This window comes from Euphorbia lathyris, chromosome 6 (genome assembly GCF_963576675.1).
Source record: "Euphorbia lathyris chromosome 6, ddEupLath1.1, whole genome shotgun sequence".
Classification (NCBI taxonomy): domain Eukaryota; kingdom Viridiplantae; phylum Streptophyta; class Magnoliopsida; order Malpighiales; family Euphorbiaceae; genus Euphorbia; species Euphorbia lathyris.
In genome coordinates this window covers 35,357,964-35,430,052 of record NC_088915.1, presented here as the reverse complement: position 1 = coordinate 35,430,052, position 72,089 = coordinate 35,357,964, and the positions used below count along the sequence as shown (strand labels likewise).

Genomic DNA, 72,089 nt, shown 5'->3' with positions numbered 1-72,089 from the left:
GGGTAGACTTCTCAGAAACCTTCGCTCTCGTCGCTAGGCTGGATACCATAAGGATGTTACTGGCTCTTGCTGCATAAAAAGGTTGGGTTGTACATCAAATGGATGTTAAATCAACCTTTTTAAATGGATATTTAGAAGAATAAATATTTGTAGAGCAGCCTGAAGGATTTGTAGTTCAAGGACAGAAGGAGAAAGTATATCGCTTGAAGAAAGTCTTGTATGGCTTAAAATAAGCCAAGATCTTAGTATAGTAGAATTTATGCACACCTGATAAGCTTAAGCTTTCAAAAGAGTCTAAGTGAGTCCACTTTATATGTCAAAAAGATTGGTGATGAAATACTTGTTGTCTCCTTATATGTTGATGATTTACTAATAATAGGAGGTTCAAAGGGGCTGGTTGAGAAGTTCAAAGAAAGAATGAAAGATGTTTTTGAAATGACTGGTCTTGGAAAAATGACATTTTTCCTTGGTATGCAGGTGCATCAAAATAATGGTGAAACCATTGTATGTTAAGAAAAATATGCAAAGAAAATTCTGAGAAAATTCAAGATGGAGGACTGCAAGCCAACTGCAACTCCAATGAATCAAAATGAGAAACTTAGCAGATAAGATGGAGCTGAAAAAGTTGATGATAAAATGTAGAGAAGCTTAATTGGATGTCTGATGTATTTGACTGCAACCAGACCCGACATTATAGTAAGTTTGTTGTCAAGATACATGAATTGTGCTAGTAAAATTCATTTTCAAGTAGCTAAAAGAATCTTTAGATATGTGAAGGGCACAGTTTGTTATGGTGTGAAGTTCCAACATGTGAATAATTTCAGTCTTCATGGAAATTGTAGTCTCTATGGCTATTCTAATATTGACTAGGCTGGAAATGTTGATAACATGAGAAACTCGTCAGGGTACTGTTTTAATTTTGGTTCTGGAGTTTTTCATGGGCTTCAAAAAAGCAAAAAGTCATAGCACAATCAACAGCGAAAGCAGAATATGTAGCTGATGTTTCAGCAGCAAATCAAACTCTTTGGCTCAGAAAACTTATGATTGATTTGCATATGGAACAGAAAGATAACACAATGATTCTTATTGATAATCAAGCTGCAATTTCTATTGCTAAAGATCCAGTGTTTCATGGGAAGACAAAGAATTTCAAGATAAAGTTATACTTTCTAAGAGAGGTGCAAAAGCAATGAGATGTGAAGTTGATTCATTGCAAGATAGAGAATTAACTTGCTGATTTTCTAACAAAACCACTTCCTAAAGCAAGATTTGAATATCTCAGACAGAAGCTTGGAATATGCAGCCATAAAAACAAGGAGGAGTGTTGAGTTTTTGTTATTTAACGTTGCAATTTTATGTTTGAATTGAAATAGTCATAATATAGTTCGAATTTGTTGCTAGGAATGTATCTCTAGCTATTTTGTAGCAGATTTCTCTCTCAAGTAGTTGTGTTTTAGTAGTATAAGTAACTACATATCAACTCTTAATAAAATATTCTATTATTTCCCTTCCATATTGTTTTACGTTTCTTCTCTGAAACACCAAAATGGTTGAAATTCCTGGTCATTTGTGGATATATCACTTGACTTAGAAATCGGTTACCGATACGAAAAAATATATTAGCTTTCTATCTATAAAGAAAGAACTTATTCTGGATAAGACCACGAGATGGAAAAGTAGATCGTTCAACTCAATTATAAACCAATTTCTACATAATCTAGAAAAACTAATAAGACCACAGGATAGAAAAGTAGATCGTTCAACTCAATTATTTGTCAAAGATCATTCTCTTAAAGAGAAATGATATATTGCCCTTTAAGTATAATGATGAATCTTAGTTAGATATTGTACTTTCCAATAAGCAGAGCATGTGTGATAATGGTGGCTATGAATAAAACTTTAATGTTGGACACACACGCAGATGAAATGATTATCATGATTTAGAGAAGATTATTTCTTAATTATAATAATTAAGTTTTCTTTCTGCAATCTTCTATTAGATAATCTTAGTTATTATATGTTGCAGGTTGCTCAAGATATAGCATAAAAAACAAAGTTTCAGAAGGATTTTTTTGGATCAACTGGTATATTTTCTAAATGATTCTTTATATTTTACTATTTTATCGGTTTGGAATAAATTTTGCATTCCATTTGGTTTTTAATTTATTATGACTATGGAGTAGTTATTCGAATCATCATATGGAAATCTTGCTTTATGTGTTTTAAACAAGCCAATGTTCACTACATAAATATGTCATTAGTGGTGGGGATCTGGTCGAGCTTTTGACAGTAATGTGAGGTTATAGGATTTTTGGTCTTTTTCTCTTCTCTGGTTTTTCTTTTTTTCCATGTTGGTCATATTTTTGAAAAATCATTTACAATTGTGAACTATGGATTAATGTGATGCTCTTAGATTTTTGCTTCCTGCTCTCTTTTTCCTGCTTTAAAATAATTAATGACTTCCTTCAGGCGCATTTTACCCATTCATTCGCTAACATGCTCATTCTTTTTACTTGCATAGTTGATTTATTGCTTCTGATTTCAAATCATAGTCTTGCTAATGAATATTTATTACCAATTTATTATTAGCTGGGTTTTTAGTTTCCATTTTCATGTTCCAGATTATCAATGATGGATTGGGCAATGTATGTTTCATCTAAATTTGGTAGGAGTTAGAGGGTTTATTGGGTTAATTTTGATTATCATTTGGACACATGACATGGGAAAGGTAAGGCCTTTTCATCGAATGAAAATAGAATGAGAATTCAACCAATAAGTGTTTTCAAATTAGAAGAATTTATACACTTTTTCTCTGCTTCTGACAGTGTGCCATAAGAATGAGGTGTAAAACATCAATATGTCGCTGTTATTGTATACTTTTTGTAATCTGAAAAATGTATATACTTTTTCCTTGCTTCTTCTGATATTGTTTCCAAAAATTTTGCTATCTCATGTAGAGGGCATCTCAGTTCAAAGCAAAGCGATTAAATGGAAATTGTTCTGATATGTCATTCTTTAATATTGGGCATTTAACCATTTAACCTTGTACTCTACCTATAACGACATTTTTTAAAGTTTTTTTAGTTGGATAAGCAAATGAAGATAGTGAAAGAGTTCTTCTATTTTAAGTTTTTTTAGTTGGTTAAGCAAATGAAGATAGTGAAAGAGTTCTTCTTTTTAGAGCCGAATAACAATCTATGTCAAATAACTCAAAGCTTATAGAGTTCTTCTTCTAACTTTTGAAAGTTAACTTGAAATTGACACTTCATGGTTTCCCATTTTCATTCACAACTAAATTTTATCTAAATAGGTATTTGTTGTAAATTACCAAAATGAAAAGTTAGTTAGGTGAACATTTATATCAACAGTGAATATTGAGTCACATTGATATTGACTAAATGAGACGTAACTTACAAATTTAGGGTTTAGGAATGGCCTTTTTTGCTTAAGTTTCAAAGTCTTTCACTGGAACTATTTACCATTAATATAACATGTTTTTGTGAAGTGTTTCAGTATAATGTTTTGCTTTAATTTCCAAGTATTTTTGCCAAATATAAGCATACAAGGTAAGTTACTTTTATCTATTCATAAAATATTGAGCTTTCAATTTTCATCATTTCTTTTTCAATTGCTAGATTACATGTTTAATTTCATATTCTCCCTAGCAATGACGTATTTTTCATTGATCCCAAGCTCAGTATTTCACCCCAAGCGTGAGTTTGATTTCTTATGCTTTTACCAAGCTGATGTAAAAAGATATTGAACAAGTGCTCAGTTTTCTGTAATTTAGATGGAAAATATTCTATTTCCAACCTGAAATATTTATTGCAGGTCACAGGGAGGAAAAACTAAAATATAAAGAACAAGTGCTTAAGTTGATGACACCAGGAGAATATGAATATATGGTCTTAATTAGTTTTTCTGTTATATTCTATTGTAAAGATAATATATCATTTTAGATCGAATTTAAATATTCATGGAATACCTTTTTTTAATTGACTGAGATCAATATGTCAATCTTCAATATCAATATAATTATATTCTATTTACTTAATAGTTCTAATTTGGATTTTTTTTGCTTCTTTCAAATCTATATCTATGTACTATGTATAATAGCGGAAGCAGAGAGAATTTACAATAAATGTTTTAGAGCTTTTTTAGCTTAGTTGCCATCGTAGGAGCAAAAAGAATAAATGAGTTTTTTTTTTTGAAAAAAATAAATAAATGAGTTAATGAACTTTTATTATCTTTATATCATAAGTACTATATTAACACATTATTTATTGTCAATTATTAGCCAATTAATTAAAGTAATAAAAGAAAGTATGAGTTATAAGAAGATGAAAAAACACTAAGCGAAAGAAATCCAAAAGTCACAAATAAACCTATATATAAAGCATGATATATAGTTATTCAATCATTATATTCACTGGCCTCCGAAAATCAAAGTTGTTTTTTAATTTTGATTATGTATTAGTTTTGTTCTTAATTTTATAATTTTGTTCTTACTTCAAATAATATAGTTTTATAATTTTTTTCTTACTTCATTAAGAGATTCAGATTTATTTAAGAGTGGTTTCCATTGATAAACTGTATTAATAGAATTTTTTTCAAAAATTTGGAGAATTTAGACTTTGATATATCCAATTGAAGAAATCAAATGGAAATAGAAAAGGCATACACAACTGAAATCGGGAAAATGAAATGTGTCAAAAATTATAGGAAATCGTTATGTTTCCGATGGTAATTATTCGATTTTTTTCATGTGTAGTAGTTATTTTGTTGTTCTCGATGCCTTATATATGTTTTCTTTTTTATTTGTCTTTTTTTCGGCAAAAAGCATAATTAAGCCCCTGAACTTTACATGTTTTAAGGATCAAGCCCCTGATCAATTATTTTTCCACATTGAGCCATTAATCATTGATTTTGTTATGGATTTGACCATTATTTAACTTTTCCGTCGAGTTTAGGAGATGAGAAGATCGATTTGGCGATTCTAATGTTGAAAATCACAAAATGGGAGAGGAGAAAATCGAGTTTGGAATAATATACTAGAAATTAATTTATATAATTTCGTTTTAGCTTTTAATTTTTATCTCTCGTTGTCAATGAATTATTATTTTTATTTGTCCATATCAATAAGTTGAATCACCTTAATGATGTATGCAGTCCAAACTCGACGAAAAAGTTAAATAAGGGCATAATCCTTAATAGAATCAATGATCAATGGCTCAATGGCTTTTTTTTTTCAAAATGACTAAATAAATATTTGTATATTTTCATTCTTTTTTAGTATAAGTTGCTAGGTGTAATCGTTTCGATTGTTAACTCTAACTAAAATGTGGATTTTCGGCTATATATGAACTCAACTCAATTGTTAGGTTTAATTAGATTGAGATTAATTTTCCAAATTCAGAAACTGATGAAGTCCGCTGATTTTTTAAATTTGGGTTTATCTAACTCATATGGATTGGATTTTTTTTTATTTTTATACGAACAGATATAAAATTTCACATAATAGTTGTTTATTGAAGTTGGAGACATATTGAAGAAAATAATTAAAGAGGTATTGAAACATTATAATTACAATGAAATTTATTTCAATTATAAATCATGTTTTGTGTTGTAAAAAAAATCAAATAATTTACGATTTTTGAGGCGATATGACGAAGGAAGCTAGACCTAAGGGGAGGGTGTCATCGGCGTTGGGCTTTGGTGGCCGATCGACGCAGGGAGGGTCGGATCGGGGGGTGGGGGTGATTCTGGAGGTGGATCGGCCGCCGGATGATGAAAGGGAGGGGAGATCGGCGGCTGGTTCTCCTAAAAAGAAAAGGAGCGGAGAGAGATTGCGGGATAGGTCGTCGGAGCGGGGACGGCCGGTGAGCCAGGGGGATGTGGGGCGAGATCCAGCCGGGGATTCTGGTGGTGTAGGGGCTGGGGGGACGGTTGGGTCCGAAGTTCGGGCGGAGGGGGAGCGAGATTCTACGGAAGCCATTATTGGCGATCTGGCTGGGGGACGGGGACTGGTTCGGGCCGCGCAGGCCAATGGTGTTGGGCAGGAGAGTGTAGGGCGGAAGGGGATACCTATGCCAGGTCTCGCGCAAGGCTTTGAGATGTCTCTGGCCGCGCAGGCCACGGAGATTGCAGGGAGGATGGCTTCGAGACCTATTTCAGGGAGTTTGGGTATCCAAAGCCCGGGTAAACGTGCGGATATGAGTTCTGATGCCTCAGGGTTGCCGGTTGGAGTTTTTGATGGCAGTGCAAGGATCCAGTCCTTTAACCCTAGCTCTAGTGTTGTTCCGGGCCTGAATCAAACTGTGGTTTCTAATGGAAATCTTAATTTCAAGAATGATTGGGGGAACTCATCCTGGAGGGATAAGGTGCTGGGGGTGGTTGAGGAGGAACCTATGATGGAAGATGATACTATCGAGGATGACTCGGAAGAGTTCTTTTCTGACTCTGATATTGAAGATGGAGATCAAGAGGACCCGCTGTGTCCTAAGATTCGTCTCTCCTCTGAGGACAAGCGTTTCCTTAGATCTAAGTGGAAACTTGCACTAATTGTAACTGTTCTTAGGAAAAGGATTAGCTTTAACTACTTTGCCCAGAGGATCCAGGCTCAATGGACAAAGAAAGGGAAGGTGTCCATTACGGACCTGGAGAATGATTATTATATCATTAAGTTTACTAGTGCAGAGGACTTCAATGCAGTTATTAATGGTGGTCCTTAGATCATTTCCAATCATGTTTTGGCTATAAGGCCTTGGGTCCCAAATTTCAATCCTCATGATTGTTCTGTAAACAGGATCCTTACCTGGGTTAGATTCCCAGGTCTACCTATTGAATACTACAATGAAAGATTCTTGAATAAGATTGGTGGCCTTGTTGGGAAGGTTCACCATGTTGATAAGACTACCGTTGGGGGCAGTAAGGGGCAAGTTCGCCAGGGTTTGTATTGATATTGATCTCGCTAAGCCTCTTTTGTCCAAATTCTGTGTTCAGAATAAAGTCTTTCATATTGAATATGAAGGCCTACATAATATCTGCTATGAGTGTGGCATGTTTGGCCATACCTTTGATGGATGCCCTTAAAAGAGGAAGGTGGCGGAAGCGAGGATTGAACCTACCATAGGTAGAGTTGAGGAGAATCAAGGGGATGGTAGGAATTTTGGCCCATGGATGCTTGCCAAAAGGTCAGCTAGAAGAAAGCCACGTGCTAATGTTGTTAGGAGCCATTCTCATGATATCAGTAAAGAGATGACCTCTCTCCATATTGCTCCTGAGACCAAGGTCAGGGGCCCTGATATTAAAAGGGGTGGTGATGCTGGTGAGGCCTCAACTTCCGGTTCGGGGTCTAGGTTCGGTGTCTTGTCCAGGGAGGAGGGACAGGATTTAGATCCTGCTAATGAGCATTTGGAATTAAGCATGCCAGGCCTAGAATCGGCCGAGCCTGCCTCCATTCTAGGTGATTCTATTAATCCTCTTTTTGTCTCTAAAGCTGATGCCAAAGGGAGCTCCCAGACATTCCCCTCTTCAGGGAAAGTATTGAATAAGGAGGTTAGTATTTTGAATCCTCTTGTTGATGTTCCTATTGGAAAAACTATGGGAATTAATAAATTGAATATGAAGAAACCCAGAGCTAAACCTAGAAAGAACCATAATGGGTTGGATTCTTGGGATAAAAGGGGACCTTCTGGTACCTCTTCTAGGCTCTTCGGAGCCCCGAATAAATACCTGATCTAAGGTATGGGCTTGTGTCAGTTGTCTTTCTTTCTGATGGACTTCTTTGTTTGGAATGTTAGAGGTGCGGCAAGCAAGGCTACCCGCATCCACGTTAATGATCTTATTAAGCAATTTAATCCTTCTTGTTTTGCTCTTCTGGAGACCAAAGTTAGTGGTTCCAAAGCTGATGAAGTGGTTAGAAAGTTTAAGAATTGGAGTTGTGTCAGATCGGAAGCTACTGGTCGGGCTGGGGGGATTTGGCTTTTTTGGAAGCCATGTCAAGTTAATATTGACATTATTAGTATGGATAGTCAATTCATTCATTGTAAGGTGTGTTACCCTGGTAATAAACCTTTCTTTGTCACCTTTGTTTATGCCGATCCCGTTTTGACTAACCGGAGAAGGCTGTGGGAGATCCTGTTCTCTATTAGTACTAGCATGGTGGATGCTTGGATGGTGGCTGGGGACTTTAATGACATTGCCCTTATGAGTGATCAGAGAGGAGGGGGTAATCATTATGTGAACCGGTGCCTTAATCACAAGCAGAGTATGGATTTATGCGGGCTGTCGGACATGGGAGCCGCTGGTCACAAGTTTACCTGGAAAAGGAATAGCGTGTTTGTTCGTTTGGATAAGGTTTATGCTAATGTTGCTGCTATCTATAGTTTTCCCGAGGTCAATGTGCTTAATCTCCCTTTCCGTCATTCTGACCATTGTCCTATCCTCGTTAAGCTGGTTAAAAGCAATCGGCTTAAAGGGAATAGACCGTTTAGGTATCTTATTGCTTGGGATTCTCATCCTGAGTTTAAGGATTTTGTCAAAAACAATTGGCATCCTCACTCTGATGTTCTCCGTGCTGCTGAAGGGTTCAGGAGGAATGTGGAAGGATGGAATAAAAACATCTTTGGCCATATTATCAGAAGAAAAAACAAACTTTTGAGAAGAATGGAAGGCATCCAACGTTGTTTGGAGGTCCGCTTTGATCACAGTTTGAACTGCCATATTAGATCCCTCCAAAACGAGTTGGAAGCTGTTCTTAGACAGGAAGAGCTTCTTTGGTTCCAGAAATCTAGGAAGGCTTGGATCAAGGATGGAGATCGGAATACCAGGTTTTTCCACCTTTCAACGATTATTAGGAGACAAAGGAATAGGATCGATGCCATCAAAGACTCCAATGGTGTTTGGACTTTTGAGGAAGAGGATATTCGGCACCTTGCCCTTGATTTCTACAAAGACCTCTTTAAAGAGGAAGCGGTGGACTTGATGAGTGCCCACTCTGGGATCTCCTTTCCTAGGTTGGGGGAGGAAGCTATGAAGGAAGCTTTCCAACCTATTGACCTGAAAGAAATTGATCTGGCTTTCTCTAGCATCGGTTCTACCAAGGCTCCAGGGATCGATGGTATCCCTGCTAGCTTCTACCATAAACACTGGGATACTGTGAAGGAGGGAATTTACAGTTTTGTGTTAGGTGTTTTTGGTGGTTCTAGTGACATTAGGCTGGTTAATAAAACCCTCCTTGTTCTGATCCCTAAAGTTGATAAGCCTTCCTCCTTTCTTCAAATGAGGCCTATCAGTCTTTGCAATGTGCTTTATAAAGCTATCACTAAGATTGTGGCTAATAGAATTCGACGAATCCTTCCGGATATTATTAGCCAGAATCAAGGGAGTTTTGTTCCTGGCAGGCAAATGATGGATAATGTTGTTATTGCCCAGGAAATGGTCCACTCCATGAAGATGAAGAAAGGTAGGAAAGGGATCGTGGCTCTCAAACTGGATCTGGAGAAAGCTTATGATCGCTTGAACTGGAGCTTTCTTCTGGATAGTTTGTTAAAAGCTGGTATCCCGGAAAACTGGAGGAATTTAATTGAGAAGTGCATATCCTCTCCGGTTTTCCAGGTTATGATCAATGGAGACATGTCTGATGAGTTCTCCCCCTCCAGGGGTATTCGCCAAGGAGATCGTATGAGCCCCTTTCTTTTTGTTTTTGCTATGGAAAGATTGTCGCACCTGATCCAAGAGGCGGTGAGCAAGGGGATCCTCCACCCTGTTTCCATCAATAAACAGTGCCCTCCTATTACCCACTTATTCTTCGCGGATGATGTGATGTTGTTCGTTGAAGGTAATGAGGAGCAAATTAGTGTGGTAATGGAAATCCTTAATTGCTTCTGTAATGCGTCCGGCCAGAAGATTAATATTCAAAAATCTTGTATGCTTTGCTCTAAGAACATGGACAATGGCAGGTGCAGAAGGCTTAGTAATCTATCCGGCATCCCCCTTACTCAGTCTTTGGGGAAGTATCTTGGGGTTCCTCTTCATAGTGACAGGGTCTCCAAAGCCTCCTTTAAAGATACTTTGGATAAAACTAACGGTTTGTGTGCAAGTTGGAAAGCTAATTCTCTTTCCCTTGCAGGCCATCTTACCTTAATCCAGTCCGTCAACTACGCGGCTCCGAACCATATCATGCAAGCCTGTAGACTTCCTGAGCCGGTTCTCAACGAGCTTGATAAGATTAACCGGCGCTTCCTTTGGGGAGAATCTGGAGAAGGGAAAAAGATTCACCTGGTCCCTTGGAAGGAGGTCTGTCAGCCGAAAAGTAGGGGGGACTTGGCATCAGACAAGCTAAGGACAACAATAAAGTCATGTTAATGAAGCTTCTCTGGAGAATGTGGCAAAATCCATCCTCTCTTTGGGTTCATCTTCTCTGTGGCAAGTATCGGAAAGACAAAATTTTTGGTGGCCCGAAGGAGAGAGTTATCAGTTGCTCCTTCCTCTGGAAAGGTCTTAGCGCTGTGTTTGCTGAGTTCTGCACGGGGGTTGGCCTGGAGGTGGGTAATGGTAAGTCCATCAGTTTCTGGTTTGACACTTGGATTGGTGACAAACCACTTATAGAAGTGTGTAGATCTGCCCCGCCTTGCAACATCCGTAGCTGGAAAATAGCCGATGTGGTGAACTCAGAGGGTGACTGGATCTGGTCAAAGTTTGATACCTTCTTTAACCTGGAGACCCTCCTCAAAATTAGAGGAGTTAAGATTAGTAATCAAGAGGAAGACAAGGATAGACATTGCTGGGCCCTGACCAGCAACGACGCTTACTCTTGTAAGTCAGCCTATGAAGCCTTTACCCAAAACAGGGCCGATCCTCCCTCGGATATCTGGATGTCCATTTGGGCCCTTAAAATCCCTTACCGTATTAGGAGCTTCTTTTGGCTGGGAGTCAAGAACAGGTTGCTCACTAACTCGGATAGACACAGACGGCACTTGGCGGATTCAGGGGCCTGCAGTAGATGCAGAGGCCATATTAAAACTCTGTGCCATGCTCTGAGGGATTGCCCCAAGAGTAAGGAGGTGTGGAAGAAGATTCTCCCCCACCACTCTCTCCCTTCCTTCATGGCTCAGTCTGAGGTTGACTGGTTCTCTGATGGAGTTAGTGGGAGGTTATTGGCTAACATGGTACATGGTGACATTTTCTTTGCTATTATCTGTCACCAGATTTGGAAGTGGAGGAACGAGGAGATCTTTGTTGATAAAACTGTCCTTATTCCAGATTTACTTGATTTCTTCTCGAAAAAACTCTCTATAATTACTGAGAGCTTTAAAGGGGATCCCCTGGTCAATTCTACCTAGAAAAGAGAGGTCCATCTCGTTGGTTGGAGCAAACCTAGAGAAGGGGTTGTGAAGCTGAATACGGATGGCTCCTGCCTCAGCAATGGCAAAATTGCTGCCGGTGGAGTTCTTCGTGATGCGAGTGGCGCCTGGCTAGCTGGTTTCACCCATAACCTGGGGATGGGCTCCTCCTTTTCGACAGAACTTTAGGGTATTCTCTCAGGTATCAAGCTTGCTATTAACCTGGGTGTTAGGAGGTTATCTGTGGAATCTGATAACTTGGAGGCGATCAACAGGATTTCAGATAATCAGGCTATTTGTCTTAACAGCCAAAATCTTATTAAAGCCATTTTAAGGCTTCACCCTTCCTTTGAGTTCTTAAGTTTCAACCACATCTACATGGAACAGAACCGGGTTGCGGATCGCCTGGCGGCAGCTGGGCATGAGGGGATGTTAGGTGTTTCTACCTTATCTGTTCCTCCCATCTTTCTCTCGTCTCTTCTGTTTGAAGATAGGATTGGGGTCAGCCTTCCTAGGTTGATCCCGGGGTAGTCTGTTTTTGTTTGTTTTTTTCTTTCCTGTTTCTACCAAAAAAAAAAATCATGTTTTGTCACGATTACTATTCTAAGTTTCTTTGTCATTTTCAGTTAAGAATTTTATATCTATATTTTATATATAATAATGGAAGCAGAGAGAAATTAATTATGAGAGTTTTATATGCCTTTTTTTATTAATTATCAAAATAATAATAAAGGAAAATTATAAATATTATATCTAACCTAATATATATTTAATAGATATTTTTTTTGATCGATTAATAGATATTTTATATATAATAATGAAAGCGGTGAGAAATTAATTATGAGAGTTTTTTAGGCCTTTTTTATTAATTGTCAAAATAGTAATAAAGGAAAATTATAAATATTATATCTAACCTAATATGTATTTAATAAATATAATAAAATAACTTACAAAAAAAATAAAATTCATATTTCTTGTAGGACTTTTTATAACAAAATTGTAAGATTAATTTAATATATTTATGATACTATGTAAATGGTTATAAAAGTAATTAATAAATAATATTAATTGATGACATTTTTATGTTTCTATAGAATATAATGTTTTTTATGACAATTTTACTCTTCATAATATAATCATGTAAAATAGCGATTAGTTAAATAACGTCATTGTTTTAATAAAATAACATCATTTTTATTATTGTTGTGATGATTTAATATTTTGTCATATATTTTATAATTTGATCACTAAATTTTTATAGATATGACAATTATATAACTTTAACAATTTTATAATATCATGCATAATATTTTTATATTTCAAAGCTCTTATTATTAGTTCTTAAATCGATTGTTTATTTTGCCAATCAACTTTAATTCTTTTTAGAACATTTATATTTCTGATCAGTTTTAAATATTTTATATTTGCACTTAAACTAACTTTATATCTATAAATCTATATTTCAATGTTAATTTTTTTTATAAAAATGTTAATTCTTTTTCAATAATATTATTTGAATTTTTTGTATTACTGTTAAGGGCTTGAATGGTTTAAGGGCTTGAATGCTTAAAGGTTTCAAGTCACTTAAACTAGATCTCGAATTCTAGCGATGAACGCTTTAATTAGGGGATGATCCACCTAAAAGGTGCCCGACGATCCTCGAACTGAAAAAATAGATAAACTATAAAAAAAATGTACATATAAAATTTAAAAATAAATTATTAAATAAAAAAAATATTTTTTCTTCTTTTATGTAGTACAATTTAAATATATATATATATATATTTTTCTAGAATAGCATGAGAATTCAATTCTAGTATATATAAAAAGTGAACCAAAAATTCATTGTTCAATGTTCACTCATTTTGAATCTTAAAAACTATTTTTCTGTCCTTTTGATTTCAATTAAAACTTGAGGAAACAGATATCATTTCATTTTCCTACAGAATCTGTTAAAATACTATGTAGTTTAGTATTTTAAACCAATTAAATAAATAACATTACTCTGGCATCCCACGTTCATCCACTATCTATTACCTTTTGTCTCTAGTCCTTTCATTCTCTCATTACTCTGTTTTTTTTTTTTGGTAGTCCATTACTCTGTTTTCTATTATATGCGTCTTTGGTAAATTTCTTCTACATCGGAGTTTCTCTCCCACACTTCTTTCCAATTCTTTTAATCTCAAGTCCGATTTTATAGCTGCTACTGTGTTTTTTTGTTATTCAACAAGGATTAGAGGAATTGCTTAATTACAATGTCTCTATTTCGAATCAGAAATTCCTCTAATCAGAGACGAAACTGCCATTCTCGCTCTATCTCTACATCTTCTACTTCTCTTTTTAGGCTCTAATCTTCAACTGAAAGGGAGTTGGAATCCGAGCATCTCCACTGCCATTAGGTTTTCGAGAATATGTCCTAACTAATGAAATGGAAGCCTGGTTTCTCTATGGAAGGTTCGAGCAGAGGGAAATTTTAGGGAATGGCAGGTTCCTCCATCAACGGATTCCCCATATCATCTCGCAGAACATCAAATAGCGTACGTAGCGCTAAACCCATCATAAAAGGAAACTCAACGCCGCACTCCTACACTTTTGCCCTCTTTCACCTAAGAGGAAATAAAATCTTCCAAGCAGACAGAGACCTGAATTTCCATACAACATTCAATGTTGTTGCTGTTCCCAGCCTAGCGATGCTTCATTCAATGTTCATTGCTCTTCCCAACCGCTTAATAGGGATCTCAATGTCTCTATTTATGTTATTAGTGTTATTCAATTTTTTTCATTAACTTATTAGATTAAGATTGAGAGATTCTAATTTTTGCTCTTATTTGATTGCAGCGGATCAGGAATGCTTGCATTTAAAACTGGGCATGAAGATTTGAGGGATGCTTCATAAAATCTGAAGGTTTAGAGGTTAGTTGAAACTTAAGCTTTTCTTTTTCTCCAAATTAGACTAGATAGTTGGGTTTGGCAGATCATATGTTTTAAATATTTGTCTTTGTTGTGTCGTACAAAATTATGGAATTGGGTTAGTATATGCATAATTTTTATGAAATGGTTGGTTTTACTGTTCGATTTTGACTTGTATTTTTTATTACATTTTGCATCTGTTTTTATAGCATTTGTTACCAGTACTCCCACATGAGGCAAAGCAAAGAATGAGCGATTCACCATTCCGTGTCTTGAAGGATGTGTTGTCTAGCAAGCGCCTGAACCCAAACGCAAAGTGCAAAAGATCATGCTTTTACTTTTCTGACGTTTTTATTACTATGAATACCAATTTACTAATTTTCATTAGTTGTAATGTTACATTACAAGTGAATATTACATATGGAAATTACATTTGCAAAATTTTCTTGCTCGAGTATTTATCCTCTCGACGCTTTTAGGGACAATCCATTGTCACCAAATTATTTGTTTAATGATGTATTGTAATATCACAATATATTGAATAAATGACAATAAATTTTGTTATTATACAATAATTTCCATGACGATTTCTATCTTTAAATAGGATGATTGTCACTAATTAATACTTTTAGTGACAAATTAAATGTTAAAGTTACAATAAATATGATAATTACAGTGTAATAAAAAATTTAAAATTTCGGTTTCAATTATAGATTCGTCACCTTAACTATAATTTTTTATAACAAAGTATGAATTTTGTCAATTTAATATTATATATCATGACCAAAAATTAATCTTACATGACAAAATGTGCGTCAATTACAACGTCATTAAAATTCTATAATTTCAATCTTATATTAGCATTTGTCACATTAGCTATAATTATAGATGACAAAATTTGAATGTCGTCACCTAAATGTTTATTATTCATGACGAAATAAAGTCTTATGTGACAAAATATTTACAATAATAGTGACAAAATAAGTGTCACAAAAAGAAAACAGTATAGTCACACATGTTTTTTTTTTGTCATATAAAAGTAAATCATTCATGACAAAAGAAAAATTTGTCATATATACATAATACCACGCTCCTACCATGATGATCGTTGTGACGATAAATTTTCGTCACCTTTTATATATTATGACGAAAAATCAGGTTTTCATGACAATTGTTGTGCGTCATAAAAGTCCAAATTTCTTGTAGTGTATATAGAAAAAGTATTATACAAGAACGGAAATGAAGGACTCTTGCAAACATATCAACATGACCAATAGATTATAACTTCAACAACTTCCAAAACCTATTATAAAGATACGTATGTTAATTTATTTACAATCTGTAAATTTAAATTATTTTAAAACAAAATATTAATATCACTACATGTGAATGATATAAAATTTAAAAAATATTAAAATGTTGTACAAAAAAATTATCCACCCACGCAACGCGCGGGCACAATACTAGTTTAGATTAAATAGCAGATTAGAAAATTATAATAAGAATAATTTTGCAAAGTACATGCTTCTATTTTGAATTGAATTGATGCTTTTATTTTGAATTGAATTTACTTTGATGAATTGTCGAGAACTGATAATGATTTTTATCCAGTAGGTTTTTACTGATTTCATTTTTAGTATAGGTGTTTATACATTAAGAGATAAATTTTTTTTTGAATTCTACATTAACAGATAGTTCTAATATGGTTTAAAACAAAAATTTAAAACAAAAACACGTGCAATGCATGGGTGTAAAACTAGTTTGAGTTTTATTCTTCTATCTTTGTTGTTGCATTGCAATTTCTCGTAATTAAATTTGTTTGATTTTTTCCTAATTTGAATTTCATCTACCTTTGTTCGTTGGTGTTGTGTTTTCAATTTGATTTTTATATCAACTTTTGAAGTTTGTGATCAAAGGCATGATGATGAGGATTATATAGGGCAATTAGCAAATGGATTAGTGATTTTAGATTGTCAATTGTGATTTTGACTAAGAAAATTTGGAAAAGAAGTATTTACTGAAAATAAATTCTACAACCTCTAATGATTAATTTTCCTTTTGCAATTACTGTGGCAGAAAATAGTATTGTTCCTACTTAATATGTTTTTGTAGTGCAATTAATTCATATGATTTGAGTTGAAAAAAAAAAAAGCTTTAAAGATGTCAGAAAGCCTATTGAATAAGTTGTTCATTGCATTAAGTGATGCTGAAGCTCCGTTTTGTTTCATCTATACTATATATAATAGCGGAAGCAGAAAGAAATAAGAAGAAGTGTTTTAAAGGTCTTTTTGATGAGTTGTCAACGTAGTAAAAAATCAAAATAAAAAAGATTTAATTAATTAAAAATAACAAATTTATATTTATTATATATTAAACAATTACTAGCCTATTAATTGATGAGTTGTAAACGTAGTAAAAAATCAAAATAAAAAAGATTTAATTAATTAAAAATAACAAATTTATATTTATTATATATTAAACAATTACTAGCCTATTAATTAAAATAATAAAAGACAGTAAGAGTTACATGAAGATGAAAAAACACAAAGCAATGGAAATCCAAAAGTCACAAATAAACTTCTACACAAAGCATGATAGACAGTATCCCACCATTATATTCATTGACCATGATAGATAGTATTATATTTCTGAATATAATGATTCGATTTTTTTCATATGTTGTAGTTATTTTGTTCTCAATTATGTTGTTGTTTTATTTTTATTAAACAATCATTGTTATAGTTTCATCTTTCAGATCCATTTCTGCTGTTACCCAGATTCTGTACCTCTCGCTACCTTATCCATGTTTTCTTTTTTATTTGTCTTTTTTTTCAAACCGATATCTCCAATTGAAGAAATCCGATAGAAATAGAAGATACATAGACAACTAAAATTGGGAAACACAAAGGTGTAAAAAATAACAAGAAATTCTTATGTTTCTCAGGGTAATTATTCGATTTTTTTTCATATGTTGTAGTTATTTTTTGTTCTCAGTTGTGTTGTTTTTTTTTATTTTTATTAAACAATAGTTGTTATAGTTTCATCTTTCAGAGATGAAATTCCATATATGTTGGTACCCATGTTCCATACATCTCGCTACCTTATCCATGTTTAATTTTTTATTTGTCTTTTTTTTTCAAAATGACTAAAATAAAGATTTTATATATTACATTCTTTTTTAGTATATGTTGCTAGGTGTTATCGTTTCGATTGTTAACTCTAACTAAAATTTAGATTTTTGGCTTTATATGAACTCAATTGTTAGCTTTAATTGAAGTTAGATTAAATTTTCTAATTCGGAACCTGTTGAAATGCACTCATTTTTTTAGTTTGAGTTTATCTAACTGATATGGATTATATTTTTTTATTTTTATGCATTTTGATAAAAGTAGAGTACTAATTTATGCTTCGATAATGGAACGTGACACGTTATTCATATTACTCCGTTAAATCAGAGTTTAACGTAATGATATAAATTACATGTCACGTTCCGTTATCGCGACCTAAATTGATATTTTTTTTAAACATTAAATCTATATTAGTGTTATTTTATGCGTGAAGCCTAAATTGATACATCTCTAAAAACCATAAATTTATTTTGGGAGCTTATCTTTCTATAAATAAATGGTAGAAAAGTATTAAAAAATTTCAAGTTGAGGTTTTGAAGGTTAGGGTGCCAATAGACCAATTGTATCAAGTTTAAGGGTAGTTTATGTATTAAGACTATTATAAAACTAGAAGCGCCCTATTTAGGCATTTTACATTGTCTTGTTACATGCTGAATTTTTTGCTTCACAGCGCTCTCGCTCAATGTTCATTTATATCTCAGGTGCTTTCTCTTCTTTTCTCCAAGATTCTCTTTTGATTGTTGCTTCGGCATCTCATCTCATCTCATCTATTGTTTTTTTTTTTTTTTTAATTTTTAAAACCATTCTGCTCATTGTCTTATGCACGCCCTAGAAACGCGGTAACGGAAATAGTGCAATCCTCTCTCAACTTTTGGGATTTAAACCCTAAAGCGCCCATTTTTTCCTTTTAAGGAAATAGTTTATTGTTTCATGGATATGATTTCTTTTCTTTGCTATATTCGTCAGTTTATCTGTTTGTGTAAATTTTCTTAAGGGTTCAGATGAATCAGGAATTTTAACTTGAGGGTTTTTTAGTGATCAAGGCGTTCAATTGGGATATTTATTTATTGATTTATAGGCTTCTGCATGCTTTTTGTCCGTAGTTGATGCGAGTTTTCAGTTTTGCATTTTGCTTCTTGCTTCTTGAGGTGTGATTTATTCATAATAGTTGGCTGATGATATTATTATGTGGGACATTTTCTAATTTATGTCACTTGTATTCTAGGCTGATGATATTGATGCTCACTTGACTTGAAGCCAAATTCGTACTGAATAATGGGTTTTGATAACGAGTGCATTTTGAATATTCAATCTCTGGCTGGGGAATATTTTTGTCCTGTTTGCCGTCTACTAGTCTATCCCAATGAAGCATTGCAGTCGCAGTGTACTCACCTATACTGTAAGCCTTGTTTAACATATGTTGTCAGCACTACTCGTGCCTGTCCCTATGATGGGTACCTGGTGACAGAAGCAGATGCTAAGGTTCTTGTCTCCTTCACAATATGGTGTTTGAATGTACAGATATTATCCTTGTTTACTTGCTGATGCACATCTTCTTCCAATTGCTTATTGCAGCCACTTATTGAATCAAACAAGGCACTGGCTGAAACCATCGGCTTGATAACGGTCCATTGTCTATATCATAGGAGTGGATGCACGTGGGAGGGACCTTTATCTGAGTGTACTTCTCATTGTTCTGGATGTTCCTTTGGAAATTCTGCTGTCGTATGTAACAGGTGCGGAGTTCAGATTGTGCACCGACAAGTGCAGGAGCATGCACAGAATTGTCCTGTGAGTCTAATAGGGATTTTTTACTTACTATTTTCCCAACTGGGTTTGTTGGTGTTTGCGTCATCACTAGGTTGCTTTTTATTTGAATTATAGGTTGTGCAGACCCAAGCTCATGGTGAGGGTACCCAGGAAGCTGCTGCTACAGGGACAACAGCTGCTGGTGAAAACACCCAGGCTGCCACTCATGTTGGAACCTCTGTTACTCAGGCTCAGCCTTCTCAAATCATGGCATCATCAGTGCATGGACATGATCAAAATCAACAAGCAAACCCGACTACGCAGTCCCAGTCTTCAGTACAAGCTGCTGTGCCCACTGCAGAACAGTGGTATCAACAGTATCAACAGTACTATCAGCAGTATCCTGGATATGACCCATACCAGCAGCAGTATCAGCAATACAATCCTTATCAACAGCCTTCAGCTTCACAACACCCGCAAAGTCAGGCTTACATGCAGCCTGCGGCAGCTCAGCCACAACCTCAAGTTCAATCTCAGGCTCCGCTGCAAACCCAACCGCAATCACATCTTCATATGCAGCAACCTGGTACTCAACCTCAAAGCCAGTCACAAGTCAATTCACAGCAACAAACTCACTCCACGACTCAGCCACAATCTCAAATCCAATCACAGACGCACCTTGCACCCCTTGGGCAACAACATCTGCAGGCACCAACACAGCCACTAACCCACCCTGTCCAGCCTCCCGTGCAAGTACACATGCCTCCATATCAGCAGCCTCAGTCACAGATGCAGCATCAATCCCAAGTGCATACCCAGAATACTGTTGCTCAACCTCTTTCACAAGGTTTGCCACAAACATACGCTCAACAACCTGTACAACCTCCTCAGCAGTCCTTTTCTTCTCAATCAAACCAGCTTGTGCATCCTCATCTTCAGCCTCAGCCGCAGTCACAGCATTCTTCAACCCATGCAGTGACAGGCCATCATTCTTATCCACAATTTCAGTCTCAGCAGCAAATGCAGCCAGGTGGCCCACATATGTACCCTCAAGGTGGAATTCAACCACAGTCACAACATTCTGTGCAGGTGCAAAATCAGTTCCTTCAACAAGCTCCTCCATTACGTCCACCACAATCTCATGTTCCAGTTCAAAACCCTCAGCAATCAGGTATGTATCCTTCACCTGGTCAAGTCCCTGATGCTCCTCCTTCACAGCAGCAGCCAGCGCATTCTCATGTTAATCAACCTGGAGTTCATGTCCCTCAACGCTCTGTTATGCAATCAGTGCAGCCACCTAGTCATCTTCAGTATGCGCAGCAGCAACTGCAGCCTTTTTCAGGACAAGCACTGGGTTCAGTTCAGAGTCATGTGCATCAGCAAGGTGCCTATGGACATCAAAATCTGCATGTGCAGTCTCAGTTACGCCCCCAAGGGCAGCAGCTTTCTCATGCATACCAACATCCACATCAAAATGTTGCATTACCTCATGGTATGCAACCACATCAAACCCAAAATCTTGGAGGAAGGCCTATGACGTCTCCTAACGGAGTGCTAGCACAGCCACATCCTTACTCATCTGTTGGTGTGCAGGGAAAGCCAATGCAGGTTGGTACAGGCCAGCAATCTGGCAATACTCTCATGACTAACAACCCAATGCTATTGTCTTCAGAACAACATTTCGGGGTGACTTCAAGATCATTGCCTGAGAGACAAGGCAATCACAATCTTGAGAGAGGTTTAGAAGCCGAGTCATCCTCTTTGAACAATAATAAAAGGAATCCAAAAGATTTGGATGTTCCCCCTGGTCTTGATGCTGATGCAAATGAGGTAAAAAAAGTAAAAATGGAAAGTGATATTAAGCCCTTGAATGATGAAAATAAACCCATAAATGAAGCCAAGGATGCTTCAAAATCACCTGCTGCGGAAAACGGAGTACATTTACTTAAGAAAGTGAAGGATGAGCCTGCCGATGGAAACAGTGACCAGAAAGATGTTTCAGTTGCTGACAATAAACAAGTGGGACTTTCTGTTTCAGAAGACAAAGAATCTCATGGTGCGCATCTGTCAAAGACTCATCCATTGCAGGAAGGCGACCGTATTGAAGACCAAAGTATGAAATTGCAAAAGGACAGAGATCTGACTCCTCAACCTACTGGGGGGTTTTCTTCATATGGTCAAGTGCATGAGAGCTTGGTTCCCATTGCTGACCAAAGAAAACAACAGCCTCCTTCAATTCCTCACGGGCTGACTGCCCTTCAAAGGCCTGTTGGGTCCTCATCATTACAAGCACCTCCTGGATCCTCACATCATATGCAATTTCCAGGGCATTCTTCAGCTCAAATTAGGCCTTTTGGGCCTGGGAATATACCTCATTTGGGACAACCTATGAATTCACTGCCTGAGCATCTCCAGCAACCTTCACACAAGCAGCCTCATGGTCCCGAAGCTTCACCTGGGATTGGTGGTCCAGGTCCTACTTCAAACTTTGGGAGGGGACAAGGTCATTATGAATCTGACATGTTCCCAAATCATAGACCCATTTATGCAGATGACAGGAGACTGGATCCACTTGGGCAGCAACCTGGAAAGCATTCAAGTGCAGTGAGAATGAATGGGGCCCCAGGGGTGGACTCCTCTCTGGGACATGGGTTACGCGACGATAGGTGGAGGCCTTTGCCGGAGGAGCATATGAATCCCTTCCCTCAGGACCCAGCCCGGCGGATTTTTGAGAGAGGAGAGTTTGAAGAAGATCTCAAGCATTTCCCCAGGACTTCTGATTTGGACAATGATTCTGGTAGAAAATTTGGGGGCCGCTTTCTTTCCTCGAGACCTCTTGACAAGGGGCAGCATGGTCGGAATTATGGTTCTGGGATGAAACTGGAAGCACTAGGTGGCCCTGCACCTTCAAGATTCTTTCCTCCTTATCATCATGATGGTGTAATGCACCCTAATGAAATAGGTGAAAGACCAATTGGTTTTAATGAAAAAACTGCTGGTGGGCAGCCAGATCCTACCCGGAATCATGATTTTTTTGGACCAGTTTCTAGATTTGATATGGCCCCTAGGAGTCCACATCGAGATTATCCTGGTGTATCCTCTCATAGATTTGGTGCTCTTCCGGGTCTCGATGAGTTTGATGGCAGGGAATCACATCGATATGGTGATTTATTTCATGGCAATAGGTTCCCAGTTTTGCCCAGCCATTTGCACAGGGGTGAGTTTGAGGGCCCAGTTCAAGAAGGATTTCCCAGCCATTTGCGCAGGGGTGAACATCATCTGGGAGAGCCAATTGGTTTTGATGGGTCCCACGGTCCTGCTCGAATGGGAGAATTACCTGGGCCTGGGAATTTCTTTCATCCACAACTTGGAGAACCAGGATATAGGAGCAACTTTTCCCTCAAGGGATTTCCTGGTGATAGTGGGAATTATCCAGTTAAGTATCCTAATTTAATATGTGCCTAGAAATAATATTGATTGTACATTTTCTTAAATTTTTGTCTTCATAGCTGATGTGAACGTTCTTAGTATATGTACCAAGTTTTATTCTGTCCTAAGGGCAACTCATTTCACTTACAGGGAGATTTTGAATCTTTTGATAATTTGAGGAGAAGGAAACAATCTAGCATGGGATGGTGTCGAATTTGTAAATTGGACTGTGAAACAGTTGAGGGCTTAGACCTGCATTCACAAACCAGGGAACATCAAAAGAAGGCTGTGGATATGGTTTTGACAATCAAACAGAATGCAAAAAAGCAGAAAATGTAAGCCATAATGGATTCTTGTTATGCAAGTTTTCTGAACTTTGGTTTTGGAAGAATCTTATGTTACTGCATTTGTTTGCTTTGTTTTAGAGCTTCACTTGATGATGTGAGCAAGTCAAGGAATTCCAGTTTTGAGGGCAGTCGGAATAAGAATTAAGTTGTGATGGCAACTTGCATGTGGATCTCTTTTTCTCATTGCTGAGAAAGGATTGAGTTTGTTGCTTTGGTAATATTTGAAGTCGGTGATGTAGTTGATTCAATCTTCCATGCATTTTGGTGGTTTGCTAGTTTTGCCATTTCAGGTTGCTACCTTGTTAAAGGAGATGGTTTTCTGACATGAAGTTCGGTGGCAGTTAAGTTTGTTGGTTTTTGATTTTGAAGTCTATAATGGAATAGTTTTTTTTAGTATTAATTCTATTTACTTAAAAGCTCTTTAATCTTATCAGTTTGTGCATGTGGTGGTTCCATTTGTTTTAGAGATAGCATTTTTTATATCAATATTGATATTTTACGCGATGGCCCTACCCTATGAGATGTTTAAACATTTACACGGATCGAGGCGCTTTAATGAAATTTAACTTTGTGGTCTCAAAATCTTGCTTCTTTTATTTACTTATCCTGCCTACAATTGACAAGACATAGCACATTCACAGCATTTGGAATCTCACTGTTTGAAGATGAGAATCTTGTTGTAGTGGCAGTCTAGGATTTGAATAGTTGTTATGATTCTGTTAATTTCTGATAGAACTCTGACATGTGATGCTGAAAACTCTTCAATTAATTGCATTAGTATGTGAAATACTGTTTCACTTGTTTAATGATAGCATTGTTTTTATATGAACACTGGGGATATTTGATGATGGCTTTGAACAACCAAAACGCCTTAAGACATTGCAAACTGTTGAATTGCTACTCTTTTCTTAGCCAACCAGTAGTTGAAGACGATAAAACTATAGTAGATTATTACCTAGGGAGATTCATTGTGAAGTGACTGATTATGAAAATGAAGCTCCATGTTCTAATTGTCATTCAACTTATGCTTGAATTGACTATTACAATCCAGAGTGAGGTTAATGTTGGAGGAATTTGTTTCCTTCAATTGCTATATCCTTAGAGGTTTTGCTTGACCATTTATTTTTAAGGAATAAAACGAAAGATATTTTTCAATATGATGAGCACAATGATGCCTGTTCTCTAAATATTTGTCAATAATTGCCACCACATTTAGAATTAATCTCTGATGCAATTTAGGTTGAGATTTCCCTATAGTTCTTCAAACTTCCAAGGATTCAATGATGTAGGTTCTCCACTTCTTAGGAATTAGAAAGCTGACCCAAATTTTAGATTTGATGGCCAGATGCCTGAAAAGATTATGCTTGATAGTTGTGCTGTGTAAGGTATTTGACTCACTGATTGACTAAAAAGCTGACTATATAATTGGAGAAGTCAGTTTGCGTGGAAGTCCATTTATTTTGGATTATGTACTATCTGGTGGTTCTTATTTTGCTATTGCTATAAAAGGAATCCGTGTTTCTGTATCTGCTTCATAGTTTTGGAACTTAGATAATGTAGGTACTAGGTAGCGTGTTGAGATTTAACCTTAGATTTCCAGAGTGAGTGCTTTTATAGGGCTACCAAAGAGTACTAGCTATTAGTTAGCACTGACCTCCACAAATCACGTATTAAGCTATCAACTTTTGAACATCTAAAATCAATTATTTCATTGAGGATTATGGACTGCAAATTGTATAGTATCAGCTTTTAAACTTCTAAATTCATTCATCTAATCGAGGATTGGGTCTTGAAAATTTATTGTCTAATTTCATGTTATATTCAGTGAAAGTGCTGCTTTTCAGTAGCATTGTTTCTAATCCTAAACTTCTAACTAGTTTTCTTTAATATGAGGCATTTTATAATACTATTGCAATTCACTTAATATGTTAGTGTTGATTTTTTTTTTTTTTTTTTTTTCATTTTTGGTGAATTTTTTTAATATTAGATTTTTTCAATTCGACCTGTCTTTATACGGCTGAAGCAGACGACATAAAGAGTGAAAGTTCAGCAGAAAGGCTTACTCATTCATCTATTTTGGATGTGGTAAGATTTGTTCAATGTACAGATATATATATATAAGTAGTGCATTTATGCTTCTTAGAAATGATGTTCATGAATTTATCTTTCTCAGCAGTTGGAGGTTTGTCAAATAGGTTGCTATCCTTTGTGATGAAGTTCTTGACAGTAGAAACTATATTTAGATGGTCTTAGAAACCTAAAGAAAGTTAATAGGGGTTAAAAACTCAAGACTCTTCTTTTAGAATAATTTCCTTTTTGCTATGATGTGGAACTTGGTTACTGCTTTCACATTATACCTGACACAAGATGCATCTTTTGCTGCTTACTTCCTAATAAGATATCAAACTTATTTAGACAATTTTTATCATTTAGATTACACTTGCGAAGTTTTACTGTTTTTCCCAATTGAAGTTAGGGTTAATTATAGAAATTTCCTGATGGTAAGGTTAGCAATAATATGTTTATGAAAATATAAAAATTGCTAATCCATTAAGACAAGATTGGATAAGTTGCAATTTTTGTGTGCAAATGATACAAACTACGCAAAGCATGCTACAATACATAAAACATAATATGGAAGTAACTTAAAAGTAAATTATAGTTGAATAATAAAGATAATTTCAATTTAAACCCTCGATGAAGAGAGACTAACACTAGTAGAGGAGTTTGAAAAGAATGTTATTAGCAAAGATATGTTGTTATATATTGTAACAACAATATGGGCTGTTTTATGATTTAGAAAAGTGATCCAAAGGAAAATATGGTGGATGAGATTTATGTTATTAAGGGGTAACATTAATCCTGTAGGAGAGAAGCAGTGTTCAAAAAATTTAGATGATGAACATGTAGAATTTATCCTCAGCTAGAATAAAAAAATTTAGTTTACTTGTAATACAACTTTGTAGTAAAAATGTCCAATTTAACTATTTAAAAACAAATATAACCAAAACTGAAAACTCATATGCCTTGTGCTCCTGACGAGGTGCAAGCTTAAGCTCAAAAGGCCAGTGCCTTGCTAACGGGGCATCATTTGAAATAGCAAGTTATGCTGAACTCTTTTTGTTGGGCTTTCCTAGTGCTTTTTCTGTTTTATCCATTAGGCTTTTTGATTTTGCCTTTTCTGTTCGTATATTAATAATTGAGCTTTGTTTTATCCCTTACTTTGGTTTGTTGCTTAAAAATACTGATTTATATAAATGAAAAACAAAAGTACATTTTGTGAAAATTGCCACAATATCACCAAAGACTGGCATAGTTTTAGTTGAGCTTTTTATTGTCATTGACTTGTATATATCATGTCAAGATGAACATGCAATATTTTAATTTATTCTGGAATGGTTGGTAGTATTTGAGAACATGTCAAAGAAGTAAGAACAATAAGGGCGGCCCGGTCGCATTACGCGTCCCCGCTGAGCGAGGGTCCGGGGAGGGGTCCCACCACAAGGGTGTATTGGGGGCAAGCCTTCCCTTGCCAATTTAATTGGCAAGAGGCCGCTCCTAAGACTCGAACCCGTGACCTATTAAAAGAAAAATAAAAAATTAAGAAATTAATTTATATAAGTTCAAAGTATTTTAGGTGAAAAAACCAAGTTTAGAGGCCCAAATATAGCTCCAAGGGACAATGAATAACATCTAACCAAAATTTTGCATCTCCCGGAATTAATAAATTAATCACAAGAGATGTGATAGTTTTTGCTCATTCAATGAAATTCAGGTATTATGCGCATACCAATATGTTGAGTCTTGAACAATAGTTGTTTCATTATAACTTTGTTCTCAAAAGGTTTATATTTGTTTTAATTTTGAACAATTATATAAGAATTCAAACTTTAAATTGTTATGTTTTGAACTAATTGCATTTTTTTTTCTTGTGTTTTATTAATGTTATACATTTTTTGGCACAAGTTCAGCTAACCCTTTTTTAATACAAAAATACTAGTTTATATTCAGAACATTGCACGCGGATTGCAATAATCTTCAAATTCATAATCTATGTATGATATGTATATCATATTGTGCATGTGTAATTTTTGACAATATATTTTTTTTTATATTCGAGAGTGATATGAGTTTACTCGGAATTGAGGAAAATATGGTAGTGGATAGGACGGAGTGGAGGGAGCGAATTTGTGTCGCTGACACGACTTGATTTCACGGTTTTATATGATGGTTCATGTTAGCCGACCCGAATCATTTCGGGACTAAGGCTTTGTTGTTGTTGTTGTTGTTGTATAGTTTAATATTTTATGAGATTTGGACAAGTCCTTTGATTATAGGAGGATTAATATGATTATTTATTTAATTTAACAGTTATATATGTGAAATTAATCAGTTATATTTCTAACCACACAAATGAATTATTTGAATAACCGAACTCTAATAAAGTTGTATAGTATTTGATTTGAAACAAGTAAATATCAAATACTCGTCAATAATTGCGAAACAAGTTATTTTAATGTTAGGTTGGAAATGCAAGTTGAAAAGTGTGAAATTGCATATGGATTAGTTTCTATATTGTTAACTGCAATTATTTTGATAGATTACTGTTTATTAAGTTAATTATTATAATTATAATGGATAAGTGAGGAACCGATGTATTTGATAAAAGTTAGGTGTGGCACCATTGAAGATAGGGAAGGATGTTCAAGATAATTTGGATATGTTCAACACTGGCCTATTGATGCTCTCTGCATAAATGTGAGGATAAAATTCGATGTAGTTAAGAAGGGTAGAGTATTACCGATATTAATTAAGATACAGATTATTTAGAATGATCTGCTGTTAGTAGATCTTTAAGAGGATCTTACAATTAACATGAATGGATGGAGAAGAAGGAAGAAGGCTTGGTTGTTGTTTAAGTGAAGTAGAAGAAATATAATGTATGTTAATTAGATGTTCTTAACTTTATGTGTTAACATCATTGGATGTGTGTTAATTTGAAGCTATAAATACAAAGTATCACGAAAGCACAGTAGAAACAAAGTAAGCTTAGAAAGTTTTTATATTATTTCATTGAATATAATTTTCTTTACAAAATCTGCCCTAAAGTTTCTTTATGTTTGATGTGGTACCTCTCATAATCTTTTCTAGTTTTTGCATCTATAAACATGAAATGTGTTGCATCTAAATCTAAAAATGATATATTGGAATTGCAAGTTTAGAAGTCTGAGGTTACAGATAGTTTTTACTTTGTTAATTGTTATTTTAATTCTATATGTTAGTATTTAGACAATACTAACATAGAAAAATAGAATTTACATAGGAGGATTGAGTAAAAATAAGGATATATTTAAATTAATAATTTTGTTAATAAATTTCAACTGTAAACTGTCATTGTTCCTAAGATTATGTTTGTAGCAACGATGTTTTATGTAAGTAAAAGTAATGCACGGTAAAATTATTTCAAGTTTAGGACTAGTTTTTAAATGAAGTATTCAAATGGTTGGAAGTATTACAGAGATTAATACCGTACATAGTTTATTTGCACTTATATGTATGGTATGTATGTTTTTTCACTATTTTTTTTGTGTGCCTTTGTTTTACTTCTTTGGTTATTATTTTTATGCTTGTAAGTTTTTACTATTCTGATTGTAAGAGTACTCCTGGAAAACAAAAATCTCATAAAAATGCAAGTACCATACTCGTAATTTATGTGCCAAAGACACAGGGAAATCATAAGTTTTTAGTTAATGAAATAATATTACACTTTGACATGCTACATTTAAAATTGTGAAATCAAGCAAGGTTGCTTAGTTTTTGGATTGAGAAAATATGGCGATGAGAGTGTTTTAAGAGTCGTATTCTTGTAATCTAACTTAGCTTTGGTATTGTGGGTGCAAAAAATATTGATATTTAATGGAAAGTATTGTTGAACCTTGAGAAACATGGAGAGAGATCATTATTCCTTCTCGGAAAAATGCAAGAAAATAAGAAATATATTATCTCAAGTGCTATTGTTTGCACATGGCAAGTAGCAAGGTGAAATACAAACAAAAGCTGCCTTATACTGCACCTATTCGAATCAGGAATGCCTTGGCTGCCCAATTGTGAAATAGGCGTAATATTGCTGCAAATATACTAACGAGCAAAATGGTTGAATATTTAGTTGAATATTTAAGGAAAACAAATTAATTAAAGTAATAATATTGATTGTTTTTTATATCAATTTTTGAATTTTTGCCTTGTGATTTCTGTAAGAATTTCTTATGCTTCAAAATTTCTTTCTCATCTTCATATTGCAAAAACTGGGGCTTTACTTGAAGCTAATGGAAGCTTTTACCTACGTTGGATGCAAACTCTGGACTTCAAACTGGTTGTTGGTTCTGTTTTTTCCAGGTTTGTTGTTTTTATTCTTGAGCACCATCCATTGACTTGAGAACTCTTCTTTCTGGTGACTTTTCTTCGTATATGCCCTTAGGGTTGGTTGTTCCTTGCTGCTTTTCTACATATTGGCTGTTATGTAGATTTGGTAAAGGTGTATATGATATCCTATTTCTTTATTTTGCTGAAATACTTGCATGAACAATTTCATATTGATCAAAGGCCTGAGGCTCAAAAGGTGCTAGGCTTCAGGCATGTGGCCTCAAAAGCCAAAAGGCGAGCTCTTTTTAAGAGGCTAGCGCTTGAGTGCGCCTAGCGCCTTGCTTGAGGTGCGCCTAGACTCAGAACAACCCAAGAAAATGTTGTTCCATTTTGAAGAGTTTAGACAATTGCAAATGGAGATTTTAGTCTTGATGAAAAGTAGTTATTATACTATTAGTTAATTAAGTTAGGATTTGGTTGAACTTTATTCTTTAGATTTGATTTTTTTTTAATTATGAATTATGATTATGTAAGAGTTAGAAGTTAATTTATCATTAAGATCATGGATAATTGGATATGATTTAGTATTTGACTATGTGTTGCATTTTAGAAATGTTATGTGTTACTTGCGATTTTATGTATTATTATTCTTTAGTGCGTCTTGTGCGCGCTTGAGCCTTGTGCCTAGGCTCCTGGACCCCCTTGCGCCTTTTTAATAACTATCCACAAGTTACAATGTAGATAATAGTTTTGCTACGCAAAAATTTCACTAATTATGGATGTACGAGGATATATGTTTTTGAGAAGTGCTATGGTCTCTGGGGGCATAGGCTCCTCTTTCTTTTAGGTTGAGATATTAGTGGTTGAAAATAAAAGGAACATTGCACAAAAACATAAAGTATGGGTGATAATTGGGGTTGGGTTTAGTTTTGATAAACTAGATGGTTTTTGACATTGAGAAATAAGACATGGGAATAAGACAGAAAGGATTGAAGGAAAATATATGCATTTGTTCAGAGTTAGTGGTACTATGTGAAACCATATTCATTGTTCACTTTTGTGGTGTTCTTACCTATGAGGTTTTACCTCTTACATGTATCAGAAATTATAATTCAGTTGAACTTGAGAACCACCTTGATGGCTAAGATGTGTTGAGTGAAAATGAAGCTTCTAAAGGAGAATGCACATATAAACAATAGGGACATAAATGAATAGCAGCTTTTGGAATTAAAAGATGTTACCAAAAATATTCACAAACATTCAAATGACTTTAGTTAAATTTCCTTAGGCCGAGTTGACGTGGTTTTTAAAGCTAACAATGGTTCAAGTGTCTGTATGCAAGGAACAGGGGCCTGCCTTGGTTGCAGTTTTGGCTATAGGGAATGTTGCTCAATCATCTACTGTTTTTCAGAGGGAAAATGTTGAAACTCTTTTCCCATAGAATTTGGATTTCTGTGTGTTGTGAATTTGTGGTATAACCAATAATTCTGTAAGTTTCCTTTTTCCTTCATGCTTTACCTGCAATTTCATCATTATAAATACAATATGCATGGTCGATTGCTCTTCATGGAATCACAAAAGCAGAACCTTTTAAGAGTTCAAAAAAAAAAAAAAAACCCTCCATTATATGGCCACTATGCCTCTTTTGTAGTGCTACTAAAAATTTATGATAGGCGAAATTCTAAGCCCCATTCGTTTCTTTCTAGCTTCTCCTCCATTTTTTTATAGAAATATTACAAAAAATAGTTTCACCAAGAAGCAAAACCAGAAAGGATGCTATTGACTAGGGTTCCAAATGAGCTGAGCTATTCATGAGTGGTCTAGTATTTGGTTCGATAAAGATAGAAGCTCGATCGTTGTTCGATTTATAAATAAGTTGAGCTTGAAGATGATGAAGTTCTGCTCAAAAGTTTGCCAGCATGTTTGATTATAGGTTTATGAACAAGCTTATGAGCATGCTCAATTATAATGTTCATGAATATGCATTTAAGTTTGGATCAATTATTATCTTAATAATAATAATTCTACTAAGGGGGAAATGTAAAACAACGTAGTTTTGGGTCCAAAACTATATAGGTTTATGTTAAAAAAAAATTCAAATTAATATAATTAATGAACATAATTATATTGTTCGGGAATAAAGGTCATGAATTGAATTAATGAGCTACTTGCGAGTAAAACTTGTAAACAAGCTCACGAACTGCTCGTAAGCAATTCACGAGCAGAATGTTGAGCTTGAGTTTGAGCTCGTCAATTTTCTAACGAGGCGAACCTAAGCAGGTTAAAGCTCGGCTCAATTACAGCCTTACTATCTACATGACTACTTTTCATGTAGGTGAAACCATCAAATATATTTATAACAAATATACATTTTATATATACACTGTTGGAATTTTAATTAGTGGTAAACAACATATTTATATTGAAACTTTAATTAGTGATTCCCAAAGATATATACACTTTTTTTAGTTTTTGCTTTTGTATGAAACCTTAAATTATATTAAAGACTAAACTTCCCCCGCTGGAAGTATGTGTATTAACTTTTACTTTATTTCACATTTTACACTTTTGATAAAATTTTTTGTTTTTTCACCCAAAACTTTACAATTTTATGGGTGACCTATGGTTGACATGTCAATTTTGGTCATTCTGACACATCACCAATTTTGACAAAGTGGAAAACAGGTAATCCAATTTTGACAAAGTGGTTAGTGTGATGATATTATTTCCTTGATTTAGAGAATGTGTGAAAACGGATTTTCTTCTGGGTTCTATGATGAATATAATTACAATGTGGTGATCGGTTTAATCAAACATATTAAAATCCAGGTTCTCGGTAAAATTTTATGCTCGTAAATAGATATTATTTCATATGTTCGCACCATATTTTTGTGAATTTTCTCTAATTTTTCTGATTTTTTTTAAAAATTCTCGATACATTGTGCTCCCCCTCGAAGTGCGAGGTGGGATCTAGGGATGGCAACGGGTAGTGTACCTGCGGGTACCCGGTACTACCCGACCCTAATGGGATTACCCGTACCATGTATAAAAGGGTATGGGACGGGTATGGGATCAAAATCAATGTTTTGAAAACCGGACCGGATGTTGAACCGGTGAGACAATTGGTTCAAGGTTCAATAGGTTCAACCGGTTCAACCGGATAAAAAATAAATAAATATATATATAAAAAATAAAATGACGTTTCATTGAACATAAAATTAAAAATTTCATACATATAATAAACAATTCTTAAGTTAACATATTAATTAAAAATTAAAAATTCATACAGATAATATAAAAATTCATACAGATAATATAAAAATTCACACATCGGTAACCAATCCTTAATTTAACACATTAATTAAAAATTCACACATCTAAAATCAAACCCATAGTTTAACACAATATTAAGATTAAAATTAAATTAATTAACACCAATTATTAAAGAGGTTGTTCTCTACCTAATTTTTAAATTTTTTCCTTAATTCAAAATGTTTTTCAAAAAATGGCAAAAAACCAGGGTCAATCCGGTTCACTGGTTCAACACCGGTTCGCGGTTCAACTCCGGTTTGATGCGGTTTAATATAGTTGAACCTGTATAGCTAAAACCGGACCGGACACTTGACTGGTTCGCGGTTCGACCGGTTCGATCGGTCGGTCCGGTCCGGTTTTCAAAACACTGATCAAAATCATTACCCGTTAGGGTAATGGGACGGGTATGGGAATACCCCCTAGGGTACCCGGTACCCGTCATAAAAAAAAAATTATATTAATAAATATCATTGTTTTTTAGATGTAAGACATGAAATTTAAACCCCAACCATTTATTTTTCAACAATTGAGTGATACCCGCGGGTACCCGCGAATTAAGGTTCAATTTATTCAATTTTTAGATTGATGATTTATTAAATTTATAGTTTGTTAAATTTGTAATATTTTTTTTATTTATTGATTCTTAACGGATAAGGGTACCCGCGGGTACCCGCGAATTAAATGGGAAGGGTATGGGATGCAAAAAGTATACCCGTTAGGGTAATGGGACGGGTATGGATAATTAAAAAATAAAAAGGTAAGGGTTTGAGAATGGCATTATCCGTGGGTATCCTACCTGTTGCCATCCCTAGTGGGATCCAACTCGGAAATTCATAATTAATAAGCATTTCAGATTTTTTTTGAATTTTTTTTGGCCTTCGTGACTTCATTTCATATCCATGGCTCTATTTTTTTTTTAAATTAACACAGGCTTGTGGTGACTCTATTTACTAAAATAGAGCCAGACCTACTTTATTTAAAGACCTCTGAACAAATTTCAAAAATTTTATCAAATTTTTTAGGTTTAATGCATCATTTGCTCCTGAACTTGTCCAAAAAGTTTGATTGGCTCTCTGAACTTTCAAAATGTCTCGATAGCCCCTTGAACTTGCATAAAATATTCAGTTAGCCCCCTGAACTTGCGTAAAATGTAATCAATTGATCACTCGGTTGCAAAAGAGTAAGTTAAATACGGAAGATATATTGCACGAGTCTTAAAAAAAAAAGTAAAACAACTGAAATCAGAGTATACAGTGCTTAGAATAGAGAAGACAAGTTGTATAATTGAGCAAGCAATAACTTCATTTTTAATCTATTTTTGAATTATGTAATAACATTCTAAAATGCATGGCATATATCTTCCGCATTTAACTTACTTTTTTGCGACCGAGTGATTAATTGATTACATTTTATGCAAGTTCAGGGGGTTAACTGAACATCTTATGTAAGTTCAGAGGGCTGTCAAGACACTTTGAAAGTTTAGGGGGCCAATCAAACTTTTTGGATAAGTTCAGGGGGCAAATGATGTATTAAGCCAATTTTTTATGTTTAGATACATGTCCAAAACCGTACTGGACTTCATACGAAATGGAGTTGCATGTCTCATTTTTTGGGTTTTTTTTTGGTATTTTTCAAACTTTTTTTTTTGTCCATTTCTAACATTTTTTTTACTAAAGTTCAGTAAAAAAAAAATCCACTTTTTTAGAAAAATGAGTTTTAAGTTAGTTTTGAGTTGAAGAAATAATTATTTTTTATTTATTTTTTGCTTGACTTTTTAGCATTTTATTAGTTTTTATTATTACAAGTACATTCATTATAAGTAAAAATCCTTTTTTATTTCCAAAGGTTCCATGAGTATTAAAATGAATATTTTTTGCTAAGATATTTATTAGAATTTTCTAATTTTTTATTAATAAAAATAAAATTTATTGATAAAAGCTATATTTATTGATAAAAGCTATATTTTTTTTTTGAGAAAATAAAAGCTATATTTTAATTCTCAATAATTTTAAGAAGGTTAATATTCTTTGCATTGGAATATATTTTGAGACTATTTAAGTAATTGTTATATTTTTCTTGAATTTTATTAACTTTCATTTAAGTTTTCAATAATAAAAATAGAATTTTATTGATAAAAATATTATTTTCCATTTTCAATAATTCCAAGAATGTTGAATTCAATATTCTTTGAATTGGAATATATTTTAAGAATATTTAGTAATTATAATAATTTTTAGATTTTTATATATAACAATGTCAATCTTTTTAGACGATATATTCCAGTCTTGAGAAGCAAATAGAGAAAGAAAGGAGACTTACGATGGATCTTTTCCTTTTAAATCTTGAGAAGCAAATAGAGAAAGAAAGGAGCTCAAGGATGGATCCTCAAAGCTGGATCTTTGCAATTGTTTATTGTAATTTTTTTTAGGAATTATTTACTGTAAATTAGTTCTTCCTTTTTTAATCTTTCTAATTGTTTTATTGTAAATTAATAATGAATGGTATTGTAGGAGTATTAGATTTTTAGATATATTTTAAAAAAATCCCCACTTTTATTTATCTGGGTGTGGGTTTATTCTTTTCATATTTCCACATTCAATTGAGGAATGTGAAGGTTGCATTTAAAATTGAATTCATTTGTATATTTGAAATTATGTGTAATTGAGCAATTATTGATAAAGATTCTATTAAAAAATTATGGTCAACTGTTCGTTTTGGTTAACCATCAATGGTAACTAATTAAAAACCGACAACGAAAAAACCTAATTGAAAATATTGGTTAATCATTATTACGGTTAACTGATATTAATGGACCGATTTTGGTTTTAGTGTATTAAAAACCGATAAATTTGGTCCGGTTAATAGAATACCCTAATGGACCGGTTAACTGAACCGTGTCGACTTCTAATTATTGTTTGATTTTAATTTTAAAAATAATGGTTAATGGTTAGGTTACGATTTTAATATTTAAAAAACCGTGGTTAATTGGAATTGATCGAATTTTCAATTAAATATTAAAAAATATAAAAATATATATAATTATATATTAGAAGATCAACTCCTTTTTTCTTTAGCCTTTTCGTTTTAGGAAAAAATGGGTCGGTTTTGTTTTACAATCCTATATAAATCTGGAATAATAATAAAAAAAAAAGTGGGTTACTAAACCCAGCCACTAATTTATACTTCTAGCCCCGTGAATAGACCGAACTACCCTTTGCACTAAATTTGAAAAAACCCAAAACCTCTCAAGAACCCTATACGATTTTTGCTCAAATCCGGACAAATTAGTGAACTGAATCATGGATGGTGACAGAAACCGTAAAGGAAAAGCTAAAGTGGTAAGATTTACCGTTTTATTTCGTTGATTTTTACGGGTAACTGAAATCTGTGGGGTTTTTTTTGTATTCGCCGGAATCGCAGTCGGGCGTATGAGTATCAGGCCCAACCAGTGGTGCGGGCGTGATAGCCAGATGCCCGCGGTGAGGCGTGATATCCACACGCCCGCGTGTCGAATTGGCAAAAAAAATAGAAATCCCCCCCCAAACCCATGAAAGGGCATTTTTGTCCTTTCACGGGGCTAGGGTTGGGAATTTGGGGCTGGGTTTAACAATACCCTAAAAAAAATTTGCTAATCTATCTCAATTTATGTATAAAATTTCGAGGCATATTTTTCATTAAAGATTCAATTAAGTATAATTTCATTAATTAAGTAGAGAAACTAAACTTTTACAATAACAAAGATTAATTAAAAGATTAATTAATAGTTATCGACATGAAATGATAATCAACAACAATTAAAAGAAAAATGACAAATATCAGATTTTGCCTTAAAACAACACGACATGGGAACAACCGGCTATGAATTGCTAATTTATAATCCATCCACGGATTATATTTTCATTTATTTGTTTTGAATTCAATTTTTACTTAGTTCATTTTTTCCAGTTTCTGTTGCCTTCTTCTCCATCTCCTTCACTCTCCAGTCCATAGTCCACACAGACACAATGCACGCGCATCTCTCTCTATTGTTAATCTCTTCAACTTACCATTGATCTGCCATCTCACTCACAATAAAAATTAGAATTCTTTTTTTCTTATTTTTATTTTTATTTACAAATGGTTAGAAATCAAAATAAAATGTTAATTGCTTAGTGGTTAATTGAATTTAGTGGACTAATATATGGTTAGTGTTTTTAAAAAATCCAACCAAATGATAACCTATCGAATTAACCTTAATGGACTGGTTAACCGACCACGTGCATCCCTACTCATTAATGTTGTTCATTGTCCTTCATCCTGTCACAATCTTATGAATGTTTGAATAAATTCGAGAATCAAAGAAAATATTGACTTCTCAAATTGTTAATAATTCATTTATCTATTTAGGGTTGAAAGTGAAAAATAGAATCCATGAGAGAAACTGATTAAACAATATTTAAGATATTTCGAATTACGATTAAGTACATAGAAAGTGCACAGACTCATTCTCTAAAGAGTATGTCAATCCTATTGTGGCTTTTACTATACTGATTATTCATGGTAAATAGTCGAAATATCGGATGATGACTCTCATTATTCTAAAATCGAACCATGCACGATACTTGGAAGAAAATGGCTGATACTGAATGTCGGTCGAAATATTCTAAACTGCTAATAAACATATGAAAGTTCCCTTTGGGATGCGAATCCCATCGAGGTGAAGATTTCGCATTTGCCGCTCACTGTGGCCATTCTGCTAGGGGCTTTAAATACATAATTTTTAAATAATCAATCGATTTAAAAGAAATGGTTAACTCGTACCTTTATTGATTACTTGGGATCGCTACACGGAACGTTGATTGCACTATACCAGGTACTGAGCTACGTGAGGGAATTATCGATAGGGTGGATTAATTATGTTATGCTTTCGACTATACTGAAAGCGTAAATATTTCTCAAATCGATTATGTAATCGGAAAGTATGCGTTTAAATTATTGGACGAATACTGAAAGTATATCCAATTTATAATGCATAAAAATTAGGGATAATTACAAGTAGATGTCTTGTGGTTGCACAGATTTGCAGATGGGTACTTGTGGTATTTTTTTGTTACAAACGCAACCCTGTGGTTTTTAAAATTTTATATTTTTTTTCACTTTGCCAAATTTGGCCGATAACAACCTCAAAATAAAAAATTTCAAGACTTAAATGATATTTTAAGCAACTTTAATTCTTCAATATTTTAGGTTTGAGGTTATTTAGGTGTTATTTTCTATGAGAGAGAAAGTTAATGTTTAGAGAGATAAAACTCCAAAAATGATAATTTTGAAGAATAAAAAATATGATTCCATAGTAAATATGATAATAAACAACTTTAATTCTTCAAAATTTTTATTTTGATGCCGTTATCAGCCAAATTTGGCAAAGTAAAAAAATACAAAATTTTGAAAACCAAAAGGTTGCGTTTGTAATGAAAAATACCACAGATACATATCTGTAAATCTCTGTAACCATATTGGCATCTATTTATAATTAACCCTAAAAATTATTAATAAGTTTAGTTGGCTGCATTACATAACATTAACACACTTCACATACCCCCATCAGCCACGATGTGCATACAAGTAAGTACTTGCCCTCTGCATTGTAAACCTTTAAGCATGCATGTGTATATTACTCATAGCCTTGTACCGCTTGCACATTGCTTGACCATTGAGTGGGGAGACGTAAGTATATTTTTCTATGGGAGCCTTGATGTTAATCTAAGTCTAGCCAGTCTAAAAACTCACGAGACAATCTTAGTTTTTTCCCCTAGGATACTAAAATGTATCTTATATTGCATGAGAGAAGCATTTGTCATTTCTCGTTAATTACGAACAAATCCCTATATAGGAAATAATTGTTGATATAGACCAATCAATGGATAAATAAGATTGGAAGGAAGTGCATCCTTTACAATGTGTGCATAGGATGTACTAATAACGTTTGCTGGTGTTGTCTTTATCTTTTTCTCATAAAAGTAAACCATTTGTAAAATAAACGCTTTCTTGTCTCACATTTTGAGTCATATATATCTCGTACAATCCTTTTCCCTTTCTTTTTGTACATGTATCTGTAATTCTTCGATTCGTTTAGGTCTACTTTCTATTAATAATTTTGGGAATCTCATATATATTATGACCTGAATCACATCGATTCATTTTTTAATCTCTATACATGCAATTCCCTCAACGCCAAAAGATATTTTTGTTTTTTTTACAAAATCCTTGATATAGTTTCTTATTTTTTGATCTTCTTGTGGACCCTCAGAGTAATTTTTTGGTTGTGCAAACCAAAAAGAATGATGACTTTGGGTTGTACCAAGTCTGAAACCAAGTGGATTTATTTTTTTGTCGCATAATCCCCCGTGCAAATTCATATGTCGTTAGGTCATATTCCATATATATTAGTCATACATCTTTTCATACATTTCTCCTTAAGTGTAAATCCATACGCTATTATTCTGTCTATATACAAATTTCGTGTGATTATAGTTGTACATATTCTCGTACATTTTCCCCTTTGGTTTAAATTCATACGTCGTTATTCTATCCATATATAAATTCCATATGTGATTAGTTGTACGTATTCCCGTACAGTTCCCCCTTCGGTGTAAACTCATACGTTGTTATTCTATGCACATATAAATTCCGTTTGTGATTAGCTGTATGCACTACGCCAAAACTCCCTTAAGATGACGGTTAAAAACTGTCGTCCCGCACGATATAAATTTATCATAGGGCTCGCTGCCGTCTGTTGCACCTTCAGACGACGGTTAGGTTCTGTCATGTGAAGATACAATGCATGATATAAGCCTAGTTTCGTACTGTCATATTAATCTTGTTACGATGCAACTTTTTTTTATTATTAACGTCACCTTTAATGTCATCACAAGACATACTAATAATTAAAAATGTCAAGTAGATATATGGGAAATTGGCATATTGGTATTCACGGTGACATTTTTTATAATAATTTATATCGTTGTAGCTTGTTTCAGATGACATAGGTCTTGATCAATCATGTCAATGGATTTATTTTCAAATAACAGATTCGTTTATTTTAATGTCTTTGTATTGTTATTTAGATGATATTTTTTTAACGTAAATATCACTTTGTCTTCTTCTTCGAATGAATCTGGTTATTAAAACATAATCAAATGAACAAGAATTTATGTATATCAATGATTTTAAATTTGCCAATCTGTTTACATTTGAACCAGACTAATGCTCACAATTTGTTTACATTTGAACTAGACAAATTTCTGAATGTATATAAAGGTAAAAACAACAAGCAATTAATACATCTCCAAATCTGTCAATCTTTCAAAGGCGTGGTGTTGGAAGCAAAATCTAACTTGATCTGCATATATCTATAAGTCATCATTAGGCCTAGAATCTCTAAGTCTTGATATCTGCAAAACCAACTGATGCTCATTAATTACGTACCGTATATAGAGAGACCTAATAACTCTCATTTACCATTTCCCCTTTGTAGACCTTTCACTTACCCACAGTATAAATATGAAGTTTTTACCAATTCTCAAGAGTCCACAACCCAACACTATACTTACTCTAGTTATATCGATCATGGATAGACGTATAAGGGACCTCCATACTCGTGTTGAGGCACAGATTTTCCTACTCCGGCATGAGGCACCTAGGTGGCTTCTCAATAGTTATGTAGGTCCTGACCATCAACAATGGACTTTTGTGATGAAGGCCCCTCCAAACACCCCTTATGAAGGAGGTGTATTCATATTCTATATGGACTTCTCTGCCGATTTCCCCTCCCATACACCTCTAGTTGTAAGAACATGAACTTATTAACACATAGTAAGCAGTTCATATATATGCATATACACTCATGACATTACTATTATTCGCAGCTCATGTTAAGGACCAAAATTTATCATCCTAATATCGGTATCTATGCCCCAACTACTTGATCACCCTTCCTATAGTATTGCCACGGTAAGATGATGCTATAAATCTATGCATTTGCATATATGTTTGGGGTCTAATTTATAAATGCATTTTCTAGCTGTTGTGGCATATTTATGGATTGCTGATAGAGCCCTTCATTGAGGAGCCATTTCCTGGCCGAGAGCGAATTGCTGAGCGATACCTCAGCAACAGGGCATGTTATGAAGCAACTGTCAGGAGATGGACTGAAGAGTATGCAGGGGATATATGATGTGCGAATAGCAAGCAAGGGGGGCATGATGATGTGACGTGTGAATAATGTATAAGGGGGGGGGGGCGTGATGTGTGAATAATAAGGAGATTTGGATGCTAAACAAACACTGAGCTGGATGGTGTGGACTACTGGATGGGCATAGAGCCAATCTTGAAGAACATAATGATTACTGATTACAAATCTACTTGGTAATCAATCTGATCTTCAATGTTGGCTCCATGCTCCTCCAGTATTCCACACCATCCAGCTCCAGTGTTTGTTTAGCATCCAAATCTCCTTTGTTGCTATTCGCGCATCACGCCCCCCCTTGTACACTATTCATACGTCACATCATCATGCCCTCCTTATATGCTATCCGTTTTTTTTGTAATACAAAGTAGACAGCTTATTCAAGTAGACATATGTATATTCAAGTGATACTTGAAAGCTCCTTACTATGTACCTGCCACTTGGATTGTACAGTTCATGATGAAGTGAGCACGGTGATGAAGTGTATGATACTGTCACCACAAGCTTAGTCATAAACTTGTGTTGTTAGAATCATACAACTTCATCGTCATGTTAAGTATTTTTCCATAAGCATACCAAGCCAAGTTACACGATACATAGTGATGGAGATTTAGTTGACCATATAACTATGCTTCACTTGGTGACTATGCTTCATACATGAAAGCTTCATAGCATACACAAGAGTAATTTATCATATACTCATGTCTGACTAAGTTATATACAAGTAGCACTAAGCATGTTCACACACATAAACAACACCATGTTGAATGCTTTTCCATAAGCATACCAAGCCAAGTGACACGATGCATAGTGATGGAGATTTAGATGACCATATGACTATGCTTCACTGTACTCAAGTCATATACAAGTAGCACTAAGCATGTTCATAAACATACTCATAGTCAGTTCTAGCTCCCTAGACAGAACATCAACTATAAGCTTCATAGCAATACACATACGCAACCATAGTTTATCACATACTCAGAGTCAGTTTTAAGCATGTTACATACAACTAGCACTAAGCATATTCATACACATACTCAGAGTCAGTTCTATAGCTCCCTAAACAAAACATCAACCATACGCTTCATAGCAATACACATAAACAACACCATGTTGAATGCTTTTCTAAGCATACCAAGCCAATTGACAAGATACATAGTATGGAGATTTAGTTGACCATATGACTATGCCAATCACAATACTCAGTTGACACAAAACATGCTGTATATGTATATTCAAGTGACACAGATAGAAACAATTGACTATATCACCATACTTCACTGATTAAGTTATATACAACTAGCACTAAGCATGTTCATGCACATTCTCAGAGTCAGTTCTATAGCTCCCTAAACAGAACATCAACCATAAGCTTCATAGCAATACACATAAACAACACAATGTTGAATGCTTTCCATAAGCATACCAAGCCAAGTGACATGATACACATTCACTGTACTCAAGTCATATACAAAGTAGCACTAAGCATGTTCATAAACATACTCATAGTCAGTTCTAGCTCCCTAAACAGAACGTCAATCATAAGCTTCATAGCAATACACATACACAACCATAGTTTATCACATACTCATATCTGACTATTGTATATACAAACGAATTCAGTACATGGCAATTCCTATACACAACCTTTTATCACATACTCATGTTTGACTAAGGCATACAATCACATCATACATGCAACCAACATAACAATATATGTACTCAACAAGTTAAAGAAATCTTCCCATATGTTGTAGGCATGAAACCATCTCTTCCATCAGCCGTCCCATATACTTCAGCACTCTTGCGTACTATCCCTGCAAATAAAAAGAGCAATATTTACCTATGTCGCATCACGAACTATATATTGCCCTAGGTTAAAAAAGATAAAGACCATAGATCAAACCTTTTCAACGATATAATAAATATCGTTTCCAGCTGCTGAAATCATCATACACATGAGTAAATCGGATGAGGAAAAGGAATTGTAAGGAACAATGAAACTCTAATACATCCAGGAACAAAGTAATTATGGCTTACCATTACCTTGTTTCGACCCAGTGAGAAAGCAATCAGCCGAAGATAGCCAAGGAGAGGGGTGGGAGAGATGAAGACGAGCTGCGCGAAACCTAGTTAGGGATTTGGAATGAGAGATGGTTATATATGAGCTGAAATTTCAGTCGAACACATTGAGCGCGATAAGTTTTCGTTGGCCGTGTAAGTGAAAATTTCATTGCCGTTTTTTTTTTGTTTTCCGCAAACAATGACATTTATTTATAACGACTGTCATCTAATGATTAAGTAAATTTTGACTTAAACACGCGCTTTTTATAGATGACAGACTTGTGTCATCGGAAGGCCACAATGAAATTGGGTTGATTTAAACTTACACTTTAAGATGATAGAATTTTAATATACCGTCACAAAAAATAATCAGACGACACGAAAATAAATCTCTGTCATGTATATTGTGTCATGTGAAAGGGAAAATGGCATAGTGATGTATTCCCGTATATTTTTCCATTCTGTGTAAATTTATACACCATTATTTGTCAACATATAATTTTCATATGTGATTAGTTATACGTATTCCTGTACATATTCCGTTCGATGTGATTTCATACGCCGTTATTCTATCCATATACAAATTCTGTACGTGATTAGTTGTATGTATTCCCTTACATGTTACACGTCAGTGTGAATTTATACACTGTCACTCTGCTCACATACAAATTTCGTACAAGACTAATCGTATGTATTCCTATACATTTTTCCTTTCGATATGGATTCGTACGCCATTATTCTGTCCACATAAAAATTTGTATGTGATTAGTCGTACGTATTTTTGTACATTTTCCCTTCACTATGGATTTATACGTTGTTATTCTGTCCACATACAAATTCCGTATGTGATTAGTCGTACGTATTCTAGTACATTTTCTCATTTGGTGTAAATTTACACATCTTTATCCTATCCAGATACAAATTCTGTATGTATTAGTTATATGTATTCTCGTACATTTTCCCCTTCGACGTAAATTCATACACCGTTATTCTATCCGCATACAAATTATATATATGATTAGTCATAATTCCCATATGTTTTCTCCTTTGATCCAAATTGATACGTCGTTATTCTATCCATATACAAATTTTGCATGTGAGTTGTACGTATTCCCGTATATTTTTTCCTTTAGCATAAATTCATACGCTGTCATTCTGTCCACATACAAATTCCATATGTAATTACTTGTATGTATTCCCATACATCTTCCCATTCGGTTTAAATTCATACATCATTGTTTTATCCACATACAAATTTCGCATGTGATTAGTTATACGTATTCCAGTACATTTTTTCCTCTAGCGTAAATTCATACATCGTTATTCTGTCCACATATAAATTCTGAATGTGACCAGTTGAACACATCCCCATATATTTCCTTTCGGTGTAAATTCATATGTTATTCACATACTAATTTTGTATGCCATTTATTATACGGTGTAAATTCATAAGTCGTTACCCTATCCACATACAAATTCCGTATGGTGTAAATTCATATGTGGTTACTCTATCCAAATATAAATTATGTATGTAATTAATCATACACATTCGAGTACACTTACTTCAGTGTAAATTCATACGTCCTTACTCTATCCACATACAAATCCCGTATGTAATTAGTCGTACGGTGTAAATCCATACATTGTTACTCTATCAACATATAAATTTTGTATGTAATTAGTCGTATGTATTGCCGTACACTTCGTTCAGCGTAAATTCGTATGTTGTTAGTATGTCCACATGCAAATTTTGTATGTGTTAACGAATCCCGTACATTTTTCCCCTCTGCGTAAATTCACCCACCGTTACTCTGTCCATATACAAATTTCATATGTATCAGTCGTATGTATCCCATATATTTCCAGAATTTAATAGAATGATATCAAGAAAAATGAGAGTAATGCTAGATTTCTGGAATCCAGAATCTCGAAATTCAAGAGAAAAAGAAAAGAGGATAAATAAGGTAAAGAGAAAAATGAAACTTGATACTAAAATATGCCTAAAGTTTTTGGGGAAGTATTAATTTAGATTCCACATAAAAAATAATATCAATTTAGGCATCGATAACGAGATGTAATACGTTATTCATATTACTCCAACTTTTAACTGTCACCTGTTTGTAATTGTGGCTTCTAGTTCTGCAAAAACCATCCTAATTGCATGAATAATGTGTCACGTTTCATTATCGAGGCCTAAATTAGTATTATTTTTGTAAACGTTAAATCTATATTGGTGCTATTTTGTACCTAGAGCCTAAATTGATACTTTTAAAAAACCTTAAATCTATTTTAGTACCTTATCGCTTATCCTTTTTTTTTTGGTAAGATAAGAAAGCAACAAACAAACACAACAAGCCTGGCTAGACAGCAGTCTTGGAAAACAAGCTCCCATATTATCCTCTAGAAGCAAGGTAGACACCGACTCCGGAGGTCTTGAGAGAGTTGAAACACCTAGAGCTGCAATATGACCATCTGAAGCCAAACGACCAGCAACTCGATTCTACTCATGAAACACATGAGAAAACTCGATCTGATCGAACTCCTACTGAATCCTCCAGAGTGCCTTAATCAGATTGTGCGAAAAACCTCGAGAACCTTGATTATCGGTAATCATCTGAATAGCCTCAAGATTGTCTGACTCCACTTGCAAACATTTTATACTAAGCTCAGAAGTCCTCCTCATTCCTATTAGAATTCCCCAAAGCTCAGCAACAAACGAGGAACCAATCCCTAGGTTCTGTACAAACCCCGAAATCCAATTCCCCACATCATCCCTGATAACTCCTCCCACCATGATATTGCTTGATAACCCATAAGAGCCATCAGAATTAAGTTTAAACCATCCCACCCTAGGTTTCGACCAGCCAAGCCACACAACCTTCTTAGCTGTAGTTCTATCCCCGATTCTGTGATTTTGAAAACTCTCCCTAAACCACCAGAGATTCTACAAAATCGTATCCCTAACAATGAAGATAGGTTTAGATTCTTCCCCAAACACTAACTGATTCCGCAGCTTCCAAATCTGATGGCAAGTCGTCACAAACAACTCGTCACAAACAACTCGTCTTTATTTTCCAACCCAACAAGTGTATTACCCATTACGCACTGATTAAACCAGACCGACGATGGTAAGGCAAAGAACTGGTCAGCAATATTCGATGGTAAAATAAGTCTCCGAATTTCCATACTCTTAGGACAGTCCCTAAGTGCGTGAGCGATTGACTCCACCGCTAAATTACATTTAGTACAATCGTCATGAACAACTAAATGTCTACGCTTCCTCTCCACATTTGTGAAGAGACAATTCCGGGAACAGAGCCAAAGGAAGCTCCGGATATGGTATGGAACTTTAAAAGCCTAGATAAACTTCCAAATCGGAGAAGGGATAATATTCCGATCAGTATTAAACGTGAGATGCACCTAACCACAAGAAAAAGATTCATTGTTCATGAATGCCCAACAATGGGAGTCGTTATCCTCTAGCTCCATACTAATCTTCATAGCGCGAATACGTAACAACCACTCAACATCCATGAAAGGATCGAACTTCCACCAATCCCAATGTCCATTACTTGTAATCACATCCGAGATATGCCAATCTAACACCTCCAGAGGTGGTGGAACAACACAATACTCGATCAGCTTTATATTATTCAACCAGGCGTCTGTCCAGAATCTAACAGTTCTGCCATTCCCAACCTTTCAAACCACACCGGTACAGAATTCCTGAAAAATAGAACTAATTCCTTTCCATAAGAAAGAACATCATTTCACTCTATTGGAACCACCCCTGAAAATAATATCTTTCCTATACTTACCACAAAGCAACCTAACCCACAACGCCTTAGGATTTTGCCACATACGCCAAATAAGCTTCATCAACATAACCTTATTATTATCTGCCACCTGTCTCAGCCCCAACCCTCCAACCTCTTTAGGTTGACACACATCCTTCCACTTCACTAAGTGGATTTTCCTATCCTCAACCCTCCCCCCAAAGGAAATTACGATTAATTTTATCAAGACCCTTAAGAACTGGACCAAGAAGAAGATTCGACTGCATCACATGAATAGGAGCCGCACTAGGAACAGATTGCACAAGTGTTATCCTCCCAGCAAGGCTAAGCATTTTTGCTTTCCAGTTAGCACACCTATTACTCATTTTATAAAAAATCTCCTTAAAAGACGCCTTCGAAACACGGCCCAAAAATAGCGGTATGCCCAGGTAGTTACCAAGAGAATTAGTCAGTGGGATACCAGAAATATCATTAAGATGCTTACATAAAGACTTCGACATATTACTAGAGGATAGGAGCCTGGACTTATGAACATTAATTTTCTGTCCCGAAGCCCCACAGAAGACCTTAATCACATCCGTAATAACTCCCAATTGTTCAACATTCCCTTCTACGAACAGAAGTACATCGTCCATAAAAAATAGATGAGTAATAGGTGGGCAAAAATTATTCAAACTCACCGGGCGAAGGGACTTTTTATTCATCGCCTCATTAATAAGGTGAGATAATCTCTCCATAGCCAAGACAAACAGATACGGGCTCATAGGATCTCCTTGTCTTACACCTTTAGAGGGGCAAAAATCCTCAGACATATCCCCATTAATCATAACATTCATCGTAGCCGATGAAATACAATCATGAATAATACTAAACCAAGGCTCCGGGATTTCGGCAAGTTGAAGCGACTCCATCAGGAAGTTCCAATTCAATCTATCATATGCTTTCTTAAGGTCCAATTTTAAAGCTATGAACCCCTTTTTCCCTTTCTTCACCCGCATAGAGTGCACTATTTCCTGAGCCACTACAATATTATCAATTATTCGTCTACCAGGAATAAAGCTAGCCTGGTTCAGACTAATCAGATCAGGTAACACTAACCGCAACCTATTTGTAATAACTTTAGTGACAGTTTTATAGATAACATTACAAAGGCTAATTGGACGCATTTGAACAAATGAAGTAGGGTTCGTAACCTTAGGGATAAGAACGATTAAAGTTTCATTGACTTTGTGAATCCGTTCCGTCCCTTGGAAAATTCCTTTAACAAACCGATATACTCCTCCCTGCACAGTATACTAGGGTTTTTGGTAAAAACCAGCAGGCAGACCGTCAATTCCAGGGGCTTTATTAGCACCTATACTAAATATGGCAGCATCAACTTCTTTCTCTTCAATCGATTTGAACGCCACCCGCATCCTCTCGCCATCCAACATCGGAAAATTGATAGTCGAATTGAGGTTATTAGAACAAAGTCCTTCCTTCTTAAACAGATCCTTATAGAAATTCACTGTAAGCCTCTTAATCAAGCCATCATCATAAACCCACCCACCGTCCATACCTCTAATCGTGTCAATTCTATTCCTCTGCCTACGAATAGTAGTCGAGAGGTGGAAAAAATGCGAGTTCTGATCACCTTCCTTGATCTAGGCTTTTCTCGACTTTTGGAACCATAAAAGCTCCTCTAGAGGAAGGACCACTTCTAATTCATTTCTCAATGAGCAGAGAAGCTCATCCTTTTAATTAAGATGAGGAAAGAAGAAGATAAAAGAGACAAGCATGAGGAGGAAAAGAAGAAGAAGAGAGAGAAAAAAAATTATGACAAGATTGATTTGTGAACGTGAGATTTTTTTTTCCTTCACCAAAATGTCATTTTTTATTTTTGCAAGCTTCCAGTGTCGAGACTAGGGATGATAACATGTAGAGTATCTGCGGGTAGTGTCAATCCCAAACCCTTACCCATCCATTTTTTGCATCCCATACTCGTAAAAGATTACAAATTTAATAAAGTATAGATTTAATAAATCATTAATCTAAAAATTGAACAAATTGAAACTTAATCAGTAAGAATAAATTAGCTTAGTAGTCTCACTCAATGATTGAAGAACAAAAAGTTTAGGTTCAAATCTCACTTCTTATATCTAAATAATAATAATATTTTTTAATATATAAAATAGTTATGGCGAGTAATGGGTACCCTAAGGGGTACTCCCATACCCGTCCCATTACCTTAACAGGTAATGGTTTTGATCCCATACCTGTCTCATACCCTCTAATACAGGATATATATAGTCCCATTAGGATCGGATATTTTCGAGTACTTGCGGGTACAGTACCCGTTGCCATCCCTAATCGAGACCATTTTCGAAATTTTATTAATGTAATAAATTACATGGACTTTTTACGGATAAATTACATCCACGACCACTAAACTTTGTCCACTTTAACATGTGGCTTCTAAACTTCAATTCTTAACGATATTACTACTGAACTTTACATTTTTTTACATTTGTGGTCACTTAACGCCTCAAAACGATTGTTGACGGTCTCAAAATAACAAATTCAAAGATTTAATGACTTTATAAAGAATTTTAATTCTTGATTTTTTTTTTTGTTTTAAGATCATTTAGGTGTTGTTTTGTTAGAAGAGAGTGTGCGAATTTTTAGAGAGAGAAAACTCCAAAAAAGATGGTTTTGAAAAATAAAAAATATAGTTTTTATGTTAAATGTCATTCTAAACAATTTTAATTCTTGAATATTTTCATTTTGAGATCGTTAATGGTGCTTTTGATTAGTTAGTTAAAGTAGAGTGTCCACTGGTGTTAAAAAATATAAAGACCAATGTTAAGAGTTGAAGTTCAGTGACTACAATGTTAAAATGGTAAAGTTCAATAACCGTAATTTACTCTTTTTTTTCTTTGTGAAACCATAAAATCACAAAACTTTTCTTTTTAAAAAAAAAATTAATCTTATAAAATGTATAAATTTTTGTTCTGGTGTATTTTGCTAATAACAATATTAAAATTTAGTAAATAATCAAGCAATTATTATTTTATTTTTATTTTTATGAACCGGTTTATTTTAATTGAAATTAAGTAAATCGAACTGAAGTGAAGAATTGAAATTATAATATTAGATTTTAAAAATAGTAATAATTAAAATAAATAAGTTTATAATAATAATAGATAATTAGGGTAAATAATTATAAGGTGCTTATGTTTTTACTTAACACATTAATAGGTCTATCATATTATTATAAGGTTCTTAAGTTTTATCTTAATCATTTGTTTAGTCCTTCCATTTGTTTTTATAAATGAATTCCAAAATTACCCCTAGTTATATGTATAAAAAAAAATTATCTTTTAGTTTCAAATTTAATCTAATTAATTTTAATGAAGTTTTTGAACTACATATACACCTAAATTAATATACTTGAAAAAATATATTATTAATATTCTTAAATTGTAATTATTTTTTAATATAAATTATTTAAACTAACATTAAATATTATTATAAATTTTTTAAAAATCATATATATTTTTTTCATTCGTAAAATTTATTAGAATTGTAAAAACTTTTTACAGTGATAGTCTTAGTTCTATTTTAATAATTTTTGAAATATTTTTCATTCTTTTTTTAGTCAATAAAATTTACGTTATTAAATTAAAGTCCTATAATTATATAAAAATTAATAAATCAATTACTTTATATTGGAGTTTATATTGGAGAGATTGTGAATATGTAGGAAAAAAGAGAAAAAATATAAAATATGAAAAATAGATGTTTTATTGTTTTTTTTTTACGAAAGAAAGATTATGTATTAAAGATCAAAGTCTTGAAACATCATTCTCAGCCACAATTCTCACAGATTGAGGGGCTAAGGTCCAGAAGGACGGGCTAGGTCTATCAAACGATTCTTTTGCTAAACAATCGGCTACTTTATTACACTGCCTAGGGACATATGAAACGCGTAGCCTCGGGCAAGAGGAGGCGATAGCCTGGCATGTGCGGATAACACTCCCAAAAGCAGAAACATCCCGTGCACGGCTATTGAAAGATTCAACAATGTTTTTCGCGTCCGACTCCACCCAAACATCTTCATACCCCACATACTTTTGCCAGCTTAGAACTTCTTTTAGGCACATTGCTTCTGCTAATTTCGGGGACCAATACGCCTTCTCCCACCGAGACCAGCAAGCTAGAATTCGCCCATGGTGGTCACGACACACACAACCAAACCCGACAAGCCCACTTCCAGCTCTGACAGCCGTATCCACATTGATCTTTACGCTACCAAGAGAAGGCGGGGACCAACGGACAACAGCAGACACCCCGCACATCTCTGGAGGCGTAGCAATAGCATCATTTGCTGTCAAAAATTCGTCCAGAAAACGCAGACAGTTACGAACTATTATTCCAGGAGGGATGGCCTTATTGTTCCATAAAAAATTATTGCGTTGGCCCCAGATTGACCATAGAACAGTACAGAAATGAGCCTTCTAACCAGGTGACGGGAGGTGGCGAAACATCACATTAAACCAGTCCACAAACACATCAAGATGCACATCCACAAGTTGGATATCAGCCGCTTCCCAGCAGGCTACAGCAAACTGACAGTCAACGAATAGATGCAAATAGTGTTCCCCAACCACATTACACAATGCACATGTATTCTCTACCTGGATACCCTTTATAAACAAGCGTTCCCTACTCGGCAGTGTATTGCTGCATAATCTCCACACAAAATTCTTTATTTTTGGCGACATATTAAGAGACCAGCAGCTAGTCCACTCAGGACTTGGGTCCACTTCATCAAAGAGCTCAATACTGGCAGCCACACGGTAACCAGAACGGACCGAATAAAACCCTTTTCTTATCGTAATGCCAAATAAGAGCGTCAGTATCCGTCAAATTGACAGGGAGAGACAAAATATGCTCGACATCCTCTTCTTCGAACAGCTCCTGCAATTTCTCCACATCCCAGCCATCCCCATCAGGGCGAAACAAATCTGCCACCAGTAACCCCTGCATACCTGCTGGCACTCGCATAACAGGTTTAAAACCAGTAGCATTCGGGATCCATGGGTCATTCCAAACATCTACAGAGGTGCCTAACCCCACTCTTCAACGACTACCCGCAACAACAATGGCCCGAGCTTCAAGTATGCTCCTCAGACAAGGCTCGGGTTGGACCCTAGTTGAGCCGATAAAAAATCCCCATCTCGGTAATATTTAGCTTTGATGATCCGACAAGCAAGAGCATCACTTTTAGAAGCTAGGTTCCATGCCTGTTTAGCAAGTAGTGTTAGATTAAAGGCGGAGAGGTGCCTGAAACCCATCCCCCCCATTCTCCTTCCGACGACACAACCGATTCCACGAAGTCCAGTGGATTCGTTTCTTCACACCATTTGAACCCCACCAGAAGGAGTTCATCATCCGTTGTAACTCATCACACAGTGAAACGGGCAACTTAAAAATGCTCATACAGTACGATAGGATAGCCTATGCAATGGATTTCAGCAAAACCTCCCTACCTGCTTGCGATAACAGCTTTCCATGCCACCCAAAAATCTTATTCCACAACCAATCCCGAAGATAACTAAATACAGCCCGCTTTTTCTTACCAATCAAGGATGGTAAGCCAAGATACCTACTGGTATTCAAGGGCGCCGTGACCCCAAGCAGATTCTGAATCTGATTTCTCCTGTCCACAGACATATTGGGACTGAACATGATACCATATTTGTTACAATTGATAGCCTGCCCCGAGAGTAATTCATACCTATTTAGAATGCCCTTCATCACTTGACATTCCTCAATAGTGGCTTTGAAGAAAAAGAAACTGTCGTCAGCAAATAGCAGGTGAGAAACCCCTGGAGCTCCCCGACTAACTTTACATGCATGAAGAGCCCCTGATAACTCTGTCTGATTCATGAGGCCAGACAGTCCCTCTACACAGAGAATGAACAGATACGGAGATAATGGGTCACCCTGCCTAATACCCCTTTGCGGGACAATTGGACCAACTAATTCACCATTTAAGCTGATATTATAGGTAACCGACGTCACACAAAGCATCATCCACTGCACAAACACCTGATGGAATCCCAGCTGCTCAAGGGCCGCCTTCAAATAGGACCATTTGATACGGTCGTAAGCTTTGCTTATGTCAATTTTGAAGGCCACATCCCCAGTTTTTCCTTTTACCCGCCATTTCATAGTGTGAAGCAGCTCAAACGCAACGACTACATTGTCAGTAATTGACCGTCCAGGGACAAAGGTCGATTATTCAGCAGAGATAATATCCGGAAGTACGCTTTTGAGACGGTTAGCAAGGACCTTGGCTAAGATTTTGTAAATTACATTACACAAAGATATAGGACAGAGATTCCGCATGGATAATGGTGAGGGAACCTTCGGAACAAGAACAACAGTAGTTTGACACAAGTGATTGGGAAACACACCTGCCCGGAGCCATTTTGTACACGCCTTGTGGACATCTGTACCCAGTGTTGGCCAAAAGTGTTGAAAAAACGCGGGGTTTAGCCCATCGGGGCCAGGGGCTTTGTCGGGGTGCATTGAAAAAATAGCTGCCCGAAACTCCTCAACCTCAAATGGAGCAATAAGTACATTATTCATTTCACTAGTGACCCGGTTCCCCAAGAACAATAAATTGATCTCCCCAGGCCCCCCATCATCCTGAAATAGTTTCCCAAAATAATCTCGCGCCACCTCTGCCATATCATTGGGATTTACCGCCCAAGTTCCATCATCCCGTTTCAGCTTGACTACACGATTCCCCCGCTACCTCGTTGTAGCAACTCTGTGGAAAAAACCACTATTTCTATCCCCTCCTTACATCCAGAAACTCTTCGCCCTTTGCTGCCAATATATTTCTTCTTGGCTAAGTAAATCTGTAAGCTCTCTACGAATTTGAAGCACACAGTCAGAATCCTTTATACTCGAATTAACCATGGCAACATTTAATTGGCGCTGCTTCTGAGCGATCAGACCAGAGAATTGATGCCTATAATCTTCGCCCCACCCCTCCATGTCAATAATGCAAGCTTGAATACGAGTAAGGAAACAATTATCCCTTGACCGGCTCCATTGTAGTTTAACTTGCTCAACAAAATCCCTATCCCGCAACCAGCAATTCTCCATTCTGAAATGGCACTTTCTGCGAACACCAGTAGCCGAGGATGTGTGTAATAGGATCGGGTGATGATCAGACGTACCAGCAAACAAACAATGGAGGGTAGCCGTTGGAAACATGTGCAGCCATTGGGGATTCACCATCCATCTATCGAGTCTTTCTTCCATAAAGTGATCTGTCCCACGCCCTTTCTCCCAGGTGAAACCATAACTAATTAACTGTAAATCCACAAGATCACATGACGCTACCACCTCCCTGAACCCCCGGAAAAGCCATTCAGGATGGGGAGCTCCGCCCCGTTTATCAGACACAAAAAGGAGGTCATTAAAGTCCCCCAAAACACACCAGGGCAGAGAAGATCGGCCATTCAACACACGGAGGAGATCCTACGCTAAATGCCTATCACTTCTATTTGGCTGACCATAAAAGCCGGTACACCGCCACTGTTGAAAAGACTCATCCGTTACAGTAAAATCAATGTGAGAATTAGAGTAAGACAAAATAGAAATCTGAACTTTATTATTCCAGAGTAAGGCCAAACCCCCACTCCTACCCGTACAATCAACAGCAAAAGCATTATTGAAACCAAGATTACACTTGATCAAATCAATCTTATTAGAATGTACTAACGTTTCCATTAAGAAAATGAAATTAGGTCTCCTAGTTCTGGCAATATTCTTCAGAGCTGTCACTGCGCGGGTATTGCCAAGACCCCGTCAGTTCTAAGACATGCCTATCATTGCTCCCGGTGGGGCTCCTCTAAGGACCCGGCCGATATAATAGTGTTGGTTGACGCACCAACATGCATGTTTGTTTGGGGCAGACCCTCTTGAGGGGTTGTTACATTCTCAGGGTTCAACCTCTTGCACTTTTTCTCTTCCATCCCAACTAAATCCACCTCTCTTTCCCCTAGAGCTTTCCCACTACTCATCATCTGGTTCTCATACACAAACTGCATGACTGCTAAGCCTCTTGAAACAAGCATTGTTGTGGTAGTGATAACATTACCGCCATCAGGCTGGTCCTCCTTGCCATTCTCACAATCTGTATCCATTCCATTACTAGTGTTCAGCTTCTGACTAGAGCTTCCTCTCCCAGAATTCTCCTCACGCAACCAGCGCTCACCTCCACCAGTTCCACCCCTGCGATCCACCGCACGGATCCAGCTTCCCCATTCGAGCTTAACTTCCTCCTCAGGAACTTCAAAGCGAGCAGGACAGTGCACTTCGGTGTGACCAAGGAGACCGCACATATAGCAGATGGGACTCGACATAGGGATCTCATATCGAAATTGAACAATGCTCCAATTTCCGGTTTGCAACTTGATTTTCTTCCAGCGCTTCAGAGGAATGCATACATCAATGTGGACTCGGATCCGCATATAAGATTTCCATCCGCCTGAGTTGTTATTGGAATCATAGTCCATGAACCCTCTCAAAAACTGACCAAGTAGCTTCCCCACCGTTAGGGACATGTATCCCAACGGCACATCATGAATATGAACCCAGACAGGTAACAGAAACAGCGAGATCATAGTCGCAACCTCCCCCGGTTTCAGGTGATGCAGCAAGAGGAAATGACTATCGAAGGTCCAAGGGCCCCCTTCGAGTATTCTACGCACATCAATATAATGAAATAATTGGAATAGGAACAAACCTCCACCTAGATCTCTGATCGTGATTCCTTTCCCAGGCCTCCAGATTCCAGCCATGCGATGTTTCATGACCGGGAACTTAATTGGTTTTTCGTGAGAAAACGGCCAACGAGGCAGAATTCGATCACTGTTGTGTCCACTCCCTCTCCTTCAGGAAGAACAGGAATGACTTCCTCTTCATCAAGTGATAGTGACAACCGATCGAATCGATTTTCCATTACAGAAAGCAGCGACGTACAAGTACGACAACCAAAAAAACTCTCACAGAAGAAGGAGAGAAAAACGAGACCTCTCACAGCCTGAGGAGAGAAAAAAAAATTAATAGATGTTTTATTGTTAAAACATAAAATAAAGGGTAATTTTGGTATTTTAAAATTTATTTAATATAGTTTGACCATTGATCCAAACATAAGGATTAAAGAGTTAACAAAAATAAAAACTGGAGGACTATATAATTATTTCTAAAAACACAGGGACTAAGTAGTGTATTAGATAAAAACATAAAGACTTTATAATTATTTACCCAAATAATTATAATAAATTATAATAAGTTAGTGAAAACAATTAAAAATTACGGAACTTATTTGAAATAAAATAAAATTACTGATATGACAAAAAAAAAAAAAAAACAGGGGCCAACTCACACCAAACACCAATTATGTAATAACCGGCTGAAGATCTCATCATTAAAACTGTACATGTATTTCTGTCAAAAATAAAAGCAGTACATGTATGCAACTAAATAAATAGGGTTAATACACATATTTGCCCATGTGTTTTCGCGGAAAAACAGATTTACCCTTAAATCAAATAAACCCACAAAACTATTCCCGAATTTTCCATAAACCTGCAATTATACCTTAATCTGACGGAGCTGCTAAACGGTGATGGCATCAAACCTTCTTGTCTAAAAAAAAATTTGGATGACGACAATCAAAATTCATTTAGTTTCTTATTGTTTTCTATTGCTATTGCTTTTGGATTAATTAGGAGGTTTAGACGCCATTTTATTAGGTTGATTGAGCTTTTATGAAAATGAATTTTGATCAATCTGTTCTTCTAACTTGCTTTTAATCGAAATTGAATGTTCATATTTTTTTTCTGTTTGTGATTGGTTGTTCTTTTCTGAAGTTTTTCTGGAGATAAGAAGGTTTGATGTCATCGCCGTTTAGCAGTTCCGTCAGATTAGGGTATAATTGCAGGTTTATGGAAAATTCAGGGATAGTTTTGTGGATTTATTTGATTTAAGGGTAAATCTGTTTTTCCGAGAAAACATAAGGGCAAATATGTATATTAATCCAAATAAATAAGTAGGTTTTATTGAATGAATATAATATTAATAGTAAATTACATAACAGAACAGAAAAGAATGAAACTCCGTTTTCGAAGTTCAAAATATACAATCCGCTGTTACTAGCCTAGCTATAGCTGTCATGTTCAAACGACGTCGTGAAACAAACTTGGAGCCCGAGGCGGTTGTTTCCAGCTGTACCCCTAGATTTAAAATTCAAATGTTCAAACGGAACCGTTACTGTTAAAGCAAACCCTAGTTACAGATTCAAAACATATCATTTTCTTTTTCATTTTAAATACAAATAAAAAAAAGAGCCGTTGAACCCTTCCCCTTATATAATAACACTTTCCTTTCCCCACCCTCTTATCCTAATTTCTTCTCCTTTTCTCTGCCGTCAAACTCAAATCTCTCTTCTCTCCCTTTTTGAATTTTGAATTTTGAATCTGCGAAAATGCGTGAGATTCTTCACATCCAGGGTGGCCAGTGCGGCAACCAGATCGGAGCTAAGTTCTGGGAAGTCGTCTGCGCCGAGCACGGCATTGACTCTACGGGTCGCTACACAGGCGATACAGAGCTTCAGCTTGAGAGAATCAATGTCTACTACAATGAAGCCAGTGGTGGCCGCTTTGTTCCCCGTGCTGTGCTTATGGATCTGGAGCCTGGTACCATGGATAGTATCAGATCTGGTACTTATGGCCAGATCTTCCGCCCTGATAACTTCGTCTTTGGCCAGTCTGGTGCTGGTAACAACTGGGCTAAGGGACATTACACTGAGGGGGCTGAGCTTATCGATTCCGTTCTCGATGTTGTTCGCAAGGAGGCTGAGAATTGTGACTGCTTGCAAGGTATGCTTAGGATAGTTCTTGCTTTTTTTTTTTATCTGTAGATCTGTTAAATAGGATGTATAAAATGTTGATTTAGGTGATTTTTGATGAGTTTTGTTGGTTCATTTTTGAGCAGGGTTTCAGGTCTGCCATTCTCTTGGTGGAGGTACTGGATCTGGAATGGGAACACTGTTGATCTCCAAGATTAGGGAAGAATATCCCGATAGGATGATGTTGACCTTCTCTGTTTTCCCTTCCCCTAAAGTGTCTGATACAGTTGTGGAGCCTTACAACGCCACTTTGTCCGTCCATCAGCTTGTGGAGAACGCTGATGAGTGTATGGTTCTTGATAATGAAGCTTTGTACGACATTTGCTTCCGTACTCTTAAGCTCACCACTCCTAGCTGTAAGTTTTATATCTGATCTACACTTCGATTTTGGGGATTTTGTCTGATCGATGTTTTAATTGTCCCGATCTTGATCTTGTTTTCCATTGTTACTACAGTTGGTGATTTGAATCACTTGATATCTGCAACAATGTCTGGAGTTACATGCTGTTTGAGGTTCCCTGGGCAGTTGAATTCCGATCTGAGAAAACTGGCAGTGAATCTAATTCCATTCCCTCGGCTTCACTTCTTCATGGTTGGATTTGCGCCTCTTACCTCTCGTGGATCGCAGCAGTACCGAGCTCTAACAGTTCCGGAGCTCACACAGCAAATGTGGGATGCGAAGAACATGATGTGTGCTGCTGATCCAAGGCACGGGCGTTATTTGACAGCATCAGCCATGTTCAGAGGGAAGATGAGCACAAAAGAGGTTGATGAACAGATGCTGAATGTGCAGAACAAGAATTCATCCTACTTCGTTGAGTGGATTCCGAATAATGTGAAATCAACAGTTTGTGATATTCCGCCAACTGGTCTTAAGATGGCGTCCACATTCATTGGGAATTCAACATCGATACAGGAGATGTTTAGGCGTGTGAGCGAGCAATTTACTGCTATGTTCCGAAGAAAGGCTTTCTTGCATTGGTACACTGGTGAGGGTATGGATGAAATGGAATTCACTGAAGCTGAAAGTAACATGAATGATTTGGTGTCTGAGTACCAGCAGTATCAGGATGCAACTGCTGATGAGGAAGGGTATGAAGATGAGGAGGCAGAGTATCAGGAAGAAGAATATTAATTAGTTTGATGATAAAAAGAGCTGTTTTCATTCAACCTCAACTTCCGGTTGCTGGTTTATGTTTTTCTTTCAAATGGTATGGTTAAAAGAACAGTTATTGATGTAGTATGTTATCAATTAAGTAGTAAAATTTGGCTGTTTTGGGCCCAAGTTTTTGTATTGCTAAATATTCTTTTCCATTCATGAATTGAAAAGAATACAAGGAGCATGAGAAAATCCATAAGAACTTTGTTGATGTTGTAGCTGATTGTTTTAGTACTCCAACCATGGGCATATAACATTATCAGGTGTGTTTTCATAGATTGATTCTTGTATAAGTTGAACTAGTATTTTGGACAATTGACACTAGTCCATCCTACCTCTCAACTACCTTGGTGTGATTGTATCTTACAGCAAAATGACTTTTTTACTGTTTGGACTTTCAAAATTCCAAATGTTTTTGTTTGATCAAAATGACAAAACGGAGAGAAAATAATTTATGTAAGCCAGATAACATAAATATTAACATACTACTAATTTAATTAAAAATGCTAAATTATGACTACCATGCCAATTTTATCTTAAACAAATTAACATTGTAAGTCGAAATAAAAATAAAAGAAACTCACTTCATGGAATCATATAAGCCTAAGAGCTTGAGCATCTTCAGAAGACTCTCTTTAAAAATAATAATTGACTATTTAAGAGTGACTAAGATATACTATCTCCAACTATTCACTCTTTAATTATTATTTTATTATTAAAATTATTATTTATTGTTATATATTTACCAATAGTATGAGAAGAGAGACTCTCATCAATAATAAAAAATGAAGTTAGGAGGAGGCACTAAGAGGTAGAGAGAGACGCTCTATTAATAGAGAGAATGAATAGAGTCTCTTAGTAATTTGAGTAACAACTAAGAGGCTATTGGAGTGGATTTTTAACTCTCACTCCTCAAACCAATTTAAGAATCTATTGGAGATGTTTTGAGACAATCTTCAAATCTTTATGGATATACCACTTATATATATGTTGTTTGTTATTTTTCAAGTTTGTTTTCCTTTTTTCTATAAGGAACCATCATAGGGTTCCCGTACAAAATAACACTAATATAGATTAATATTTAACGAGTACCAATTTAAGTTTTGATAACGAAACGTGACATTTATATTACTTCGTTAAGTTTTATCAATTAACGAAATAATATAAATGACATGTCACGTTCTGCCATTAAAGTCTAAATTAATACATTTTTAAATGTTAAGCATATAATGATACTATTTTGTATGGTATCTAAATTGATACCACTTAGTAGAATGATATAAAGAAAGTCTTCCACTAAAATAGATTGAGGAAAAGGAGGCTTTCTCTCTGCTCTCCTTTCTCTCGTTCTCTGTAATGGTGAGGAAGGATTAGATCTGGAAAACGGAATTCGAACGAAAGAGAAGGGATTTCGCTCCCTTTCCTCTGCCTTCTCATCTCACAGACTCTCTCTGTTTTGTCCGATCCGATCTTCTCTCCAGCGGTCAGACTCCGATCATCTCCTTCGCTGGATCAGAGACAACAAGGCCACCACGACCTTCTTTCTGAATTTGAATCATCTGATGTTCTTAAATTAATTATTATAAATTGAATTAATTAACTTTAATTAAGGTCCGCCTTTGATTGAGAGAACAATTGCGTTCTGATCTGTAACCTTGACGCCACCACCGATTGGTTTCCAACTTTCTCCGATCAATTCTGTTCTGTATTTCTAGGGTTTTGCTATGAATCTCTTATGTATTCGATATTTCAATCGATTGAATATGCTATGCAATTGAAATCCTGCTTGATTGAATCTTCTCTGTTCTGATTTCATAATGCCGTTTATTTGAATTTTTTTTTTGAATTTGTATATTCAATCGATTGAATCTTTGAAATTATCTCACTGCTTCTTCCTGTGTTGGGTGATAAGCTTTCCCTGTGATTGCCGTTTGACGACATGGCTCTTCCGGGGCCGGAGGACTCTTTTTCAATTGCGCACCTGTTCCCGCGCTCTGCCTTCCTCAAATACTCTGTCTGCCGGCAGCCTACGAAGCCTTCGTTGGTTCTTGGTCCGACTTCCGCCGTGTCTCAAATTTCTGGCCGTAAATCCTATGCAGCAACACTCACTGGCACGATGACTTCATCATCGGTTCCAGGCTCCGTTCAACCTCAAATCTCCGATGAGCGTGGATTTAGGGCAATTAAAATTCAACAAGCTATTTACAATGAGCGCCTTGATTTTTGCAAACACTCTATAATTGGGCATGTTACTCTCTCCAAAGGGGAATCCCCTTGGAAACATCATGCTCTTAAAGGTAAACTCAATTCGCTTTGGGGCCTTAGTATGGATTGGAAGCTAATTTCACTTGGTAGGGGTTTTTATAGACTGTTTGGAGTCAAGGGGCAGTCGTCCTTAAGCCAGGGGTTATGAGACTCATTCCTTGGTCTACGGGCTTCAATCCGGACTCTTATAAATCCTCATCGGCTCAAGTTTGGGTAAGATTCTACAATCTTCCCTGGGAATTTTGGGATAGACCTATTATGGCTAGTATTGCAAGTGCTATTGGAATTCCACTTCGTTTTGATCGAAATACATTTGAAGGAGAGATGGGGCATTATGCTAGAATCCTAATTGACATGGATCTTTCCAAGGAACTTCAGTACAAGCTACGTGTGGATATATAATCTTTGATGCAGTGGGTCTTCTTGGAATACGAACGCCTCCCGTACTTGTGTTCAATCTGTCATTCTATTGGTCATTCTGCAGGAAGTTGTAGACATAATCCTGGCCGTGAGGAGCAACCCAAAGCAGAGTTCATCCAAAGGGAAGGGAAACATCATGTTCAAGATTCGGAGCAGGGCAATTCTAATATTGTTTGGCAAAAGAAAGTGCAAACACCGGATAAACCTCCTACTAATATGCAAACTGTCGAAGCGGAAAACATTCCTCCCAGTGTTAATTGTGAAGAGCAGAATGACTCAGGGAAGCAACTTGTTCTACATGACATGGCTAATTCTTCATCTCGTTGGGCGGATTGTCCATATAATGGTGAACTTGATGCAGATCATGGAATTCATTCTCCTCAACTTGACTAGGATCTGGTGAATCTTGGATGGAAAGCTCACACCTCTTTAGGTAACTCGTAGAGCCCTTCTGTTCTGCCTTCGGAGTCATCAGATAAAGTTGCTGATTCATCTCTGATTTTGAAAGTTCAGGATGAGGAACCTTGGACTACGGTGCAAAAAAGAATAAAAGTTCCATTATCTCATCGGGGACTCGTGCGAAAAGGCCTAGCAAGCCTCCACAACGTTTCCAATGATTATTCTATTTTGGAATTGTCGGGGCATTGCAAATGCCCGCTCACAGCGTGCTTTGAAGTTACTCTGTCTTCAGCACCGTCCTGACATACTCTGCCTTGCAGAGCCGCTTGTTCATCATGACTCTATTTCTGATACCTTTTGGCGTTCAATTGGAATGTTTATTACTGCCTGGAATAATAAGCCTACGCCTTCGCTATGGGTAATTGCCAGAGATTGCTCAACGGTCTCTGTTTTCTCCTCCTCTGATCAGCAGGTGACTGTGAAGTACAACTCTGGGGGCAAGTTTCATCATCTTTCTTTTGTTTATGCTCATAATACTGCCTCTGATCGAAGGCATCTGTGGTCAGAGCTCTGTAATCTAAAGGATAGTGTGAGTGAAAATTGGCTCGTTTTTGGGGATTTCAAATGCAGTAACAGGTTCTCATGAGAAGACTGGTTCTCCTCCATCTCCTAGCTCTTGTCGAGATTTCAGGAACTTCATTGATCACTGTGCATTACTTGATATTGGTTCTCTTGGACATTTCTATACTTGGACGAATGGGAGGCAAGGATCAGCACATATTGAATGTAGACTAGACAAGCCGTTAAGTTCTACCAGATTTATGGACATTTGGGATACTGTCACTTGTGTTGAAACACCTTTCCATAAGATTTTGATTTGACAAAATCATCCATGATTAAGAGATAATTAACTTTAAGTGCTTTGATTTAATTGTACTAATCCGTTTGTTCAATGTTGAGTACAAATATAAATGCAAAAGGAAATAAAAATAAGACAGGACAAAGACACATCGTAAGCTGAGTAAAGAGCAACTCAGCATCATAAAAGATAAGTCATCATCACAACAACAGGCTAAGAATAAAGATGATCTGAGAAGCTGAGTAAAACGGAACTCAGCATAAAAGAAGAAATGTCTGCTTCAGAATGAAGTCTTACAGAACGAAGCTAACCTTGGAAGCTGAGTACGGGAGAACTCAGTATGAAATCTAGTAAACAATCAAAGGCAGTGGACAATGAAGTCAAGCTGAGTTATCCTCAAGACATCATGAAAAATCCGTTGGCTAGAAGACAAAGACTGCCAACCCTCTGCGCCAATAATAGAAATCTCGGAATTACGCAAAAGCCAAATTCCAAGATGAATGGGTCAACTTTCCGTGGCTAAAAGATGAACTGCCGGAAAAAGACAAAGTCTGCAGGAAGAACACAAGCCTGACGTCTGAAGAATTCAGGATTCAGGATTGGCCTGCACATCTGAAGCTGACCAGAGATTTGTCCCCTAAAAGAGCCGTTTTGGACTCAACGGACAAATCAAATTTCAAATGATTTGTTTCCTACATTTCAACTATAAAAGGGACAAAGGTTTCATTTGGAAGATTGCCGGTTTACAGAAAATCATAAGTGAGAAAGATACAAATCAAAAGCATTCAAAAACAAGAAAAAGATCTTACACCAAACTTCCATTCTTTGTGTAAATGCTAGATTGATTGTAATCATCTAAAGTGTTCTTTGTTTGAAAGGGAACAAGTTCTTATCAATTGTAATATTGAGAGTGTATGCTGAGTGCTCGGTGTTGAGTACTTAGTGGTAGAGAAAATCTGGGTGTTCGGTTATAGTATTCAGTAGGAGTTGAGTAGACGAATAGATGAAGGTACTCTTGCATATTTAACTTCCTTGTAAACGGGTTGTGCTCTACCTTTAAAGAGCTCAGTATTGGATTCTAAAAGCCCGGAGGACTCTGGGGACTGGACGTAGGCAGAGAGGCCGAACCAGGATAAGTGATACTGAGTAATCTCTAACTCTCTCTCTATATATATATCTGTATGTGTTGTATGGTAAATTTACTCAACATCTAAACTGATTAAGCTGACTCTGAGTAAATTAGAGTGCTAAGTTGAAAGCTGACCTCTGTGAGTGTCAATTCTCAACTTACAAGTAAAACAGTTTTAGTCAATATCTGACTAAAGCTGTCTTACGCTAAATTCGGCCAAGCTGACCAAAGCTGAGTTGACAAACTTACCAAAACTGTTAAGTCAGCATAAATAATTAACGAAAAAGTTATATTAGTTCCTAACCCCCCCTTGGAACTAATCACACGGGACCAACAAGTGGTATCAGAGCCTAAGCTCTCTACTCAAAGATATAGCTATCTTGAGTGGATCCCCATAAATGGCTGAGAATAGCACTCGTTTCCTACCAGGAAACCAAACAACACAGATACTCCCTGAGGGATTATCAATTACTAGGCCTCCCCTATTCTTTAGGTCGAATTATACATTCTGGAAGAATAGGATGAAAAACTTTATTCAAGCCACAAACATGAGCGCATGGCTTGCAATTGTTCAAGGTCCACATGTGCCATATAAAACTGTTAACAATGAGAAAGTTGTTAAGAGTGAAGCTGAATGGACAGAGGATGACCTAAAAAAATTACAAAATAATGCTTCGGCTATAAATATGCTTCACTGTGCTTTAGATGCTGTAGAATACAATAAGATTTCAGGTTGTGAGTCAGCACAGGAGATTTGGAAGAAGCTGGAAGTGACTTATGAAGGCACAAGTAAGGTTAAGGAGTCTAAAGTCAATCAGCATATGAGACTCTACGAGCTGTTCGAGATGAACGAGAACGAAGACATCTCAGAAATGAACTCGAGATTCACAAACATCATAAATGAGCTCAAAAGACTTGGAAAGAACTTCACTGAAGAGGAATAGGTGAAGAAAATCCTGAGAAGTCTACCTAAGAGCTGGCAAGCAAAGAAAACAGCTGTAAAGAAGCTTAGGACTTGACTACCTACAAATATGATGAGCTGATCGGATCGTTGCTGACCCATGAAATCTCCATGAAAAACTTTGAAGCTAAAGAAAAGTCTGAAGATAAGAAACAGAAATCACTAGTGATGAAAGCTGACTCCACAGAAGCTGAGTCAACTGATGATGAGGAAATGGCTATGTTCACTAGAAAGATGAAGAAGCTGTTCAGAAGAAATGACAGAAACAGCAAATGACCATACAAGAGAGGTGATAGGTACAAAGCTAAGTCCAGTGACAAATATAAGAGGGACAACTCCAAGTCTGTCACATGTTTTGAGTGCCACCAAACTGGGCACATCAAGTCAAGCTGCCCAAACCTAAAAAGGGATAAGAAAGGAAACAAGAAAGCAATGGTAGCAACATGGAGTGACAGTGATAAGACAACATCATCCGAAGCTGATGCAAATGAAATGGCAAACATATGCTTCATGGCCGATGATGCTGATCACTCTCAATCTGAGCAAGCTGACCTCTCTGATGAAACTGACCAGGAGGAACACAACAATGAGGTAACATCCTTACTTTTACTTAGAAACGAAATGGTAAATGCCTTGAGTGATTTATATACAATAACTAAGAAGTGTAACAAGAAAATCAAATCACTCAGTAGGCGGTGTGACGAGATTGAAGATGTCAAGCTGAGTGACCTCAGATATCTCCTCCAAGACAATGCAGATTTACATGGCAACATTCAAATAATGCATAAGTTTGTCACGGAGGTTCAATCTGAGTCAAAGAAACTTAGAAAGGACGTTACAACCCTACAGAGTCAAGTAAAAGGCTCAAATAAAAATAAATCCCATGCTGAGTATGCAAGTACTAGTCAGCATAAACAGTTCACCCAGTCTGACTGTTGCGGGAAAAGGGGACACACAAAAGATGTGTGTTGGTTCAACAAGCGGATTGTCCAATGTGACTTCTGCGGAAGAAAAGGACATACCACTAAGGTATGTTGGCATGCTCAGTATAACAATGCTGACCACACTCAGTGTCACCCTCAAAGGGTAAGTTATTGTGACTTCTGTGGTAAAAATGGCCACACTATAAAAGTATGTCGTCACAAAAATATGACTTTGCACCTGTTTATACTAACAAGAAAGGAGCCAAAAAGAATTGCGTACCTACAGATGAATAGTTTAAACTGCAGGTCAGCTTGACATGCGTGGAGAAGTCAAAACTTTGGTACATAGACAGCGCATGCTCAAGACACATGACAGGTAATGAAACACAATTCATTACACTAGAGCTTAAACGAGGTGGAAGTGTAAGCTTTGGAGACAATAAGAAGGGTAAGATAGTTGGCTCAGGTACTATCGGAGGTAACCCAACTATTGAGTCAGTCTCCCTAGTTAAAGGTCTCAAATACAACCTGCTGAGTGTAGCTCAACTTTGTAAGAGCGGCAGAAAGGTTGTATTTGATGATACTAAGTGTCAAATACTCGAGGGAAATACAAATAAATTGATTTTAACTGCCCCTCGTGTAGACAATGTATACATGCTAAATTTAGAAAAACAGTTTTCTGAAAACATATGCTTAGTGTCTAAAGAGGATAACTCCTGGCTATGGCATAAAAGACTTGGGCATGTCAGCATGGACCTTCTTGCCAAATTAGCTAGAAAACAATTAGTTGAGGGTTTACCCAAATTAAAATTTGAAAAAGATCAATTGTGTAAAGCTTGTTAGCTAGGCAAACAAACCAAAAAGTCATTTCAAAGTAAAAACATTGTCTCAACCAAGAGACCATTGGAATTACTACACTTGGATCTTTTCGGACCTATCCAGCCACTCAGCTTGGGAGGTAAGAAATTTTCCTTGGTCATTGTAGACGATTTCTCTCGGTACACTTGGATCATCTTGCTGAGTAGCAAGGATGAAATATTTGAGATGTTTACCACACTGATTAAAAAGCTTGAAATTGACAAAGACCTAAAAGTAGCTCATATTAGAAGTGACAATGGTGGAGAATTCAAAAACCAACAGTTTGACGAATTCTGTGAAACCAGTGGTATTGACCATAATTTCTCTGCTCCTAGAACACCTCAACAGAATGGGGTTGTTGAAAGGAAGAACAGAACTATTATCGAAATTGCTAGAACCATGCTGAGTGAAAATAGGCTTCCAAAGTACTTCTGGGGTGAAGCTGTCCACACAGCATGCTACATACTTAATAGGGCTCTAGTTAGGCCTATACTTAAGAAAACCCCATATGAACTTTGGAAAGGACGAAAGCCCAACATTGGCTACTTTTGTGCCTTTGGGTGTAAGTGTTTTATACTCAATACAAAGGATAACCTTGGAAAATTTGATGCTAAAGCTGACGAAGCGATCTTTTTAGGGTACTCAACAAACAGTAAAGCATATAGAGTATATAATAAAAGAACTCAGGTTGTAGAAGAGTCTGTACATATTGAGTTCGATGAAGCTGACCCTACAGGAAAGTTAGCTCAGCTCGAAGAAGATGAACCAAGCTCAGCTTCCGCTGATCATCCAGGAGCCTCTGAGTCATCAATACAAGGACTGACCAAAAGTAAGCAAGAAGTTGAAATTACATTTGCTGACCAATCTATTCTTGTAGAGATTGCAGAAACACATGTTCCAAACAACTCAACACTACCTAAGGAAATAAAAATTCCAAGAGGACACTCAGAAAAATCTATTCTTAATGCTGCTGACAACAAGCTGATGACAAGAGATCAGCTTAGGAAGTTCCTCAGCAACGTAGCATTCGTCTCAGTGCATGAGCTAAAGAACTTTGCCGATGCTGAGCACGATGAATATTGGATCAATGCCATGCAAGAAGAGCTTGATCAATTCACCAGGAATGAGGTATGGGATTTAGTGCCTAAGCCTAGAAATCAAAAGTCCATAGGAACCAAGTGGGTCTTTAGAAACAAACTCGATGAGCATGGAAACGTAGTCAGAAACAAAGCTCGACTTGTAGCCCAAGGCTATAGTCAGCAAGAGGGTATTGACTATGGTGAAACTTTTGCACCAGTTGCTAGGCTAGAAGCCATACGTATATTGTGTGCTTATGCTAGCTTTATGAACTTTAAATTATACCAAATGGATGTTAAAAGTGCATTTCTTAATGGCTTTATAAACGAGGAAGTATATGTTAATCAACCTCCTGGGTTTGAAGATCCAAAATTTCCAAACCATGTTTATAAACTCAAGAAGGCCCTGTATGGCCTGAAGCAAGCTCCAAGAGCCTGGTATGAGAGGTTGACAAGCTTCCTACTGACCAGGAACTATGTTAGAGGAAAAACTGACACAACCTTGTTCATTAAGAAAAAGGGTAAACATACCCTACTTGCACAAATTTATGTAGATGATATAATATTTGGTGCTACTGACGAATCTTTATATAAAGAGTTTAGCAAACAGATGCAAACTGAGTTCGAGATGTCCATGATGAGTGAACTCAACTTCTTCCTTGGACTTTAAATTAAGCAATGTAAGAATGGCATCTTCATAAGTCAGTCCAAGTACACCAAAGAAATGTTAAAAAAATTCGATATGGAAGATTGCAAACCCTATGGGTACTGATACTGTTCTATGCAAAGATGAGAAGAGTAAGTCAATAGATAGTAAACTTTATCGAGGTATGATAGGATCCTTACTTTATCTCACGGCTAGTAGACCTAATATACAGTACTCAGTATGTTATTGTGCAAGATATCAAGCTGACCCCATGTAATCTCACCTAATTGCTGTAAAAAGAATTTTTAGATATTTGCAAAGCTCAGTTGATGCAGGTTTATGGTATCCAACCTCAAATGACTTCACACTCATTGGATATACTGATGCTGACTATGGACGAGATAAGCTAGAACGTAAAAGTACTTCAGGAGGATGTCATTTCCTTGGAAGCTGTCTAGTATCTTGGTTCAGCAAGAAGCAGTCATCAGTAGCTTTGTCTACAACTGAAGCTGAGTACGTAGCTGCTGGAAGCTGTGTTGCACAAGTTTTATGGATTAAGCAGCAGCTTGAGGATTATGGAGTAAAAACCGAAGCAATAGAGATCAAATGTGAAAACAAAAGTGCCATTGATCTGTCCAAAAATCCAATCCAACACAGCAGGATGAAGCATGTCAGCATAAGACATCACTTCATCAGAGATCACGTACTAAAGGGCGAGATCAAGCTGACCTATGTGCCAACAGATGAACAGCTTGCAGATATCTTCACCAAGCCATTGGCTCGTGAACAATTCAACATACTGAGGGAAGCTATCGGTATGTCTAATCCTCTTCAATAATTCTAAGTGAAAAATTGAATGTTGAATGATTGCCATGCTGAGTTAATTCAAAATTAGTAACTACTACATACTGAGCTTAAAATATAAGATCACCCTATGCTGAGTAGATATATATGTTGAAGTGATTACCCTATGCTAAGTTACTAAGAGAAGAAATTCATTTACATAGAACTAGGTACTCAGTATCACAAATGCTTCGAATTCTAGCAAAACTGAGTTAAAGCCCACTTGCACCATTAAATGCTAACACATATAATAAATAGCACCTAGGACAACGTAAGCAATAATGGGATAACCCATGCGCCGAACGTGTCATAAATGACAGAATCTCTGTCGATTGAACGTCCCAAGGTGAAACGGCTAGTTCAACGAATAGGATCAATTTCAATCTCTATAAATAGTGGAAGATTTTCCACTTAATCCTCTTTACGCTTGAATCTTTTGGCATTCGAATTCCTCTCTCTCTAAATTTCAAAAATTCCTAAGAACTCTGAGAAGGAAATGTCGAACTCTCAAAATATCTCCGGTGGTGATTCCGGCAAACATCACACCGATGAAAATCCAAAATCTCCTCCCCAGCTCAATCAAACTCCAAACAAAAACCCTCAAGCTGACCCAGCGAGCTCTTCAAAGAAGCCCAAGGAAAGGAACATGATCAAAATTCACAAGAAGGTCAATAATCTGGAAGTTCTGAAATGCAGATGGTTCTCTCCGAGCTTCATCACCACTGAAAAACCCTTCTGTGAGTGGATTGAGAAGAATGAATGGGTAGGACTCTTTTCTCTCTCTGGAAAAACCTATCCTAGGTTAGTTAGAGAATTCTACTCCAACCTTTTTGTCGACGAAGACGATGCTGACTATTTGGAAACTTCCGTCAAGGGGCATAAGATAACAATCACCCCATCTTACTTAGCAACCCTACTCAACCTACCAGAAGCAGGGAAAGAATTTAGGACAACCAAAGAAAAGCTTGACCATGTCAAGGGATTTTGTAAGCCCAAGAATCACAAGGGAGAAATACCCAGTACCTGTATGGGCCAAAATCAGAAGATGGCTCATTACATATTGACTAACTTCATTTTCCCAAAGCTCAGCTCAGCATCGTCGGCATCCAACTTCGAGCAGTGCTTCATATGGCACATGCTGACCTACAACCCGCTCAATATGCCTGTGTTCCTGGTTGGTGCACTTCAACGGGGAGGTAAGAAACTCAGACTAGGCTCTCTAATCACCAAAATCCTCGAGGATCAAAAAATTGAGACCATCAATGAGACTGACAGTTTGGGAAGTGAAATCATAGCGGCTCTGCTGTTCGGATTGTTATTCAACCAACCTTTGAAGGGGACTGAAGGTGCTGAGTGTTGGAAATTAGGCTAAGGTATAGCAGCGGAAATATAAAATTTTAACCTATTTCCATTTAACCACAAGATCCGTTAACCGTTATTTCATATAAAGAAGGATAAGAAGAAATACCTTTTAGAAGTTCTATCTACCGTTGCAAACGAAGTGCCCACAACTTCAAAAGAGATAGAAACTGTCTACCAATCTGCCCCTATCCGAAACAGACCTTCTAGACCTCCGAACGACAATCCCTTCGGTGAAAACGTGGAAGAATATGTCTAGAAGCTTCTATCTAAAAATCGCGACGATCCGACGGTTCAATCTTCGGGAATCCGCGAAATCGTGAACTGACCTGATGTAGGAGTAGTAAAACGAATTTCTCCCTTTTGTTTGTTTTTCTTCTTCGAGTTCCCAAACACGAAATAAAACACGGAAAGATTAATTTAGTATCAACCGTTGAATAGCAACCAAAGTAGATTGCCTCTAATTAATCAACACAAGATCAAGGATAAAAGAAATAGATGAAAATCAATTGATCAAACGAAGCCGTAGAGAAATCACGTCCTCGAACTAGGGGTGTCGAATTTTCTCTCTCTTGGACTAGCTGAATTTCGAAAATCACAAGTAGGGTATGATTTGCTTGGATTTCGAAAATATCAAGGGAATGGGTATTTATAATCTCTTGTATCTAATCCCTAGTTAGATAGAATTAGGTTACTGAATAGGAATTCCATTCGGAATAGAATTCCTAATTATTATCTCACTATATATCTAATATATTAAGGATAATAATAATAACCTTATTGGATAATAATAGGAGTATATTAATCTAATTAAAACCCCTAACTTAATTATCTCTTAATTAATTTAATTCATATTCCTAATCTAATTACGATTAACAAAATCAAATTAATTATTCATGTATATCACTACATGAATTTCGACCCCCTTATGTCCATGGGCCTTATTGGGCTTAATTGGGCTTCTATCAATTAATTAACATCTATCTCTCTTTTAGGTTCCAAGTCTTATGTGTGATCCATTAGGTTCTTATTGCTTTTAGCCGTATGCAACGTTATTAAATTAATTTTCAAAGAATTATATTTAATCTTTGCATAACGGAATGATGTACAGAGTATGTGATTAGCAAGTCCATAATCATTCCCACAGAGCTATAAGAAGACAGGTTGATTCTGTCGTTAACCTTTCCGTATTAGTTACAGTATAATTCGATCCTTTATTAACTACATCCTTGAACTGAATCTTATGACTATGGGTGATGTCAAGTCATATATAGCGAGACGTTCGTTTTACTTGTACAGGCCGAGTCAACTCAAAAAGATAGGTTAAGTGAAATCTGTATTTCTTACTCTTAAGCTATCACCTTGCAAGGATTTAGAGTCGAGTCTTCCACAAGCGATCCATGGATGTATCTCCCATTTATCGGGAGTGATAAATGCTCAATCCAATATATAACGACTCCGCAATTACTTCCTGTGATACCCAACGTCTACTGTTCACACCCCAGAGTCATCTCTGTTAAGGATCGTGTTACACCAGAGTCAA

General features: G+C 36.2%; 2 protein-coding genes across 5 annotated transcripts; both read left to right on the top strand.

Annotated features, from left to right (window-relative positions):
- The first annotated feature begins 17,978 nt into the window (after positions 1 to 17,978).
- On the top strand, positions 17,979 to 31,294 carry LOC136232374 (uncharacterized). Of its 4 annotated transcripts, XR_010690476.1 has the most exons (9): positions 17,979 to 18,084; positions 18,609 to 18,865; positions 18,959 to 19,174; positions 19,268 to 22,567; positions 22,712 to 22,896; positions 22,987 to 23,248; positions 24,896 to 24,993; positions 29,232 to 29,304; positions 30,620 to 31,284. XR_010690476.1 is itself a non-coding variant. In XM_066021491.1 (6 exons), the coding sequence occupies exons 2-6, from the start codon at positions 18,659 to 18,661 to the stop codon at positions 23,051 to 23,053; spliced, it is 3,975 nt and encodes a 1,324-aa protein (XP_065877563.1). In that variant the 5' UTR covers positions 17,979 to 18,084; positions 18,609 to 18,658; the 3' UTR covers positions 23,054 to 23,301. The 4 variants fall into 4 exon arrangements, 1 of the variants encoding a protein (XP_065877563.1); XR_010690475.1 differs by having other exon boundaries at positions 29,232 to 31,294; XR_010690477.1 differs by lacking the exon at positions 17,979 to 18,084 and adding an exon at positions 18,240 to 18,531 and having other exon boundaries at positions 29,232 to 31,294.
- A 25,826-nt stretch (positions 31,295 to 57,120) lies between these two features.
- LOC136232403 (tubulin beta chain) lies at positions 57,121 to 59,026 on the top strand. The gene is made up of 3 exons (XM_066021545.1): positions 57,121 to 57,620; positions 57,736 to 58,005; positions 58,105 to 59,026. The coding sequence occupies exons 1-3, from the start codon at positions 57,227 to 57,229 to the stop codon at positions 58,782 to 58,784; spliced, it is 1,344 nt and encodes a 447-aa protein (XP_065877617.1). The 5' UTR covers positions 57,121 to 57,226; the 3' UTR covers positions 58,785 to 59,026.
- The last annotated feature ends 13,063 nt before the right edge of the window (positions 59,027 to 72,089 follow it).

What these genes read in the sequence shown, in the direction of transcription:
- LOC136232374 (XM_066021491.1), top strand. Translation starts at nt 18,659, where the DNA reads ATGGGTTTTGATAACGAGTGCATTTTGAATATTCAATCTCTGGCTGGG. An exon ending in AGCATGCACAGAATTGTCCT is followed by an intron (nt 19,175 to 19,267) that starts GTGAGTCTAATA and finishes TTTGAATTATAG; the next exon opens with GTTGTGCAGACCCAAGCTCA. An exon ending in GTGATAGTGGGAATTATCCA is followed by an intron (nt 22,568 to 22,711) that starts GTTAAGTATCCT and finishes TTTCACTTACAG; the next exon opens with GGAGATTTTGAATCTTTTGA.
- LOC136232403 (XM_066021545.1), top strand. Translation starts at nt 57,227, where the DNA reads ATGCGTGAGATTCTTCACATCCAGGGTGGCCAGTGCGGCAACCAGATC. An exon ending in GAATTGTGACTGCTTGCAAG is followed by an intron (nt 57,621 to 57,735) that starts GTATGCTTAGGA and finishes ATTTTTGAGCAG; the next exon opens with GGTTTCAGGTCTGCCATTCT. An exon ending in TAAGCTCACCACTCCTAGCT is followed by an intron (nt 58,006 to 58,104) that starts GTAAGTTTTATA and finishes TTGTTACTACAG; the next exon opens with TTGGTGATTTGAATCACTTG.